At 41.2% G+C, this 72089-nt stretch overlaps 2 protein-coding genes and 1 pseudogene across 2 annotated transcripts in view; 1 reads left to right on the forward strand and 2 right to left on the reverse strand.

The window, feature by feature from the left end:
• Nucleotides 1-5806: 5806 nt before the first annotated feature.
• On the reverse strand, nt 5807-33047 carry LOC127212885 (C-type lectin domain family 2 member E). The gene is made up of 5 exons (XM_051173079.1): nt 32867-33047; nt 10303-10425; nt 7992-8167; nt 7335-7441; nt 5807-5957 (listed from the first exon to the last, which is right to left on the reverse strand). Exons 1-5 carry the CDS (start codon nt 33045-33047, stop codon nt 5807-5809), a joined length of 738 nt encoding a protein of 245 aa, XP_051029036.1.
• A 20640-nt stretch (nt 33048-53687) lies between these two features.
• Nucleotides 53688-55266, reverse strand: LOC127213027 (ADP-ribosylation factor-like protein 1; annotated as a pseudogene).
• A 9510-nt stretch (nt 55267-64776) lies between these two features.
• LOC127213024 (C-type lectin domain family 2 member D11) overlaps nt 64777-72089 on the forward strand; it is a 9684-nt gene continuing 2371 nt past the window's right edge. The window contains exons 1-3 of the mRNA XM_051173256.1: nt 64777-64969; nt 69932-70063; nt 71500-71672. Coding sequence (XP_051029213.1) covers nt 64894-64969; nt 69932-70063; nt 71500-71672 — 381 coding nt within the window. The 5' untranslated portion in view covers nt 64777-64893. The remainder of the gene's footprint in view (nt 64970-69931; nt 70064-71499; nt 71673-72089) is intronic.

The raw sequence follows: 72089 nt of genomic DNA on the forward strand, positions 1-72089 counted from the left end.
ACCACGCTGGGGTTACAGATGTTTTCTTTCTGTCATTTCCTGAGTGTCCCCCCACAAGACTGATATTCCAGTGGGCCAGTAAATGGCCCAGAGATGAACCCCTCTGGAGACTTTGTAAGGGAATGACTTCGGCTTTGCTGAACCTTAACAACTACTTATAGAGTGAACTGTAATTACAGACTGATGGGTTAGTACATTACCTCAGATGGGACAGTGAGCACACATGCCATTATGGTCTTTATGTTGAAGAGGCACATAAAGGGTGACCTATAGAATGCAGCCTATTCAGCAGGCCGGCTACTAGCTCACACAAGTTCATAATTCAGTGTTCTGAATCTGGGGAATACTCAGGAGCATGGTGTGCCATGGACTTAATTATAAGCCCAGTATGACAGGCAGGCAAGCTCCCTGGTCATCCCTACATTTTCTCCTATAGTTGTCACCCTAATTCATTATTCGTTCCTGCAAGCAGAGCTACCTGATCAAGGAGCAGAATGTCCAAAACCTTACAACTAAAGAGATAGTAAATTGGGTATGCAAATTAGAAGTGTTGTGAAAGCAAAGACAGTTATCTGTGTGTGGGAATGGTGTCATTTCAAACTTCAGAATCTCCTCTGTTAGGACTCATATGTTACAAGAAGTTTTTTCTGCCAGCTGAGTCAGCCCCAAATAACATGCAGAGATGCTGTGTTAGATATAAAGCTGTTGGCCTGTTCCTAGTGTTTCTTACTGGCTAGCTCTGTCTTAAATATTAACCCATTTCTAAGTGTTACCATGTGGTCTTATCTTACTGGAGTGAGGGTCCGGACCTTCTTCTCTTAAGTCCCTACATCTTGACTCCCCTCCATTATGTCTCCCAGAATCCTCCTTGTCTTTTAGTCCCACCTATCTTGTTTTCCTATTGGCCAACAGGGCTTTAGTCATTACCCAATAAGAGAAACATATTTACAGAATGACATCTCCCATCACTCATATCAAGAAATATGTTGAAGGTATTAGCAAACATTGATGGCCAGGTCATCTGACCTTCACCCCTGATAAAAAGGGAGGGTTAGGTACCAATGCCCAATACATCTCAGGATTGGCATTATTTGACTTAGTGCAGTATGCAAACACACAAGCAGGCTACAAGCTTGCTGCCTGCGCTGGAAGCTGCTCGGTTTCTTCTGCTTCATTGCCCATATCAGCCATCTGGGTCTGGTGAGCTGAGAAATTCAGATGTGCTGAATTTTCTGGAGAGACACAAGTGAAACCTCTCCCACTGATAAGTAACGGTGCTGGTGATTACCATTTAACTGTTATTACATCTTTTCATGTCCCCAGAGGCAACCACAGAGGCCCTGACAAAGATACCCAATGATAGTGAGCTGTAGTATTTCTACTGTCATCTGTTTTCAAAAACCTTGAAGTAAATCATGCCATATTAAATTTATGAGATGGTGAGGGTGAGGCTTCTTCAGACACTCTGTTTATCAATTTGTTACTCGAGTTGTTTTGTGTTCTCTCCACTAGAGATTGACTTTGGGGATTATAAGGATCCCAGTAAATTCCCTTGGAGACAAAATTATTATTATTATTTGATTTTTCGAGACAGGGTTTCTCTGTAGCTTTGAAACCTGTCCTGGAACTTTCTCTGTGGACCAGGCTCACACTCACAGAGATTTGCCTGCCCCTGCCTCTGCCTCCCGAGTGCTGGGATTAAAGGCTTGCCACACTACTACCCAGTGACAAAATTGTTTAAAAGCAGATATTATTTATCCTTGTCAGAGGCAGTTGAGAAACTTCCTCTAATTTACTAGAATCACACCAAGCAAGCCAAAAATCATGCATATACTGAGCAAATACAATAGAGAGTTTATTTAGCAGAGAACCTAAAGCCTGGAACATGATATTGAGACATAGTAGGGACATTTTTCATCATTTGAGGCAACACTTTCCAATATTGTCTTTGAGCAGGATGTGCGTTTTTGACACAAGTATAGAAAAAACAAACCTTTCCAAGACTAGAATATATGTATTAATAGAGATGGCAGTGCCTAATGGGAGACCAGGCTGTAAAGACCCCATCTGTAAAAGTCATGTAATAATCCATTTCCTTTAGCTTTTTTCATTATTTGGCCTCAGAGCAGCTCTGTTGATCTCACATGCCTGTAAACCATATACACATGTAGTTAGAAGAGCAATGTTCCCAAATTTATCCTTGTCTTAATCCCACGATTTTGCATATGAGTTAAATTAAATAGTAATCTGACTTTGCAGATATGATTAAACACCATGAGATGGAGAGATTCTTCTGAATCAAGTAGATGGTCTAATCTGATCATGGGGTTCCACAACAGAAAAGAAAAGGCGTCAAAGAAACAGTAAATTTTAGTTCAGTAAGGTCTCTTCTGAACCTCTGGCCTTCAGACTGCAATAAAGGTTTATGTTATTATTGTTCTAAGCCTATTCATACATTATTGAGATGCATTTCTTCGTTTATCACCTGTATGAATGTTTAAGTGCATGCACGTATGTACACCATTTGCATATCTAGTGCCTGCAGAGGTCTGAAGATGGCACTGAATCACCTGGAATTTGATTTAGGGATAGTAGGGAATATCATCGGGTGTTGAGAGCCATATGTGGGCCCTCTGCAAGAGCAGCTAGTGTTGTTAGCTGCTGAACTTTCTCTCCAGTCCCTCAGTGAAATTTTGCACTATTATGAACCTGGGTGTATTTTGTTGATGTGATTTCTCTTTTGTAGACAGAGTCTCTGTGTGTAGCAGTAGCTGATCTGGAACTTGTCATGCCGTCCTAGCCAGCCTCTATCTCATAGAGATATTCCTGCTTCTGCTCCTCTGGAGCTGAGATACACAGCCTATAAAACTTCTATAGTATGGATTTGTATATTTCCTAAAATTTATCCAGTAACTCCATCTGAACAATGCTAGAGGCACCCTGAAGGTGTCTAGGTGCTGTGGCTCTCACGGATGCTGCCTTGCATGACAGAAGCATACATACTGTTTACCACTAGCTGGGAACACAGTAAACTCACATTTCATATCCTTCAATCAGTGGGGAGTTGTATTGACTGTGAGAAGATGGCTTGAACAGCTGTCACCTGTAGGTGGCAGCAGTGTCACCAGGAGGTTACCATAGATCTCAGGATTTTCATCTTCAGCACGCCAATACTGGAAGGCAAACAGAGCTTTACTGAGACTGGTAAAATATATTCATGGTTAAATTTGCCAGTAATACTGCCATATTAGATCCGTTTTGCACATGAAGAAATCCTGTGACTGGGACTACAAAATTTATCAAGGTATGGCTTAGAAATAGAGTAATCTAAATGTCCTTTGGATGTCATTTAGAAGCTGTTTTTTATATGAATATTAATCAGGCAGGCAAGACTGTCAATAAGATTTCTTTTCTTGAATTAATATTGCAATGTTGCAGTTTCCTTGAATCAGTAAATCCTACAGGGAAGGTAGGAAGCTTGGAAGTGAACAACTCAAAATAGCCCAGAAAATCCCTGAAACGGACCAGATTCCCTAGACAACTCCCTTCCCAAAAGTGTTTACAGTGAGGGCTTCTGAGAGTCACAATCAGACAAGCCAAGTTGTCTGGAGGAAGCAGAGACAAACAGAATTATCTGGAAGGCTGATAGTTCAACTGTGCCACTATCAAAGGACACAATGGTTGTCTGAATGGTAATAGTCCTCATGGATCCTCAGTGGAGGAAAATGTTGCAGAAGGATCAAGTGGTATCTCCTTGTTAGAGGATGTATATTTTATTGGAGGAGTTGTGTCTCGTAGGAGGTGGTCTGTCACTGGTTTTGGGGGCTTTAATAAGCCCACCCCACTCCCAGTTAACTCTCTTGCTTTGTGGTTGTTTTCTGGTCTTGTAAGCTCTTCAGCCACTACTCTAGTGTCATGCCTACCTGCCTATTGTCATGGACTCATCCTCTGAAACTGTAAACAAGATCCCAATAAACTCTCCTGAAATTTCACTTGGAGTCTCTTCCCAGAAAAAAAAAAAAAAAAAAAAAAAAAAAGTAAGTGGACTTCCTTTAGGCTTTGCTGTGTGTCCCAGGGTTCTAGGTCTTGTGAGTATCACCATGCTGGGGTGGGTTTTGGTGATGTGATGCATCTGTCTTTGAGTCATTTCTGCTCTGGTTAGAAATACCTCATACACATTTGGGTAAATAACCCCAATAAAAGACACTGGTGCAATAAGTTAGATTTTGGTGATATCTGTGCTTCGGTCTGTCATGTGTCCCCTTAAGAGGGTACATGTGTGTCTTGCATCATCCCAGGAAAGTCTGTCTCCCAACAACCACATACACAGTATAATTATATAAAGTCATTTATTATTGTGAATATTCAAAGAAAAAAATCCTTTCTGCATAAGGAACTCAGTTGAATATAACCCAGTGAGAGGTCTCACAGTCACAATCCTGAGACCCTACCTTCCTTATAGAGATGATTTGAAAACTCATGTGTTTGACACACTGTTGTGATCTCTGAGAATACAGAAGTGAATTGCACAGAAGGCATTCCTATTAATTTCCTGGAAGTAAAATGGACAACAAAGCAAAAGGGGCTAGATGCAGTAGGAGAAGAGAACCGAGCAAACTATTTTCCTGAATGGCATGTGCTTGCATTTATGTAACAATGACTACACAGACTCAAAACAGACACAGTTTATCTTATTATTTCTTAAGGACAGCTTGCTGGGGTTGGTTTTCTCCTTTCATTATGTGAATCCAGGTGCAGAACTCAGGTTGTCAGGCGTAGTGACAAGTGTCTTTATCTTCTGAGCCATGTTGCTGGCCCTGAGCATATACTTTAATAAAGGGCTGTGTGGTGATGCATAGCTGTAATTCTAGCCATCTGTGTATCACAGAGACCTTTTTACAAAATAAAAATTTACAAAGGGGTGTGGTGCTACAGATTAATACGACATGCTTGCCAGGCAAGAATAACTGGTTCAATCTATTTATCAATAAAGTAGGTGACATAACTAAGGCATGTTCTTTTGTCCCTTTGGAGGTTCATCAATAAGTGTCATTAATGATCCAACAGAAACTAAAATATTTTGTTCTTCCAGTTCAACAATATGAAAACTATTGTAACATAAGGTATCAAATGCTTAAAAAGTTTCAGCAATTAACTGTCTCTTGACTTTAAATGAATCTAAAAAGTAATTTAAATGGCACACTGGTATGAATTATCAAAAAATTAAATCAAGAAAATGAAATGACAAAGCTTACAATATGTACATAGTCCACTGTAATTTAAAAATGTTATGTGAGAAATAAAGTCCAAACCATTTTGACAAACATTTTTGATGAATTACATTACAGAGTATAAAATATAGGTTTTAACTTGTCTAGAGCTCCTTGCATATTGGTCATGAGTTTGTAAAAGAATAAGAACCGTGTTGCCAAAAATATTTGGAGGGTACAGTCCACGCATCATGTTTCTTGTGATTTTTGAATTATTTCCAGTTTTCAGTCACCCCACATTTCGTTGTCCTATTCATTCCAAATAAGAACTAATGAAAATTTGATTACTGGTCATAAAAGTGGAGGTCACTAATATTGATGTGATTATGTTTTAGCTTTCAAGATATGAGCACCAACTCATACCTTAACAACTAATTAGTATAGAACCATTCATTGTATCCCAAGCACACACGTGAATAGTGCTCAAAAGATTGTTTTCGTCTTAGATGTTACCATGAATTGTGAATTAATTTTGATAATGATTTTTGGAGACCAAGAATGAAGCAGCAACTGTAGCATAGTATGTTGCAGGTTCATCATGGATGTTTTGAAACGTTTTCTCCCGTGGATTTAAAAGTACTGATCCCTGGGCACTTTAAAGTACACTTCCTGTAAGTATAGTGCCTGCTGCTGCTGATCCCTCTGTCACTCAGGAAGGCACGTTCTCCTCTTGCTTGGATGGGAAGCCTAAAACAAAACAAAACAAAGGAAAGATTGCTATGGGGACCTGCATTGCTTTCCCTTATCAGTGTTACCTTTTGTGCAGATCCGTGGGAAAAATAAGGCCACTCCAGGATGAATTTTAGAATAGAAAACCAGCAGGGTGTATCAGTCTTTTGTGTACTGACTGCCCATTCTTTTCAATGGGCCTTTTCCATTGTCATATCGTCTACATCTTAGCAAGTCAGTTACCAAATACCAAATCTTGTTCCCTTGAAAGAATTGCTAAAGAAATTCTCAGTCACTGGACCTTTCAGTTTTCTAAGTACTCTCATAACCAAGTTTTGCTAAAGCTTTGAGCTCTTCAAGGAAAACTCAGACAAGCTTCAAACCCTTCAAACAAGATGTATCAGTATCAAAAGATAGCATCGCAAAGGCAGGTCAAGGCTTAGGTGCTAACACTCTGGAATTCAAGCCAGCTGCACTGTTGGGCTTGATCCCCAATTACATTCCCTCCTGCAATGAAATATCGTTCATCTCCACTGCTTGTTTGCAGAAGGAATCAAGGATAGGCAGAGGCCACCAGGACTCACATGCACCAGTTTAAGCATCTAGCATCTTTACATTATCAGAGTTCAATCTGAAAACCACACGCTTTTCATTGATCCACGTTGAACTTCGAAATGTGTGTACAAACCATTTGACTAGTGCTTGTTGCCATGTTCAAATGCACTGCTGCCACAGGTGATTTTAAACTCTGACTTCAATTATTCTGTAAGTTGTTGAAATGGCCTTAATGATGGCGGTGACTTAGAATGTGATTTAACATCCCATTGTAACGGCTCGGAATGAAACTGCTAAGCTCACATCCAAGAGTCTGGAAACAGACTTTAGAGGAGGTCCCCAATGGCCCTGGAGTCTCTGCTTGTGTGACAGGCGCAGCTGAGAAAGAAAGACAGGTGAGTCTCAGGCTTCCCCGTCTGCTGTGGCCTACTGGGGCTTCCGAGCCCCTCTGACCATCTGCAATTCTGTCTACACTCCATAAGGGCGTTGACCACCAGGATAAAGGTTTAAATTGGTGATAGAGCAGACAATAGAAATCCCAGATGCCATCACTATGCTCAATTGAGATCCCATTAAATAAATGCTTTGAAAATGATGGCTAATAAATGGGGGGGACATCCAAAGGATTTAAGTTTGAGGGGGATGTGGATCATGCTGAGGACTGGCTGTGCGTGTAGGCACACACCCTGCCTCTGAACCACACTTCCCTCAAAGGGTTTATATTTCTTCCTTTCCAATGCAGTTGACTTCGCACTACACAGCCATTCTTCTCCTATAGACACACTCACACACTTCCCAACAAATGATCGCAGTAGAAGGAAAAATGTTCTGAAAACATACAAGTTGTTATACTCAGTATTGTCTGTCCACATCCAAGGGTGTTCTACTGACTCTCTGTGAAGTCCAATCCAGTGGTCCGAAGGCCCCTGGTATCGCTTCAGGAAATTCTGTCATAAAACACGGAAGATAAATACATGTATCTCTCAGCTTTTGCTGACCCTTAAGTGTTTCCAACCTACAGGCTCCTCTCAGGATGGCAGCATGGTGAACTGAGGGCCATTGACCTTGAAGTCACAATACCCTCTCTTTTCAGTGCGTGCATTTTGTATCCATAATCCAAAGTACCCTGATGACCACCCCATCCCTCTGTGGCTGGCAAAGTCCCTCATTAGGCCTGGTCTGTAGTGATTGACAGTTGCCACATTGAGTGTAATACCTGCCAGTGTGGATGAAGACTTGCATATGATCAGCATGCATCTCAGTAAATTGTCTTGCCTTGAAGCCTGACTATGAACACTTCATAAAAGCATGTCTCTGGAAGGTCTCAGGGTTCCAGCCAGAAGCAATAACATCAGCAAATGGCACATGCTACATGTTTACCAGTCCCCTGATGCCTGGGTCGGGATCCTCCTTCATGCTTCCATTGTAAGATCTCTATCTCAAGACAGTACATGTTCAGCAGGACAAAGAACAAACCAAGTCCTGACCATTTCTTACCAGCTCCTCCAGGCTGTCAAATCGAGCTAGCTGGGCCACTAGTGCCACACAGGAGGCCTGGCTGGATGTCCAGTTCCTCATGTCTTCAGAAAAATAAAAACAGTTACTTCCAAATCCAATCCAGTCTCTTGGGCAGGTGGCAGAGCAAGGTTCACATCTCTTAGCAATTGGTTTCACTAAAATGTAAACAGTGGCATTACATATAACAAAGAAACATTTCCATGCCTGGTCCCTCTTGCTAGTCACCCAAATCTCAGAGTGAGGTGTGTGCTTGGACAGTACATTCATAACTGGTCACCAGGAGTCGCTTCCTACCATGATAGATCCCAGTGGGGCCTTCCAGTGGGGTCCTAAAGAAATGCTTTTTCCTTGCTTTCTTTGAGTCTTATGTTTTGAGAAGCAGTCTTGCTATGTCACCCAGCCTCCTCTAAATCTCACAATGAGAACTCCACTTATCTGGAGCTTGAAGCAACCCTCCTGGCTGTGCCTCTGGTGTGCTGGGACTAAAGACACCATTAACCCAAAATATGGCGATGACTGCCCTACTTCACTTGCTGATTTCTAGTTTCTTCAGCTTCCTTCCCCACAATTCTCCTTCTTGATAAAGGTAAGAAAACTCCCCACTTGTCTGGATGCTTGCCACAGAGAAATGCCAGCATTTAAACAATGTATGGTCAACATAAGTTTTTTTGATTGAGGCCTTTCTGTAATTCTATCACATACATTAAATATACATAATCATACACGGGCTCTTGTTACTGATTGTCATAATGGCATTCATCAAGAAAGCTGATTGGGGTATTAGAAGCATGTGTAGAAATAGGTACAAATTCACTGTTGGGATGAGTTCCAACTCAATAGACTTATATTTGACCAAGCTATATCATTTTTTTGATATATATGGTGACATTTTCACATCCTATCACAGAGTAACTTGTACATCCACATTTATGGCTGCCCAGTTTACAACAGTAAAGAAATGGTCCTGTCTAGAGATATCCATCAACTGGTGAATGGACAATGAAAATATGGGACGTGTACACAACAGGATGTTGTTCAGTCATAAGGAAAGGTGAGATTTCAGGGAGGACTAATATTGAGTGAATTCACCATCTCAGAAGAAAGGAACGCTATGAACAACCTCACATGCATATACCATCCTATGGTGTGTAGTGGGAGCAGCTGCGATTGTAGGCATGGTGCCACACCCACACAGGAGAACAAGGAAGAGTGACATACGGTGACATGAATGGACAGGATACAGGCGAAGAGCCCCCCCAAAATCATGAGAAAGCTTATAAAGAGATCTGTGTTTCTAATTTTAAACGTGTGAATTTTTTTCTTATTTTTGGCTGGCAGTGCATAAAAATGTAAGTGGCAGTGCAAGTCTCAATCCATAATGGGCTCCTCAGGCTTCAGAATGGCTATTCTAGCTGCGCAGAAGTTCCCTTAAACAGGTGAGAGTGCATATGCTATTCTTTTGAAGGTCTAGTGAACGGCAAGGAACAAGTGATTTGATAAGAAATACCCAATACCAGAAATGACTTCCTTCTCCTTTTTTGATGGAGGCCCACTTGTTGAACCCATTCCTGGTTTCCCTACCCAGAACCACGAGGCTGCAGTGAAAGGGGGAAAAGCAATGGGTAGCGACGGTGACTGTCTCTTTCCAGAGCTATGTAACGGCTTAGGTTACACTGACTACGACTTGTTGGAAAACGTTTTGTCCTCGTCACACTCGTGTAATATTCGTTGGCGTGGTGAAAGTTGATTTTTTAATATCATGGAACATTTACTCCAGCTACAGCCAGAAAAGCTGTACAAGATTTTATCGCGTTATTCAGCACAGTCCACAACTAAAATCTTGGGAGTGACATACTTCTAGAACTATCTATTTAATAATGTTAGATGATGGTGGAAGACGGCTCAGGGGCAGGGGTGGAACATCTGTGCCTTTCCCAATCTTACTGCTCTTCACTGCCCTCATTCCCAGCCTCCTTGGGTCTCTTCCTTTGGATTTCCTCTCCTTGTTCTCTGCCTGGATAGAATCATTCCTGCAGATGGACGTTTGTCTCCTGCATCTCTCAATGTTATCCTTCCAGGATGCTGAGCCTGGCCTCTTGTGCTCACCACAGCCTGTGCTGTCCCTTCTGGGCCTCTTTGTGCCAGACTCGAAGTTCCCGCAGAACAGGAATATCCAGTGTGCTTTCTCTAGATCCCTTCACGGAGCATCTGGCTCACAGTGGTCAGTAGATATAAGTGACAGTGTAGATGTGGACTAAATGCTGCATAATGTGGGGGACGAGTCACCTACATAAGAAACCAACGGTAAAAGCAGAAGCTGTGGTGAGAAGCAGGATAACCACGTAGCAGCAGTGAAGCCTAGCGGTACTTTCAGGTGAGACGGTTTTGCAACATCTTTTCTGGAGCGTTTCGTCTAAAAATACAAATATCAGAACCATGACTCAGGAACCTTGTAGAGAAGACACATTTACTCCACGGTCATCTGAACAGTTGTCTTGTACTTCTCTAGTTCAAACCCCTTCACACAACACCCTGGTCCACAATGATGTTCTCGGTCCCCAGAAGCCTAGAAGAAAAAGAAACAATTCCTGCAATGGAGTCTTCCGTGGGATAGAGCCAGTGAAGGGACAAGAAACAGAAAGTGCTCCAGGCTTTTCCTTTTGGTCTATTACCCAGCTCCCTGATCATGACACTGAGACTTATTTTTAATCATGAATGCTTAGGCTAGTTTAGGCTTGTTTCTAGCTATCGATTTTAACTTAAATTAACCTGTTTGTCTTTATCCACATTTTGCCTCATGCCCCAGCCTGCGGAGTCAGTCGATGGGGACCCTGGGGGAGGGAGGGAGAATGAGGGGACAAGAGACACGAGAGATGGAGACAAGACAGTCATTTGTTGAATAAAACCACAGGGTTTAGGTAGTGGAGAAATGAGGGAATGGGCCAAAGGGAGGATGTGAGGGAGGCAGAATGTCCTTCCAAGCAGGATGCAGGTGTTTGCTATAAGTTGCTAAATGATAAGCCTGCCTCTGGGACTCCTTCAGGGTCAGGCTGCATCCTATGCTTAACAGGAAAACAGTCATAGGGAAATGGAGAATTACCAGTATGTTAGTATCTAAGAGAGTAGTAGGAAAGATGGCTGCCAAGATGCTAACTTGGCTCTGGGGTTCCCCACAGCCTCAGGACCTTTTGTCTTTCGTTCTTTCTGTATATCGTGCTTTTCTCCTATCTCCGTGTCTGGCTGGTGGCTGACTGGCTTCTGGCCCTGGGTGAGTGCCTCTCCCTCTCCTCGTCCCCTTCATTCTTCTTCCTCTGTGGAGTTTAGATTCATCCTCTTTGCCCACCAGTCCCACCTCTCCGTCTCCTATCTGGCTATTGGCTCATTTGTCAGCTTTCATGAGAGCAGTCAGGTGCCTTAGGCTGGCAAGGTAACACAACAATCTTTCATAATTACACAGGTGCAACAAAGACAAATGTATTATACCTTTGCGTTGTTAGCAAAGGCAGCATAAGCAATTGTAACACATTTTACACAGTTAAAATAATCTACACACAACGTTCTCAGGGTCAATTAGAAGAGCCCTAATAGTAAGGAGAAAGTTCACTGTAACTTGATAAATAAAAGACCCAGAGACTGATACTGGGGTTCAAGCTCCAAGCTGAAGATCAGAAAAGCAAAGCAGCCGGCTACTAGCTCTTACTCTACCTCAGACTGAAAGGCTATTCTGGCTCCACTGAACCTCAGACTGTAATCCCAGAGTACTGTGCTCTCCTGAGTGACCAGAGACTCCTCAGGCTGAATTCCTTCTTATCCTCAATGTGGCTAGAGAATGAGTGGGAGTTCTTAGACCCTGTTCCTGTCTTATATAACTCCCTAATGCTGGGATTAAAGGTGTGTGATCGCAAGTACTGAGATCATCTTTGTATGAACCGTTTTCCTTTAGGACTGGAACAACTATGTGTAGCTCAGTGTGACTTTGAACTAACAGAGATCCGTCTACTTCTTGATCTTGATTCCTGTGTGCCTGGCTTCTATGGCTTTTGGCTTACTGTTCCTGAATCCTCAAGCAAGGTTTATAAATCATAAATAATATCTCACCACAGTCATAGTGTTGCAATACACAATTTGCATTTTCATCTCTATCAACTGTCCAATGAAAACTCATGTCTAATGATAGTAATACATACAGTACTGCTAAACACACAATTGTACATATAATGAAACATGTTCACAGTCAGTTGATGGATGAGTGACAAGTGCTCTTCACATCTGAGACATTTCTGTAGTTCCTGCCATTGGGTTTCTAAAGATCTCAATACATTGCAGGTATAATTTCTGTATGTGTGAGAAACATCTAGACACAAACAGACTGAGAGAGCATGCGTATGGGTGTGTGTGTGTGTGTGCATGAGAGAGAAAGAGAGAGAGAGAAAGAGAGAGAGAGAGAGACCCTGACAGTCCATTGTTTATCTCTTAATTCATTTTTTTTTTCAGGGACCAGATCAGAGAGTATTCATTTCAGTAAAACCAATGTACTTTCCTGGTGTGCCAGTAAAGCTTTCATATTATAACCAAGAAATCTTTACCTGAGACAAGCTCTCATTCAGAAATATTTTTGTTCTTCAAGCAGATTTAAATCTATAGGCTTCATGTCTGTGTCTATGAACCATTTGGATTCAGTTGTGCATAGGCTGAAGTGTCAGCCTTCACCGTGGGAAACAACTGTGTTCACATCATATGCACAAATGAGATCATGCCCATTTCCTTGATCCTCAGCCTGCCACCTACAGAGTTTCCTAAACTAGGACCAAGTTATCTTTAGAGCATTGTTCTGCTGTCTCCGTTGTCCTTGGGGCAGCAAGATTGCTGTTGAATCCTGGTGACCTGACTTCAATCCCTGGAACCTACACAAGAATGGAGCCCAGAACGAACGACTCAAAGATGTCCTTTCATTTCTAAATGTGAACCATGGCATGTGTGAGACCACCACATACCCTCAGTTATCTCACCAAAACCACAGCAACATCAAAGACCACCCAGCCCCCTTACAATTTAGTTGAGGATCTGACCACAGAGCGATGCTTTTCTGCTGGGAAATGCCAATTGCTGCCCACCTGCTCTCTCCCTGCTCACTCTGTTGTCCACCAGTTTCCTGTTGTGTCTCCTGCTCTGTTTCTAAAACTGTTTTTCTATTAGGGTCTGAGATGCATACTCTGAAGTTACTCCTCATGTCTATTACCAGCCATGCTCTGGAATGTCTCCTATTGTAGCCACACAGTTGTTAAATGTGCTGTGGATGAATCTCAAATGCCTTTAGTACTCAGAGATATAGCTACATGGTATTCTTGAAAAGCAAGTGTGTAAAAGCAGAAATCAAGGGTGTCAGAGGCTGGGCACAGAGGAAAGGAGCGTCTGCACAAGGGCATGGGTGTTAGGCATACAGCAGGTGATGGGACCCTGGCAGGTCCCACCGCAGTCCCGAGGCAGGTGAGGGATGGAGTGGGTGGGAGACAGAGACCTGCTGGCGTGACTTCTATGAAGAGTTTGTTGGTGGAAGGCTTCTCAGAGAAAGAGGTAGAGAAGCAGAGACAGAGAAAGAGAGACGGAAAAGAGCTGTCTCCTCAAAGAGACTACCGAAGAGGACACGGGGAAGTAGGTGCAGTTTTCCATCACAAAGGCCAGGGTTTGTATTTGTAAGCCTGCATGGCTGAGGGTTGCAAGCTTCGACAGGTTCCCAAAGTACAAGCCAGGTTTGCCTGGAGTTTGCCACAGGGTTCTCAGCTGGGGTCTGTGTCTAAATTACATTTTAAAAAGCACCAGCTGACCTCTACCACCGCATTTTGTTCATTTTCACAAACTCCAATGTAACAGGGAGACTCAGGGGACACTAAGGGAAAGTGGAGAGAGGACTGGATGCTTAAGCGGAGGCGGGCAGGAGACAGAAATGGGTGGAGCAGAGTTAGAAACAGAGGAGCAAGGGTGAGCAGTTCCAGTTATAGAAACCGGAAACATCTTTTGTTCTGTCCTGGCCAGAGCTCAGAGATGCCAGAAAGGTTTCTTATCTGGAATGTGAGCTTCCTTCCTGGGTTCTCTGTGTGAGGGTGGAACAGCACTAAGCATGTCTGCTGAACAGCTTTAGAAAGGGACCCCTAGATTTTCATGGCAGAAACACATTGTATCCGTTCCTCACTTTTAGCTTATAAGTAAATGACTTCTGAGTGGCTTGAACAGCAAGTGTTACAGTAGCCTCTCAATGCTCTGTTGAGTCCTCTTTTTTCTTGTCAAAAGAATGGAATCTGCTTCTTTTCCTGTGCAGACATGACACATGCTATCATAAAAGTTAGTCCTGTTGGGCCTGTCACCTGCCTGACTAAAGGACCACCCCTCAGGATGGCTGATCCACCTGAAGCCATGCTAACAGGTGGCAGGAGAAAATATGTCTTTACTGAGGTCATGTGTTTTCCTTCCCGGAACTCCACTCTGTGTGGTCAGCTGTGGAGCTACATCCAGGCGGTCTGTGCTGCTCTCTGGCTTTTCTAAGTTCTAAATCAGAAGATCTTAGCTTCTCTGTGTTTTCATTTTCTCTTTAGGATGCTGGCCAAAGCATCCTCTGAGATGTTCTATCTCTTCCATGCAGCTGTTTGTTAAATGTGGCTCCTTGTTGCTGCCCATTTTGAGTGACCTTCGAGGCATAACTTAACAGGCTTTCTCTTCCTTTTTCAGGCCGCTCTCCACCATGTTGAACCCATTGTTGTTGCCCAGGTTTTCAGTTGGCCGTCTTTGTCCTTTTCTCTCACATCCTATTAATATTGTTCTTTAGTTTCTTTTTATTTTAAGACCCCTTTATTAATAAGACTAAGAGGGAAGACAGAGGTCCTTCAATTTTCCTGTTAACAAATAATGATTATGTAGGTTCACTGATATTTCTGGTGACAGCACATACAATCATATACAATGTCCCTTGGTGTTTGGCTCCATTAAAACACCTCAACCATTTTCTTTCTTGTTATTCATTGAACAAAACTTTCCTTTGTGTTGAGTGCAGCATGAATTTTATTTAATTTTCCTGTGGATGTCCCCAATAAATACAAATTTGACTGTTTCACTCCTACATTACTTATTTACCCACATATGTATCTCTTCTTGCTTTCCTTCCTGACAATTTTTTAAAATTTCAAATCAAAGTGTTTATTATGGAATATCTCAAGCATATGCAAAATCAGATAAAATAGTATGGGAAAATCTGAGTCTGGGCTACCTTCTCTCAAAGAAGTGAGGGCGGCCAGGGCAGAAAGACAGGCAATGGCTACAGCTATGGGAATATTTGTAGCCTTTTTCCAGGAATCCCCAAATTCTTTCACCAAAACAAAGAAGCAAGCAAAGGAAAATTAAAGGAAGGGAAGAGGGAAGAAAAATAAAAATAAAAGGGTAAAACATTTTTAAAACACAGTAGACTGTTTCCTTTCTGTAGACTGAAACAGAAATTCCACGAGATGTTAGGGCCCAGACAAACAACTCCACTTATCTTGGCTTAAGGTCAGAGAGTTCAAAACTATTCTTATTCTTCCAAGGTTAAACTCATAAGACCTAAAGTCTAAGGCTTGGGTACTGGAGGATGTTTGGTTGTGGTAATGGATATTTTATCTAAATAATAAGAGGTTTGGTTACTCTTAACCCTCAAGGCCAGATAAAGAGAAATGCAGTCTAAGGCATGGGTACCAACTGTTTGGAGAATAAAGGAAGAAGGTCTGTTTCTTCCTCGTATCTTGATGAAGTCTCTTTCCATGTTCCCCTTGTAGTCTGGGGTGTTTAAGAATGTGGAAGAATAAGCTGGCATGTTCAGTATTCCCTGGATTGCCCTTCTGACTCCATTCTCTGTCTCTCTTTTTCTTAGTGTCCTTACCTGCCTTTCTCCACCACACTCCCCCTCTCAGGTAGGAAATGGGAAAGCCAGCTAGATCCTGCTGAAGTCCCACAAAGATGGCTGGTGCAACAGGATTTTTCATTTACATAATTTACCACAAACCGGAAACGGCAGAGGATTTGCTTGTGTTGGGGTTCAGCTCTCACTACACCTTCTCTCCCCGCTTTCCCTTTGAATCACACTGGATCTGGAAACCACAGGCCCCAGCCTCACAGGGAACTTTCTTAGCTGTGCACAGAGAAAGCTTGCTGTTAGAGTTTCCTTAACTCTGGAACATAAGGAGCATTTCTATGGCAATTCCTATAATTCCCTACAGTGCAGATTATCAGATAGAATGAACTAGCACACATACACACACACACCCCATAAACAAACAAACAAAAAACCAAATCATATAAATACAACCTAACAAAAAATATGCTTCAGTCTCTTGTAATTAATTAATTGTTCATTTCTCCTGCCCAGAAATACTTCAGTACTATATACTCTGACAGAGTAAGTAAAAAAAAGGAGATGCTTCTAGGCATCCGCACTTCTACAGTGACCCATCATGATGACCGGCTAACAGGCAAGAGGTTCTGCTTCTCTGTGAATCCCTGGCGAAAGTCCTCTCTATTTGATTCATATTGCATCAGATACCTACCCATTTGTCCCTCTGGAAGGAGGTCTGTGCTAGTGGGATCTGTCCTTAGTATGCACATGGACCCTTTGGGAAGCTCCTCTGCATTCATCTCCAAGGTGAGTCTCAGTGACAGCAACAGTGATATTGAAACTAGAGAGGGCAGTTCCTGGGCAGTTCCAAACAAGCCCACTGGTAATTTCACCCTGTTCATTAATTTAACTCATACCTCTCTAGAAGAACTCCTGTTCACAGAGCGTATGAAGTTGCTCCTATCACAAGGTAGGAAAGGAAAATCAAGACACGAATGAGTTTACTATAAATAAAATGACAGGGACCTCAAAATATTGTATCGTTCAACAATGAAAAGTGCTTTTAGTTTTGGGTACTGTTCATTTATATTGGGAACAGGCTCTCACTGGGTAGCTATGGCTGGTCTCAGACTTATGTCTCAGATAAGTATATCTCAGAAGGATATAGCACTTATTTTGCAGTGTGACAGACTATAATGATGACATGGGAGGATACAGATTGTGGGAGGAGCCATTGCTCTCTGCCTCCATTGTCAGGAGACTCTGTAGAATCTCATGGAACTCACTTCTTTCTTGCTCAAAAAATAAGACAGATGGGGAAGATGGGAAATGACCGTCCGTCTTATGGGACACAATACAAAGGAGGGCCTTGCCCTCGCACTGGGACTCTGGCTGCATTTTTGTATGCAGTGTAGCTGCAGACGCTCTAGAAAAAGAAGCTGACAAGCTGACTCTGGGTGAGGAGTTGTTGCTAACCGCTCTTTACTATGAGGGATCCAGAGATATGGATTTACAACTCCCAAAATAATGGATTTCCAGCAATTTCTCCTGGACCAGCCTGTATCTGATTCTGTAAAACTGCCATCAGACCAGCCAGTCGGCTGCTGTATGATAACCCAACAGAGCCTCTCCAAGATAGCAGCCAAGTTTGGGTCATCAGATTCCACCGACAAGATGGAGGGCACAGTGGGTATGAGTCTATGGCATTTCAGTGAATGTGGAAGGGGTCTCTAGACATCGCATCTGTATAGGGTGCTATAGTCCATGAGCTGCTCTGTCCCAGCCTTTCTGGCTCAGGCCAGTTGGAGCTTGCTGCTCAGCTTGTATAAGCAGGCACTGGCAACACAGAGATGCTAGGGGTGAGGGTGATCAATGGACTGGAGCACTTTCAGCTCCCGCTCAGCTAGGGCCTCAGCCTGGCTGCCATGATCCTTGCCCCGGTGGCTGTGGCTTCTCCATCCCCGACCCGCTCATCTCTTGTGGTATCAGATGAAGCAAGGACAACATCTGCTATATCCGGGCTGACCTCCAGGGTGAAACCGAGGTCACTGTTTCACAGGAATTTTTTTCAGCCTGTGTTGTTATGCTTCTGGAATCACAAGGCTCCTCTCTCTCCTCCAAACAGAGATACCATGGTGACATAACTGTGTCATGTAGTTATTAAAAGTTAATATCCTGCCATGCCACCTCAGCTATGCCAACAGAAATTGCTCAGTTTGCAGGCTTTGACTTTGTAACTCCCCCGTCCCTCTACCCCTCCTTCTCCCCCCCAGCCTCGAACTCACTCAGCTGTGGAGAACAGCATTAATCTATAGGTATAAACATAGATACTTGAAAGGTAGTCTGACAACATGACTAACGTGGTTTAATAAGGACCGGGAGAAACAAATAGGCTGAAGAGATGTTTATTCAGGAAGAAAGAACTTACAACATAGACAGATGAATACCAGCAGTTTCCTGGTCCGAAGGATGCCTCCTGATGCTCTCCTTTCCCAGTGTTGCAAGCAAGAGAGCTCTCATGGGCCCCTTCTCCCACCTAGTTCCCTCAGGTAAGGAAGTTACCTGTTTCCACCCCCAATGGGCGTGGTCAGTGCCACAGGTGAGGACAGACTGAATATCCCACTACAATTTTCCTTTTAGTCTAAAGAAAAGATTTAGGCTTGATACAAAACTATATACAAAACAGTGAATAGCAAGTGTGCTCTAAGAAAAGGAAAATTGAGAACATACTAACTTAAGACCTACAAATGGCAGGGTTGAAGGCATAACAATAGAGCTTCCCTAAGCTGGAAAGCTTAAGTGTAGTACTTAATAAATCTAACTAGGAAGAGAGAATAATAGTTGTGACAGTTTAACCTCCTCAAAGACCTGAGAAGGAAAATAACAATACTAGGGTAGACAGGAAGTGCGGATGGGCAACTTCCAAAAGGTGCAGCGAGGACAGAAACAGCAGGCTACCTGGACAGTCACCCAAGGTCTCACAGCAATGTTGGTATAGCCAGTTTTGGCTAAGGCCAAGAGTACCTGACAAGCCACAACAAAAGCAGGGAGGTAGAAAGGCTGTCTTACCCTGACTAGGCAAGGTTCAGCAGTCTTCTATATTTGTGTCCTGCAAGCACATAGGACCACAGGTCCAAATCAGTGGTCGAGGTAGGGGTAGTTCTTTGCCCAAGAGGCCATAGCCAAATCAAGGATGGACTCCAAAGTAGCGACAACAGTGTTCAAGGTATTTTTGGGAAAGTGCATGGTGGTGTCAGTAGTTTGCCTCCAATATGGCAGGACTAGCCATTTGGGCAAGATACTGCTCTTGTCTGGACTGTTTGACTTTATGTTGTAGAAACTGGATGTGCAGGCCCCACAGAAAAGTGACTGCTGATACAAGATGGACACTGCTACAGGGTTCCTGCTTCATGGTAGAGTCTGCCAGACAGTCTGCAGGACACAGAGAAAAGTAACAGACTAACTGCCAACATAAGTGGACAGTTTAAAGTTTCCTGCTTTGCTGAGGAGTCTACCACACACACTATGGTCTATAGGCTGAAGATGGAACATTATAGAAGAACTTCAGGTGACTGACCAGGTAGTGAATTGTCTCTGTCATTTCTAGAGTTTACGTATTATCTGTCTGTGGTTTTTGATGGAGTTGAAGACAGACAGTTATGGTTATAGTTTTCCTTAGTTAGGATAAAAGATAAGTTACATATAGGACTTTAGACTCACTAAGATAGGATAGATGATGAAATATTTTCTTTAAATCTTACTAAATGTTAATGGACAAAACTGTTTAACTGTGGTTCTTATTTGATAACTGTTTTGTTATATACTTTGCTATGTTAAGGTTAAAACCATTCTTTTTATTTTAAACAGTAAAGAGATGATGGGAGATGTCATTCTGTAAATACATTTTTCTTATTAGTTAATGAATAAAGCCCCTTTGGCCAATAGGAAAGTAAGATAGGCAGGATTAGGAGACTAGGAGGAGAGAGGAAGGAGTAGGGAGGAGATTCAAAATGAAGGACCGAGAGAAGAATGACAGGCCCTCTCTCTGGTAAGATAAGACCAGGGGGAAATACTAAGATTAATGGAAATGGGTTAATATTTAAGACAGAGCTATCCAATAAGAAATGTTAGTAACAGGCAAACAGCATTATATCTAATACAGCATCTCTGTGTGTTATTTAGGGCTGGCGCGGCTCTGGGACCAGGCAGGTGGGAAAACCTCCTTGTAACACATGACTATTTTCCAAATCAACAATAGCAGGTTCCTCCTTAGGGCCTACAACCGCCATAGCCATAGGTTAAAACCTGTTTACAACACCAGGCATGAGTTCTGTCCTGTGGAGTAGGGGATCTGAAATCTAATGAGAAACCAGTTGTTTACCCCCATAACCTCCATAGTAGCCTTGCACCAGTGATTGTCTTATGGTACTGATTGGTGTTGCAGGGCAAGACCACCGATGGCTTCTCTCTCAGCAGCCTGCACAGCTCCTTCCAGCATTATGAAAGTTTGCCAGCAGCTTGGATCTTTCCTGGTCAATTCCAGATTGGTTTCTATATGTCCTGAAACCACGTGATATCTTCCACAATAAGGCCTTGCCATATAATAGTGGTGAAAAACCAACCAAGAAAAATAGCAACAGCCTGCATGGTTTAGGGGACCTCTGTGTTATCCTTTACAATTATCTTATATTGTATCCCATGTTTGGAACTGATTTATTCATTTAACAACCCACGACTTCTGGGAAGGGGCAGTATTGTCTACCCATGTAGGATAACTCAGTTCAAACTAATTTTAAAATAATATCAATTTTAAGTTAGCTGATAAATTATTGAATACTTATAAGGATTTCTCATATATTTTTAGTTTTAATTAACCCATCTCTACTTCTCTCTCTCTCTCAACCTCTTATCCACATCCTTGTTTATTTAAAATCAAGATATTTTTCATTCCAGAATTCCTGTTTGGTTCAATATACAGCTTGTATATCTTCATTAGTATAATTTATCCATGTATTACTTTCTTATAGTTGTTCCTTTTAGTGTCCATGAGCATCTTTATGACTAGCTTTAAAAATCCTTTGTCCAGGAACTGGAGAGATGGCTCAGTAGGTTAATCAGTTTCATGTCAGCACGAAGGTTAGACTTCAGACATCTAGCACCCAGGTGAATATCGAGTAGATATAGTAACTCACCTACAACCCTAGTACTTGGGAGGTGGAGACAGAGGGCTCCTGGAGCAACCTGGCTACCTAGACTAATGGATTCAATGAGCTCTGGGTTAGTTAAGAGACCCCCCCACCTCAGTCAATAAAGTAAATCATGATCAAGGAAGAAATGTTATCAAACTCTTGCTTCTTACATGCACACATTTGAACTACAGATGTGTACCTCCACATATGTGAATATTTATCATGCCTACATAGCATATACACATGCAAAAAAGAATACAATTTTAGCCCAAACCCAAACACCTTATACATCTGTAGATCTTTAGTTTAAGAGGTATTACTTTCCTGTTTGTTCATGTTATTTTGTTGTTGGTGTTAGTGCACGTGTGTGTGAGAGAGAGAGAGAGTGTGTGTGTGTGTGTGTGTGTGTGTGTGTGTGTGTGGGCGCATGCACTCGCGTGTGTTCCTTCTTTGAAATTTTCTGGTGTGAGATTATCTACTGCTTGTATTGATGTGAGTATAGTTAACTTCCTTGGATTGGGGTGTTTGTTATAGTGACTTCTGTAGCACTGGATTTGAAAATAAATATTGTTTAAAGTTGAATTTTCCATGAAATATCTTGTTTTCTCCATATATGGTGATTAAAAATTTTGCTGGGTATATTAGTCTGGGCTGGTATCTGTGGTCTCTTAGAGTCTGCAAGACTTCTGTCCAAGCCATTTTGGTTTTTAGAGTCTCCATTGAGAAATCAGGTGTAATTCTGATAGGTCTGCATTCATATGTTACTTTGGTTTTTTTTCCCTTGCAGCTTTTAATATTCTTTCTTTTTTCTGTAAGTTTAGTGTTTGGATTATTTTGTTGCACAAGGACTTTCTCTTCTGATCCACTCTATTGGAGGTTCTGTAAGCTTCTTGTACCTTTACAAGCATGTCCTTCTTTAGGTTAGGGACATTTTATTCTATGATTTTGTTAAATTTATTTTCTGGGTTTTTGAGCTAGGATTTTTCTCCTTCTTATATTCCTATTATTCTTAGGTTTGATCTTTTCATGATGTCCCACAATTTTTGGAGGTTTTGGTAGGAGTTTTTTAGAATTTTTATTCACACATTTTCCATTTAAGGCTACCCCATCTTTACAAATGAGTTCTTCTTCCTTCTCCTCCTCCTCTTCTTCTTCTTCGATAATGTGTGAATGTATGACTTAGAATTTGTTGTTCTTGATTTAAGAACTCTGCTTCTCCCCCGCCCCACACACATTCATCCTCTCTTTCCCACATTTCACAGCTTCCTTCACATCATGGATTTTTGCAGAGGATTTAGAGCTCCAATTCACATCATATGGCAATGTGGCTTTCACATTTTTATTTTCACAGTGTGAGACAGAATAGTTCCTGGGAGTGTGGTGGGATCAGATCCCTCAAATTTCAATTCAAGATTGAGTGCTTCATTCTCTGTGTTCCTGAGAGAATAATTTAAAACAAATCAATAGAGCAATAAGAACAAAAATATCTGAGCATAATACATTCTCTCTATTTTAAGCATAAAAATCATGTAAACTGGTAGCATCATGGGACATCAAGTTAAGTAATTATGGAGAATCCCTCAGCTGTAAGTGTGGATGGGTGTGGACAGAGAGAGTAGAGCATCCACAGTGGATTCCCTTTGTTCGTCTGGCTTCATAGAACTTGTCACAGTTCACAGTTCACAGCAAGAGTCTATGGCAATGGAAGGACTTATAGGATCTCCAGGGAATAAGCCTGCATCATCCTCATATGTTCCCCAGGTAAGTGGCTTTATTTCTCCTTTGGGCATTCGAGTATAGTCTAAAGATGATTCCCATTATATTACAGTTTTACATGACTTCTTTTGGGGGGGATGACTCATCAGGTAAAAGCACTTGCCCTAGAAATGTGATATCTTTGATGGAAAGAGAATCTAAAGTGAGCCTGGCATGCACACACCTGTGGTCACACACAGACACGCATCTTCAGTCACAGACCTGTAGTCACAGTACGCATATCAGCATCTTTGATCTCAAAATGTATTACTGAGCTATAGCAATTGATATCCACCTACAAAGGAAAATTATTTTTCTTCATTGGTCTCATTGGTAACACAAACCAGCAGTAGATGGCCTATAGAAAACAAACAAAATTTACACTTGGAGGTATTTTTGTCTCATGGTGGTTTGTCTGCAAAAATTTTAAGCTCACAGGTCTTTTGGTTTTTCAGATTTTATTTTATGTTAGTAAATGAAATTTTATTAAATATTTTTAGATTTTTGTTTCTTTTAATGATAAAGAGATAAATGATGTGTATTTGAGTGAGTTGGAAGATAGGGAGGGCCTGGAAGCAGTTGGAGAGAGAAACCATAATTAGGATATATTATGTGAAAAAAAATCTATTTTCAAAACAGAAAAGAAAAATCAATAAAAAATGAAAAGAAAATTGTTAAAACAGTTATAATTCAGATAAAATTTTTAATTTTTTGAGATTATAGTATAATCCCTCAAAGATTCCTATATATGCGTTCCCTCCTTACTCACTTTCATTTTAATGTCCTATATATCGATCAGGTGGTATAATTTTACCTGTATGTGTATTTTCAGGGCTGACCATTTGACAATGGAATCATAATCTATTGGTGTGCTTTTCCTCCTCAGCATTCCTTAGTTGTCTGTACTTCTTTCCATGGATTGAGCATCAATTGACTATTTTATGTATTTAAAGTAGTTAGTCAACATATATAAATTTAATTTTAGTGCTTATGTGCCAAATGGTTTCTATTGTCTTTCTATTTGTTCCTATTAATAAGTCTGAGACATAATGGTACCTCCACAAAAAGAAACACATTTCCCATCAATTTGACCTTAAATAGTGATGCAATACATACCTCGGGAGTCAATTTCTAGTCTTCCTAGGTAGAGTGGGCAGCTGCGATCTACAAAAACAGGTGCATCCTAGTTCACTTTGAGAACCAGTTAGTGTTGTTTCTCAAGGGATGCTTTGACTCTTGAGTCGATGCATTATGGAAAAGTCCTAGATACAAATGTGGGTCATAACTCACAAAACTGTGTTTAAACAGTACAAAAGTAGAAAGACGATATGAAAATTATCACTGTCCTTGGATCTTCTGCTTTTGACAACCTGACATTATAGACAAACTAGGTGAATGAGGAGCATATGAGACAGTATACTTATGAGGCAAAAGGCTACAGCTTTAGGAGCAAAAGCAGACCACATTCAAATTATTCTTCAAACATGATGTTTGTTTAAAGTCATACATGTGTAGTTATATGAGTTATGGTCTCAGACACACTTGTCATAACATCCCAATCCTGTATGCTGAAAATATATATATATATTTTCAGAGTGATTAAAGACCTTGACATGGAGAAATTTGTTTCTGGATCATGTTGGTGTTCTAACCTAATCACAGGTTCCTCAACAGAGAAGTCAGGGGGCATCAGAGAAAAAGTTAAAGGTGCTATGCTGTTGTTTCTGAAGATGAAGGATGGTGTTCTCGCCATGAAAAGCAGGACTGTTAGGCCAAGACAGAATTTGTCCTTAACCCTCCAGAAGGGATATGGCCCTAGTACAAATTTTAGTTCAAGAAGATATCTTCTGAACTTCTGGCCTACAGAATGGTAATAGAGATTCGTGTTTTCATTTTAGGCAAATATATCTATGTATATATGTATTCATGTATGTATACACACATATTTGCTTTATTTTCAAAATGGAACAGTGTTTGTGTACATGCATGTATGTGTGCCGTGTACATACTGTTTCCTACAAAGGTGAGAAGAGGCACTTGGTCCCATGACACTTGGTTTAGGGATGATTTAGCAAGTGTTAAGAACCAAACCTCATTCCTCTCCAAATGCAGCCAGTGCTGTTAGCCACTGAGCCACCTCCAGCCCCTCTGTAGGATTTTACTTTTAAGTAGAGCACTAACATAAAACGGGGGTTGCTTTGTTACACTTTTTTTTTCCTTGTGGAGACAGGATCTCACTGTGTAGCCCTGGCTGGCCTGGAACTTTCTATGCAGACTAGGCTGGCCTCAAACTCACATTGATCTTCTTTCTACTGCTAATTGGTTACCGGGATTAAAGATCTGCATTACTATACCTAGCCTATAATGGTTTTATAATGGCTTTGCATATCTCCTAAAATATATGCAATAACTTCATCTAAACAATGCTGACCACAGGAAACACTGTGTCCACGAAGCCACTGTGTGCCAGCTACTGTCCTTCATGACAGAGCATACATCCAGTTTGTCACTATTCAAGAGAACAGTGAAATTCAAATGTCATTTCCTTCAACTGGTGGTGAATTTACTGTGGGACTGTTTTGAACAGCTGCCACCAGTGGGTGGCAGCAGTGTCCCTAAGAGGGTACAGTCTAGTGAAGACCATTGCTATCCTCTACTTTGCATTCTTTGATACAACAGTGGAAGAATAGGACAGAAAGCATTTACTGAGCCTGGTGAGACACATTCATGGATAAGCTTGCCAGCAATACATCTGCCCTCTGACCTCTTCTACTTATGAATAAGCCATGGGACAGGGGCTACAAAAGTTTTCAAGATACTCGCTTATAACAGGGTGGTAGCTGGAGTTTCTGTCTCACCTGATCCCACTGCTCTTCCAGTCTCAAATAAGCACACTTCCTATTCTTACACAGAATGTAATTTTTTTCTTTTATTTTATGTGTGTGTGCCTGAGTGTATTATGTGTGTGGTGTATTTATTTGCAGGAGCTCACTGAAGTCAGAAGAGTGAGTCAGATTCCCTGGAACTGGAGTTACTGTTGGTTGTGCCCACAACTATGTGAGTGTGCAGGGGCAGAAAAGACTTTCAAACTCTAAACCACCTCTCCAGCCACTACACAGAAATCCTTAAGCAATATTTCACAATTGTGGCGAAATTTACACCATAGTGTGTCATGAAATGACTTTTTCTACACAGAACCAAAATAGACATTACTTTTCAAAAACAATTTCATACATAGCAAAGTTTGATTTGTGTGTGTGTGTATGTGTGTGTGTGTGTTCATGTGAGCTGATTTTTGTTAACAAGTGTTACTGAGCATCTACTTGTTAGGAGTATGTTTGTTCCCCCGCTGGTCCCACCACCACGCCGGTCCCAAATAATACAGAGACGCTGTATTTGATATAATGCTGTTGGCCAGGTACTTATTTCTTATCGGCTAGCTCTGTCTTAAGTATTAACCCATTTCTATTAATCTAAGTATTTCCACGTGGTCTCATCTTACCGGAGAGTGTGCATGAATGTATGACAGGAGTTACACACAGTAGGTGATGGGAGATGTAAATATATACTGGTTAATGAATAAAGCACTGTTGACCAATAGGAAAGCAAGATAGGTGGGACTAGGAGACAAGGAGGAGAGAGGAAGTAATAAGGAGAGTCAGCATGTAGAGACACCTACTGCGTGTAACTCCTGTCATACATTCATGCATATCTCAATGCCTTCCCTAAACTTTAGCTGGTGATACCCTCTATATTTAAAGAAACTGAAGCTCAACAAAATGAAGATGATCATATTGCATGTTAGTAGTAGAATGGGGAGATTTTTATCCTCAATCCCTAAACATTTCTTTTGTATATCATGATATATATATATATATATATATATATATATATATATATACACACACACACATACACACACACACACACACACACACACACATATATATATATATATATATATATATATATATTCTCATGGTAAGAATTCTTCCTCAGTAATGATGCAATTGAAAACTTTAGAAGTTTTTTATCAACTGTATCTTTAATGTTCATATGTGCTTATAATGCTTGCCAGTGTGTACACTACGCTTAAACCCTAAGTGATCTACAGTATTTTCAAAATTCCAAACAAAAGTAAAAGGCTGATATGATGGTTGTAAGAAAATCCTAAACCCTAAAAGATTACTGGCAAGGATGAATAAAGCAGCTATGCCATCATTTCAGGGGCAGAAATGCTGTTTGACACCTGATCTTCAGACAACCATTGGGTCTGCCAAATGATGCTGAAACATGTTTGAAATCTCATGTCCTCACTCCCGATTGTGAATCTTATCTCTATTACTGTGCCATCCACACCAGATCACTGTACTCAATCTGTCTAGGCTGTCAACCCTCTCAGTCAGTGGCACAAAGCAAGGACTCTAAAATCATTATGACCCTTACAGATGCTCACTTCCAATGTCTTTATTCTATAAATGCAAATGTACACAGATACAAATGTGCCACCCTAAGAGAGGTGCTCTATAGAAGGAAGCCCATGCCAGCAGGGTGCACTGCAGGCCTTGTGTGGCCTTTGCTGATCTCTGCATGAGCTCATCTGCAGACCGTTGCATAGAACTGTTGGCAATGTGCCCATCTCTGCTCTCACTCCAAGCTATCTCACATCTGCACTGTAGAACTCTGACTAAAGTCTTTGCTCGGACATCAGAGGCCCATATTTTAAATAGCTTGGGATGTAAAGAGTTTCTTTTGATTGACCCCTCTAAATTAATTGGCAATTGACATATGTGATAATGACAGTGACCCTGGGTAATCAGAGCTCTGTCTGTATGATGTCTCCCACCCTGCTGGGATGTACCAATAGAACCTGGGTAGATGCTGGCACATTGGTCAGTCTCTAGAGCGGTGAGACAGGAGTGTCTCTTCTCATCCAGTTTCCTGTTATGGCAACAAAAAGGAACTAAGACATGACCTTGTCTCTTCCCACCATTCCAAAGTCCTTCCCATTTTAAGATTCTCTTTATTTCTTTCTTCCACAACTTCCTATAGCTTACGGCTCATGAACAAACTGTAGGAAGTGTGCAGCTATATTTATTTGATTATTTTAGTGGAAAATAAGTGTCATCTTTTCAATCTTCATTTAGAAAAGTTAAAATGAAATAAGTGTTTATTCTGTTAAATCTCTTGGATGTTACTTTACTTGGCAAAAAGCTAAACTTCCATTGTAAAGAAAATAAATGGCTGAATTTACTTTATAATGAGATTTAATAAAATGTCTGTTAAAATAGACATCTATGGAACCTACTCACTCAATGTCAGATTCAATTACTTGTATTAAGGTATGTGCTGTGATCCAAATAAAATTTCATCTAAAAGTAATTTTTAATTAAAAATTGTTTTGTGTGTATGGATGTTCTGATTGCATGTGTATCTGCATACCATATGCATGCAGTGCACTTAGAAGCCTGAAGAGGGCATTGGATCCTCTGGGACTTGAGTTTTAGATGGTTGAAAGCTGGAATGTGGATGCTGGAATCAAACCGGAGTCTGCAAAAAGCAGTCACTGCTCCGAACTGCTGAGCCACAACAAAATCTCAATATTTTTACTTGTCAGAAATACTTAAATTGTTATCCTTTGTAACTTTTCAACAAATGAAACTTCAAAATATAACTCAGTTTGTGAAAATGCTTAGTAACAAATCATCTAAGAAAACTTCTGAAAAAAAAGTAGCACTATGAATCAATCGTTAATTAGCAACAGTGAGTTGAGAAGGGCCTGAAACTGTTAAGTGCACACAGCTGCTTGCAGATATAAGCAGAGGGGAGATAGATCATGAACACCCATCTTTTTTTCTAGTTAAGTACATCTTGACCAAGGAGGCAATCAAGGAGACTACAACTGTGCCTTATTTGCTGTGTACCCTTGTAGTTAGAAACGCTCCAAGCTGCAGTTGGGATCCTATTGTGATGTAAGAAACTAAGATACTAGGGGACTTTTTAGATGACTATATATATCATGAATGAGTAAGCTAATGAGCAGGGAAGGAAAAACTGTGGGAATATTTTGGCCTTGGAACCATTTCCTTAATGTAGGGTAGAGGAAGTCCCAAGAGGAGAACTTAACAATGACATCGTAGAGTTGAGACTATGAGCAACTTCTGTAAACAACAGCACACTGTTTTGTCTAATTTGATCTAGTAACAATAAGACAGGGCAGTCATACACTGGAGTTAAAACTTGATAGATCAAAGCAGCAGTGGACGAGCATCCAGATGTCCCAGATGGAAAAATTCCTGTGAATCCCTCAGTCTCTCCTCTCTCTATCTTCTCTATTCAGATTCCTGTCTTCTCTATTGCTAATTCTGGCCAACCAGCCATTGCCCCCCCCCATTCAAGGTTAAGTTTATTAATACAGTCTCAGGGTTTCACAGTGTGTTCAAATATCCTGAAACCCTCCCCCCTTTTGTATATTTAAAAAGGAAAGGTTTTAACTCTAACAGTGAAACTATGTACTAATAGACCAATTATCAGATAAGAATTACATTCACAATGCCTAGTCAATTTGTATTTGGCAGATTCTATTATCTCTCCTGGCAGCACCAATCTATTTTAGAGAACAGCTTAAGCTGTCTGAGAAAATGTCTAGAGGTCTAAAAGGATATTTTTAGGCTGGCAATGCAAGTTATGATAGGAATTAATTTAGGTATAAAACTTTGAACTCAACTCAAAAAGTCCATTTGCCTGTTATATTTGTGCAAAGCAGCAAAGGCAAGCGTTTGGGAAGACATGATAAAATTCTACCCTGTTGGAGGTGTGCAATTTAGTTTTCTTTGGGACATTTTATCTTGATTATTCATCCTTCTTCTTCAGCTGTCTCTGTCTCATCTGCCCAGTGGTCTTTAGGCAACATAACTGAAACACAATCAAGCTTCAAGCTTTGGACCCACATAGTCTACATGTGCATGCTGAGACTTCTTTTCTGTCACAGCCGATTCTCTTTCAACATCAGTTGAAATTTGTAAACTGCCAATGGGGCAAAGTTCTCTTTAATTCACCAAACATTTTTCTAAGGTATTTGAGCCTTAATCATCTGGTAAGATATCACCCCAAAACTGTTAATGAATTATTTATAATGCCTGTGGTATTGATACAAGGTGGGGCTTTTTAACATCCCTTGTGGAATAGTTGGGAATTAATATAAGTAGGCATGGTGAAGGCCTACTTTTCCTATATCCCGTTCTTGTGAAATTATACTGAAATAGTCTTTTAAATCAAGCACTATAGTAGACCCTCCTTTAGGTAATAAAGAAGGCAAGGGAATTCCAGGTTGTAAAGGGCCCATTGGCTGAATCACCTTGTTTATGGCTCTTAAATCTTTTAACACTGTTTGATTTTCCAGGTTTCTTTTTAGTGACAAATATAGGAGAATTCAAGGACTGGTTTGTTTTTCAATATGTTGAGCATTTAGCTGCTCCTTTACCAGCTGTCTCTGGGCCTGCAACTTTTCTGATGCCAAAGGCCATTGTTCTACCCATACAGTCTGTCAGTTAACCACTGACAGGTGGGGCTGGTGCTGCCTTTGAAAGATCATCAGCTGTTGTGCCCAGCTTATGTACACCTTGAGTGGTTGGTGACTGTTCTTGAGAATACCTTTTAATACTTTTCCACGGAAGTGTTCTTTACTTTATGGTTTGTTTCTGATATTGGAGAAATGTTAATCTATGTTTTTTATTGCTATAGCAAATTGTGTTCCTATAAATTCATTGCTGTGTTAGCTCCATGTGGCTTTAATTGCCATAACTGGCCTTCTGGCCCAATATACTCTACCCACCTTGTTCTTTGTTTTTCCTGAGATAAAGTTCCAATTCCTAGAAACCAAATATTTACCTCCTGAAGACTGGCCAATTTGGATGCCCAGGTTTTGGTGAAATTATCATTACATCTGCACCTCTGTCTACTAAACCTTCAATTACAATACCATTTATTTATATTTTAGCTTTGATCTTTGATCATTTATAGAAGTTTCTCAAAATACTTCTTTTATCACCTCTCCAGAATTTTTTGTTTTATCTGCTGAAGCTATTGTGTTCTTGAGCACATCCAGAGTAGTATGATTTTTAACAGCAGGCATTAAGTCTTCTAATTGCTCTGTGAATGAGTTTCTCCAATGCTGACAGGGAATGATTGAACCGAATTTGATAATAGAGCTTGCAAGTGGTCTCCAAAGGTGTTTTCTGATGGCAAAGGATTACTTTGCCTGTCCCTTGTTGATCTGAATTCATTAGTTCAATGACCTCCTTTGCCACACCTTCTGCACATTCTAGAAGGGGTGCAATCTGTTTGGATTATCTCTAGAAAACATTGCTTCTAAGAACACCTTGCTCACAATCCCTTTCAGATGACCTTGTTTGCCACAATTGAGACATTTGACATTTTGGTTTTCCTTAAAATTTTTAGAAATCACTTGTAGTGAGATATTCATCTTGTCTGCACCTGTGGCATAGACCACACCCATGGGGGGGGTGGAGACAGGGCCAGACATGACCTAGGGAAACTAAGGCTGAGGAGGGGGCTTAGAGAGCTCTCTTGCTTGCAGCACGGGGACAGGAGCACTTTCGGAGGCATCCTTGGGATCAAGAACCTGCTGGTGTTCATCTGCTATGTTGTGAGTTATTTCTCCCTGAATAAACATCTATTCGGCCTATTTGCTCTCCTGAACCTTATTAAACATCAATAATCACTTCTATCAAATTTGCATCATAAGTGTGAGATCGAATATCAGCATATTTCTAATCCATTCCTCTAATATTGACAATCTTTCCTTTAAAGGACTAATCATTATTTTGCATTTTGAATTAACATTTTTAAAAGCTAAAGATTCAATTAATATTTGTCTGACTTCTGGATCTGCTACTATTCTATTATAGCTGAAGTCAATCTTTGTAAAAAAAAAATCAGTACTTTTTTTGGGGGGGGATGGCTTGTATAATTTCAGTAAATGATTCAGACCTCTTTCCTGACTCTTCAACCTTGTCCCAAGCATTCAAAGCTGCTAGATGACATAAAGTCAAGATGTGATCATCAAATCAAACTGTCTTTGCAAATGAGCATTTTGACCTTCACTAGGAAATGATCTTATAAAATATCAATACCTCTATTATTATTTCATTGTTCTATTACCATAGTTTCCTCTTTCCATCATGTTCTCAATTGTAACTGAGAATTACCTTCCGATATTGCTTTTTGGAAGGATAATTCTGTTCTGAGTTGTCCATGAATTCAATATCTGATTCACATAGGGTAAATGAATGCCATATGAAATATCTACTTCCTTCAATCTCCTCAAATCTAGTATTTCTATAGGATTCCATTTAATTTCTTCTAACCCTTAGGGTGCCTATTGTCTGCTGGTTGTTCTTGTATAGTAACTGGATAAACTAAGGTTGCTTTTCTAATAATCCCGGGCCAACCCTTCTCAGTTTCATCATACAGGGGTGGGATAGGTTCTGGTCTAAATTCCTCTGTCTGTGTCTGAACACGTTTATTTCCCTTAGTAGGTCTTTACAAGGTTTGTATCTCATTAGTTAATTTTTCATATTTTGTTCATTTATCAAACCACTTTTTAGGGATAAAATATGAATTACCAAACTGATTTACAGTTGACATTATATCAATTCCAGATAACGCTGTTATTCCTTCATTTATTTTTTTCCATTTTCAAGCCATTCACCGTGGTACTATAGAGTCCTAACTCCCTGCATTGTGATAGTTCCCTTTCTTATTGTGGGAAATATTTTTCTTTAGACTTCCCAGGAGCCTCACCAAAATTACTGGGCTGGCGCAGTGCAGTGGGTGGTGGGGCCTTGGCTGGCAGGAGCATGGCAGGGGGTAAGGATGCCATGAGTGCAGGTATGGGGGAGGCCTGGATGACAGAGCCAGCATCAGGCCACTGCAGCTGTGGGAGCTTGCAGGAATTGAGTGCCCCGAGTGCATGTGTGGAACATTAGCAGCAGCAGAAGCTTGAGCAGGCACTGTGCCATATGGGGGGGTACATGTGGCATTGGCCTGCGGGGCAGACACTGGGGGCCTATAATGGGAGAAGCCCACAGCCTGCAGGGAGGGTTTGGGGAGTGCTTGGGGAAGGGCGGCCATGGGAGGAGCTGCATGCAGAGTGGCTGTGGAGGGGAAAGTGGTGTCTTCCATGATCTCATGCCATGCGTTGGACACCACCATATTGCTTTATGTAAATGTTCTAGTACCAATAAAGACTCAGGAGTCAGATTTTTGAATTAAAACCCATAGATCAAATCAGCAGTGGAGGAGTGACCAACTGACCTATTTTTTTTTTTTTTTCACCAGAGACATAGCAAGCACCTCTCTCCACATTTCCCCAGACTGAAAATCCCCCAGTTCCTCCCTACTCCTTCCCGTGCGTCTTTCCTATCTGTATTCTTGGCTTCACTATTACTAATTCTGGTCAACTCTCTTAGTCAAGATTAATCTGTTTTTAACACAAACTTTGGGTGTCAAAGTGCAATGAAATACTCTATAACAGCTTGCAGAACCCACTCGTCTCCCAGCTCCTTCAGCCAGCCTGCTCCAATCTTTCTCTGATGGGTATGTTCACTTTGAGTTAGTTTCCTTTGTTAAGACAACTTCTCAAATTGTACTTTGGCCACATTCTTTCTATGAGAAGATAGGGATAGAGGCAAAATTGTTACCTGGTAACAATGACACCATCAGAAGGAAATATTTCTATAACTGATAATGTGAACACAGCCTCTTGGGATGGTGTTGGTCCCAGCCTTCTGATGCTGTTCAGGTTGAGTAATGCTAAAGGTACCTTTTAGGGATGCTTACCCATGACACTTATCTCCAAAAAGCAATGTATCTATCTCTATCACTTTTGTTCCAGCATTAACTTACTATTGGATAGTTATGAAGGTGAAATTGCGCCAGGAAGCTATGTCTCACTGTATTTTAACATGCTAATAATATCAAGACTATTTAATATTATTACAGGTGTGCACACTCACCTATCAGGTCTGAAGTCAGTGTTTATTGATGTACCTAACCAATACTAGAAGCCATTACAAAAGTCAATGTCAGTCTAGTGTTCAAGCTTGGCCCTCTGCCAATTGCCAAAAAAATTGAAGACATGGAAACGTTGAGGAGGATATGTAATAAAGGAAAATTGCCCCCCGTGTGGGGATGAAAACTAACATGACTGCAAAGAAAAACAGCAAGGGATTCCTCTCCTCAGAAAATAAAAGCACATCCACCACACCATCAAATAACCTCTCACACCCTGAGCACATATCCAAATACACAAAGAATAGTTGGCATGTTTTAAAATCTAATTTTGAAATTTGGAGGATGGGAAATTGCAACTATCCATCCTTTAACCTTAAGTTAGTGCCAGGCTTTGTTTCTTGGTGAGCTGTGTTTCTTGGAGCAATAAATAGGAGTGTCCTATCTTTTAATCCAATTTGCCAGTTTTCTTTGATTGGGGAATTTGAAACATGAGTTTTCAAGTTATTAAAACGTGTGATTATTTCTGGTCATTTTTTACTGTTTGTTTTCCCCCATGCCTTTCATAACCATTTTCCTTAAAACAAAACAATAAACAAAAACAAAACAAACCCCAAAATGTTCTTTTCTCACACAATACTAACTACAGTTTCCCCTCCCCCAGCTCCTCACAGTTCCCCCTAATGCCCTCTCTCCCTTAAATCCACTCCTCCTCCATTTCCCTTCGGAAAAGACCAAGCCTTCTAGGGATATCAACTGAACACAGCACAGCAAGATACAATAATAGTAATAGGCCCAAATCCTCATAGCAAGGCTGGATGAGAAAGTAGCTGGGAAAGGCTCTCAAAGGCAGGCAGCAGTGTCAGAGCCCCACAAAAACACCAAACTAACACATATTGGTTGACACATCCCAGCTCCTTGGTCAGGAAGCCCTTCCCTCAGGAATGCAAAATGGTATAGAAGGGGGAGCTGTAGGAGAAAATGCAGGCAGTACCTGGGAGTTGGCCAACCTGGAACATTGCACTTCTAAATACAAGCATGGCACCCATGCTCCTCAGCACTCCCAGGGGTCTGTAGCCTGTAACTGTCTTGCTGAGGAGTCTGTACTCTGCAGTCTCCTTTATGTGCGTCTCCCACATAAAGACCTTAGTGGTGTGCTCACTCAATGTACAATCCCACGTAATGTGTTAACCAATCACAGTCAGTCTTGTTGGGGGACGCTCAGATAATGAGAGCAAGAAAACAAGTCATTCTAGTGTGGCCCTGTGTTGAGAAGGGAGTCAGAGGCAGGGCAGTCATCAGAAGGTCCTGGGCCAATGAGTCTGGGCAATGGAGAGTCAAAAAGACAATTTCTAGCAAGGAAGAAGCATGAGAGGACTGATGCCTGCCATGCCTACAGCTGTACTCTGCCCTCCACATGTCTATCGACCACATGTGTGCCCACACTCAGGACTCAAGAGCAAACATCCACACACATCCACTCCATTCATACCCCTCTCTCTGTCTCTCTCTAACGCACACACACAAACATACATATCTACACATGCTGCATTTGTTGTATTAAACCACTAAGTTTGCTTTAGCTGTTGGGAACAGTTTAAAAGCAGACTCTTTGCTATCAGAAGGTTCACTGAGCTCTACATGACCCTGCAGCGATTTTCACCAAGAGAAGAGGGGGAATATCTTTCCAGGTTGTTTGGCAAACACACTTTTATGACTGATGTTAGCAGTCCAGGCTGTGATTGGTCCAAAAATAAGCCTCAAAGGCTGTGGTTGGAGCAAAATCTAGGCTATGATTTACCTACACAAAGTGCTGTGACTAGTCAGAAACTGAAGGCCATGACTGTGACTTTTCTCAAGTTATTCAGGAATGTTGCTCTGCCTCACCAAGTCTCCTGGATGCCTTCCTGTGGTGCCTTATTGTAGATTAATAAGGATCGGGAAAAACAGGTAGGCTGAATAGATGTTTATTCAGGAAGAAATAACTTACACCAGAGACAGATGAGCACCAGCAGGTTCCTGGTCCCAAGGATGCCTCTGGATGCTCTCTGTCCCAGTCCAGCAGCAAGAGAGTGCTCCCGGGCCCTGCCCCAGACTTAGTTCCCCCAGGGCATGTCCACACCTGCCCCCATCTCCAATGGGCGTGGTCAGTGCCACAGGTGAGGACAGTTGAATATCTCACTACAATTCCCCTTTTAGTTTAAAGAAAAGATTTAGGCTTGATACACAATTATATACAAAACAGCGAATAGCAAGTGTGCTCTAAGAAAAGGAAAATCGAGAACATACAAACTTAACACCTACATATCTAGTCTGAGGGTGCAGGCATAACAAAGTTTAAAATAGAGTTGTCCTAAGCTGGAAAGCTTAAGTCTAGTTCCTAATATTTATAATTAGGAAGAATGAATAATAGTTGTGATAGTCTAATCTTCAACCTCATCAAAGACCTGAGAAGGAAGATAACAATACTAGGGTAGGCAGGAAGTGCGGATGGGCAACTTCCAAAAGGTGCAGCAAGGACAGAAACAGCCTATCTTGCTTTCCTATTGGCCAACAGTGCTTTATTCATTAACCAGTATGAGAAACATATTTACAGAATGACATCTCCCATCATCTTCTCTTTTCTGTCTAAAAAAAGGAAATGTTTTTAACCTTAACATAGCAAAATATATCACACAACAGTTACCAAATAAGAATCACAGTTAGCAATATTTAGTCCATTAACATTTAGTAAGATTTAAGAAAATTTCCATCATCTATTCTATCTCTATGAGTCTAAAGTCCTTATCTTTAATCCTAACTAAGGAAAACTATTACCATAACTATCTGTCTTCAACTCCTTCAAAGACCAGAGAAGGATAATATATAAACTCTAGAAATGACAGAGACAACTTGCCTGGTCAGTCACCAGAAGTTCTGTAATGTTCCATCTTCAGCCCATAGGCCATAGTGTGTCTGGCAGACTCTTTAGCAAAGTAGGAAACTTTAAACTGTCTTCTTGTATTTGCAGTTTGTCAGTCACTTTCCTCTATGTCCTGCAGACTGTCTGGCAGACTCTTCCACGAAGCAGGAACTCTGTAGCAATGTCCATCTTGAATCAGCAGTCACTTTTTTGTGTGTCCTGCATGTCCAGTTTATACAGCATAAAGTCAAACAGACCAGACAAGAGCAGTATCTTGTCCAAATGGTTAGTCTTAACATATTGGAAATAAACTCCATAAATGTTTCTTTGATGTCTATATTCCTTTCTGATGCAGGTGGTGTTGCCAGGAGTAGTTGTGCTTCACTGTCAAGAAAAATCCTAAACCATTTTAAATGCCATATTCTGTAGGTCTTTGAAAGGTTTGACGAATGCCTATTCATCTTAAATACATCTCTATATATCTAGGAATACTAACTCACCTAACTGTAAGTTTTGACTATTATAGATAACTATCTATAATGTGCACTAAGTTATACATTACATTTGTAACTGAGCTATATAAACACAACACCTAAACAAAAAGAGACCTTAAATTGACCTTAATTGACCAAAATTGACCTTAAATTGTATCAATAAATAAAAATCCATTCCAACACAAAATATTCATATCTATACAACAATTTTCTTTTTACTTTTGAAAAGAGATTGGTTGTTGTCATTAACCATTTATAACCAACCCCATTTAAATGAAAACAAACATTTATAAACAATATTTGGGAATTTGGGTGACATTCTTTCCCTGCTGGTAGGAGGCGCTGTCATGGGGATTCTAAGATGCAGAAACCCTGGCTATAGTCTGCAAGGCTGCCTCGTCTCAGCTGTTTTGAATGTTGGATCACCTGAGACTCTGTTTCAGGGGGTCTGGCTTGCTCAAACCACATTAGTCTGGAAGGAATCCACATCCTATCATTTTCTGTGGAAACAAAAATAGAAATCCTTATCCCCAGTAACTTGTCCTTAGACTTAAATTTTGGAGTCAACGCATTTTTAAAATATATAAATTTAATTAATCCAGCAGCATTTCTTTATCAGTTGTTGTTATTTCCTCAGACTCAAACAATTTAAAGACAACAGAATAGCATATAGTATCCACAGTTTTCTGTGTTTTCCATCTTTACGTGGCTTTTTTATTACTCTGTTTCTTTTACTTTTGATTTTTTCATTTTTTGAGACAGGGTTTTTCTGTGTAACTTTTATCTGTCCTGGAATTCACTCTGCATACCAGGTTTACTTTGCAATCACAGAGATCTGCTTGCTTCTGTCTCTCGAGGTCTGGGATTAAAGGCATGTGCCACCGCACCTAGCTCCTCGCTGTCTTTTTAAAACCATTTTTTTTTTCTTTTTCTCTCCCAAGCCTACGTATATTTGGTGTCTGTCTTGTATAGTACTTTATAATATTTTTCTACAATTATGAGTTTGTTTATGGTTCATATCTAGTACTGGAGGAATGTTAATCTGTGTATTCCATTGCTACAATAGATCATGACCTCATAAATTTATTGCTATATCAGCCATATATGGTCTCAGCCTTCCTCTCTGTCCTTCTGGTCCTATACATTCAATTCATCTCGTGCTCTGTTTTACCTGAGATAGTATTCCAATCCTAAGATTTGAAAATTTACCTCTTGCAGGGGCCATCCTGGAGACAAAGATTTATTAGTTAGGATGGTTATGTCAGAACCCATGTCAATAATACCTCCAAACAGAGTTATTCATCTTAACTATCAATTTAGACCTTTGACTGTTTATAGAGGCTTTTGTTTCCTTCTTTCATGTTAATTCACCTTCCATAGCTAGTTTGTCATCTAGAGGGGCATACTTTTTTTTTTTTTTACAATAGGCACTGGATTTTCTAATCATCCTGTGGAAGATTGTCCTCTGCAGTGATGCTCTCTGTCCCCAGCCAGCAGCAAGAGAGCACTCTGGGGGGCCCTTCCCCAGACCTAGTTCCCCTAGGTCATGTCTGCCCCTGTCCCCACCCCCCAATGGGCGGGGTCAGTGCCACAAGTGTGGACAGAGTGAATATCTCACTGCAGTGCCTCTCCAGGTGTTGCAACATCAGTCCTCAAGAAGGCTTCCCTGCAGTGGGCTTTGCTTGCCTTCTCTAAGCAGATCAGGCTGAGCTGGTAATACCAGGGTAGTATCTGCTGGAATAACTGAGATCGGGATGACAGCGCAGGCCACAGAACTGCAAAGGCAGAGACAGCTGAGTATAGTCAGGCCATGCTGTGAACACAGCAAGGCAGCTGCTGATTGACCGCTGAAGTAGCAGCAGCTGGTCAGTGTGAGCATCAGGGGCAGGAGGGAGTAGGGGAGAAGGAGAGAGAGGACAAAGGGTGCAGAGCTGAGGTTGAAGAAATAGAAAGATCTGTAAGGAGAAAGTGAAGCGAAACAGCAGGCCCTTGTTGCTGTAAGAGTCTCAGGGAGCTCCCAAGTCTTCACAGTGAAGACAAGAGTCTCAGGCCTGGATTGAGAGCTGTAACACAGGCTTCTGCTAAGCACTAAGAGGACAGAGTCCTGGGAACTGAACCCTTGAGGGCTGAGGCCCAAGATCATTGGGGGCTGCACAAGGACTGAACACTTGAGGGCGCCATTGCTGCTTGTTCTCCACATTGACTGAGTCTCACTTCTGCAAACAGAAATGGATGAACTTTCCATCCAGATGGAGGAAAGAAACCTCAGGCAGCTGGTCTCTGACTACACACAGTGTGCTCTGCATGTGATTACAAGAATAGCTTACTTGGAGACTTTGCATATGTCTTACTTTGCATAGACATAGTGCTGACATTCTTTTACCACAAACTACATCAGAATCTGGGAAATGCAAATCTGAAAGTTGGCAAAGAATTTTTGTTAAAATAAACATTTTAGGATAAGTAAAATATACTCATATGGAGAGCTCTTCATACCCCAATAACTTAGAGGCAGCTTCAATTCACACCCATAGCAGCCTGAATTAGGATAACAAACACCATGGTGGAGGGAATAAAGGAGCCCTCAGTGGTGAGCAGAGACAATAAAGACAATAAAGACAGAAGAGAGGAGGACTACATTAGCGACTGTGAAGCTGATCCTGCCAGCCAGGTACAGCGATGAAAGGGTAATTGTTGAAAGAATTAAGAGACCTTGTGAGTGTAAGGTTGATATTCCTGAAGCACACATAGCAGGGAAAGAAGATGAACTTTAACACAGCAAACTTGCTGGGTATGACAAATTGGAACAATTCACAGAAACCCGTGAATATTATTTGGTGAAGTTCTTCATTTTCTATATAAGGAGTGAATAAGTGGAGATTAGTGGAAACACCAGACCTGATTCAGACCTTGTCATAGCCACATCAATGACTGGAAATAAAAGCCTAGTGTGTGTCCTTCCTGGGGAGTTGGTGAGCAAGCCATGTTCTCATTCTGGCACAGACATGTGGTTTATTGGTCATCACTTCCTATAAAGTACTCACTAAATTTTACGACATGAAAATTGCACCCTACTTTGAACCTTCTTAGAAATTCAGGGACTATAGAAAAGCAGGGATATTGTGAGTCCTGCACCCAGTTACAGTTTATCTTTAGAATGATACGCACTCACTGCCCACCTCTCTGGCTGACTTGCCATACTTGTAGCTGGCAGGTGAAACATATCTCTGAAATGTTAGCAGACTCCTAGCCAATCAAGCCCTGAAGAATGCCATTAGGGATCATGTAAGACCCACAGCAGAGGGTCCCCGTGTTGCTGTAACTTGTCCATCTGAAGTTACTGCAATGTATTTGAAAAGTGCTTTGATCCATGGCATCCACTCTTCTGTTACTATAAATTTAGAGTTTGGGGTAAGTTGAATCTGTGTTACTGGACCATTGGCCTCCATGTTTGGCTCTAGGATAAACTTATCTCTCATACATTTTAGGGGAGACCTATGTTTATGTCACTGACAAATGTGTAGTTAAAACTGTCTCAGAGGGGGGCATAGAATTCTATGCAAGGACAGAGACTGCAGGTTTTTTTTTTTTTGTGTGTCTTGTTTTTGAAACCAGGGCTACACATGGTTATTGATAATGTAGTTTAAGTAGAACATAACCAAGAAAGACAAAACACAGCTGAAATTTATCTTTACATTAAAGAAAATGATATAAACATAGGAAATCATAAACGTGGTTAGGTTGTTCATATGACAGGCAGAAGGAAGGAGGAAAGGAAGGAAGAAAATAAGGAAGGGATGAAGCGAGGTTAGCAGGGAGAGGAAGGCTAGAAGAGAAGAACATGAAGGTACAGGGGGATGAAAAGACACCCACACAAATAATTAAGCGTTTAGTTTAAAATATGAATTTGTCCAACCTGTTTGTCTGTGCATCCCTTGGGTCTGGTGCTCTGGAAGGTCAGAAGAAGCATCAGACACCCCCTGGAACTGGGGTTACAGATGGCTGTGAGATGCTATGTGTATGTTGGGGATTAAACCTAGGTCCTCTTGAAGAGCTGCTTGTACTCCGAATTGCTGAGCCATCTCTCTAGTTGCTATATACGAAATTTATCCAACCATGTGCTGTTGAACACTTTGGCTCCATCTTCATTTTGACTGTTGCAAGCAGTTCTACCTTGGACAGTGGTGTGGAACTACAGTATAAAAGCACATATATTGCCATCCTGGTCTCTGGTGTTTTGTGTGGACTTTGTGGCTGCTACTTTACATGGTAGACAGGGATGAAAAGGCAGAGGGATGAATGTCTCCCTACACAGCAGGACTCAGTAAAACGACGAAAGGATCTTGAAGTGGGTTAGCTCTATATAAAGTACTAAGACACTTGTGAGACATGACTTAGTTATTTCCCCAAAGGCCTCATTTGTTTTTAAAATGTTATATTTTTTATATTTGATAATATTGTCTTATTTACGGTTACTATTACTGTGATGTAAAACCATGGCCAAAGCAGTTTGGGAAACAAAGGATTTATATGGATTACACTTCCATATCACTATTCATTATCAAAGGGAGCCAGGACAGGGACTCAAACAGAGCAGGAATCTGGAAACAGAAACTATTGTAGAAGCCTTGGAGAGGGATGGTTATTCACTTGTTTCTCATGGTTTGCTTAGCCTGCTCTCTTGTAGAACCCAGGACCACCAAGTCAGGCATGGCACCACCCACCATGACCTAGGTCCTCCCCTGACAATCACTAATTAAGAAAATATGCTATAGGCTTGCCTACAGCCAATCTTATAGATGCATTTTTCTGATTGAGAGTCCCTCCTCTCAGACTTTTGCTGGTGTAGAGTTGATATAAAATTAGCCAGCTCAAATGTCTGCGTGATTTGCATAAAAGGCACTGTGATCCCATTCACATTAACTCCCTTTTCCTATATCCTTCTATTCCCACGGACTCTTTGTTCTTCTCAGCTTGTCCTCTTTCTTCCCTCCTTCCCTTCCTCCCTTATTTCCACTCTCTTCCTTCCTTCTCTTCACCCCTGCCCCCAGGTACCCTTGCAAGCTTATGTGTTCATGATTGCAATGGCCATGCCATGCCCAGAAGAAAGCACCCCACCCCACTCCTCCTCACCCTTCAGCTCCTACAGTCAGTCCCTCTACCCCTATTCCACACTATTCTCTGGGTCTTGAAGGAGGCGACATAGATGTCTTTTTTGAAGCTGAGCAGGTACTTATCCTCAACATTTGACCATCTGCGAGTCCCACTTGGTCCGACATCCATTTCTGAAAGAGACTTGCTTGACCAAGACTGAGATGTGACTATTCTACAAAGATAAAAATTAATATTTAGAAATTATTTTATCTATATGTACCTCTGGCAAAAACATGTAGTGGATTCCTTCATAGAGGATTTCTCATTTCTTATTACTACTTGACGGGATCCAATTTCAAGATTAATTTTGGTGTGGGGGGGGAACATAGCAGAGACCCCACTTTCAATATTTGTAGTCATATATACAGAAATCTGGATGTAGGTACTGGTTTTTGTTTGTTTGTTTTGTTTTGTTTGTTCTTGAGAAGGGTTTCTCTGGGTGTATCCCTGACTGTTCTGGAACTAGCTCTGTAGACCAGACTGAGCTCTAACTTACAGAGATCCCCCTTCTGCCTCTTGAGTTCTGGGATTAAATGAGTGCATCATCATTCCCCAGCTGTACCATTGTACCATTTTAAACTATTCTACCTCTGTCTCTGACTCTCTCTCTCTCTCTCTCCCTCATTCTCTCTCGTGTGTGTGTGTGTGTGTGTGTGTGTGTGTGTGTGTGTGTCCCTCACCTTTATTTCTTTTGAGTGCACATCACAGTTTTCCATCGTGCTAACACTATTTAACTTACACAGTGAATAATGACTTCATTTCCCCACATCCTCACCCACACCTATTATTCTTTCATTCGTAATGGGGAAACTGTTTCTCAGTGTAGTCATTCAATGGGTAGGAGGTGATGTCTCATTGGTTTTAATTCCCCAACCTCTGTCATGTCTTCTTCTAAAGGTTCTTAATCTTCCAGTCACATGTTTTGTATTGTGAAGACCCTTGTGATTTTTCCAGACAATCAGACACAATGCTCCAGATAAGAAAGTGCAGAATTAGGCCTTTAGCCTGCTGGTGAGGTTCAGGGTCAGGGAAGTGTGATAATGTCTCAGGTTGTGGTGACATTATGCTCTGACCATAAATTCCCCATTGCCTCTGGTACCACCTCTCCAGGCTCAAACAGGAAACTGGAACCTGGTTTTCCAAGACGTCCCAGTGAAGGGCATGTCTAGTCTTGTATCTCATTCACTCATCCTTTCCTCTTCTATACAACTAGGCATTTCTCCATTCCATTCTTCCTGGCAGTATCACTCCTCCCATGACTATCTCTGAGCTTCAAAGCGGTGACTATGAACCCCCTGCTACACACTTGACCTCAGAGGCACTCCTTAACCATGGAGAAAGCAACCATAAAGCCTTTATTTCTGTGTTCTTCATGACTCTAAACCAAGAATCATGTGGCTAATGCTGCCAAGTTCTACTTTCTGCTTGGGGTGGAGGCTGGCCGCCTCCTTGAGTTCTTGGGGTGGAGGCTGGTTGCCTCCTTGAGTTACATTTGCAGAAGCTTTGATTTATTGTTGCTCTTTCAGAACAGATAATTCCTTAGGCTTTCCCAAAAATTGTAGGATTAGCTGGGCAGTGTCTTTCCCTGAGGGCACCACACCCTGTATTACATTTCTCCCTTTTTCCTAAGCTCAGATCTTGGCTCCAACATTGAATTTCCCTGTGCTCTTTCTGATGGGAGATGTCATTCTGTATATGTTTCTCATACTGGTTAATAATAAAGCACTGTTGGCCAATAGGAAAGGAAGATAGGAGGGACTAGGAGACAAGGAGGAAATAGGAAGTAGGAAGGAGGAGTCAAGATGGAGAGTCTGGAGAGAGCTGGATGCCAGCCGCCTCCGCGGTAAGAAAAGGCCATGTGAAAATACATAGATCAGCAGAAATGGGTTAATAATTAAAGGCAGAGCTAGCCGATAAGAAACAAGTAACCGGGCCAACAGTATTGTATCAAATACAGAGTCTCTGTGTATTATTTGGGGCTGGCGAGGCGGCAGGACAAGACCGGGTGGTGTCAGGTGGAAAAACCGTACTCGTTACATCTTTCTGTCTTCAAACTATATATTCTGTACTTCTTTTTGTCCTGATTACATTTTGTTTTCATTGTAAATATGCATAACAGTACTCAGTGTTATGTAGAGATATCAGATTCTCTTGAAATCTCTCTGCCAAAGAAATAAGTTCAAAACTCTTCAATTGAGGATTAGGGACATTCTTAGGACAAGGGGAGAAGCAGCTACATTCTCTGTCCAAATGTCACAAGTGTAGCCTTTAAACTCAGTGGCTGATATTGTTCTCAACACTTCTGTCTTCCAAGCTCCTAGTAGGATAACTCATTAAGCCTGTGTAGCATTCAACTACTTCCATGGTTCATGGTCTTCCACATCGTTCCAATGTCAGGGCCGTCACAGCATCACCCCAACTTCCTCGTACCACCTTCTATGTTAGCTATTTTTCTATTGCTTTGAAGAAACACCATGGCAAAAGCAATTTATATAAGAAAACATTTACTGGGCTTCAGAGGGTTAGTCTATAATCATCATGTTGGGAAGCACGGCAGTTGGGAGACAGCCACGGTTTGGGAGCAGTAGCGAAGAGCCTCCATCCTGCTCCACAAATTGGAGGCAGAGAAAGAAGTGACTGAGGATGGTGTGAGCTTTTGAAATCTCAAAGCCCATGCCCACTTACATATCTTGTCCAAAAAAAGACCACACATTCTAATCCTTGAACAGTTCCACCAATTGGGACTAAGTATTCAAATATATGAGGTCTATTCTTATTCAGACTGCCACATTCATATTCCCTTTATCTTGTCAACTATAACCTTGGCTGTCGAAATATTTTAGTTTTATGTGGTCCTGTTTATCTATTTAGCTTTTGTTGTCATAAACCATTACCAAGTGCAATGTCCTGGGGATTTCATCTTTTCTTACAGGGGATTTTTATAATTCCAGGTTTTGTGTTTAGCTATTCAATCGATTTGAATATATATGTATAATTTATATAATCTTGAAGGAATTATTTGCCCTATTTACATCAATTGTCAAGATATTTCTCTGTTCACATAAAAAACGATTTATGTATGTTCTCGGTTCTGTGCTATTTTTTTTGGGGGGGGCCTGGCCTGTTTGTATATATGCTAGTACTACACATTTATGTTACAGTAGATTACAAATGTATCTTCAAATCAGGGAGCATGCGTCTTTTAGAATGGTTTTTAATGTTTTAAATCCTCTGAGACTCCTTTTAGATTTAAGGATAAATTTTTCTACTTCTGCAAACATTTTATTAAGATTTTGATAAGGATTGCTTTGAAACTACAGATACTTTGTAAATACGACAGTCCCAACAATATTGGCATTCAACCCGTTAACTCAAGGTATCATTAGTTAGTGTTTGCTTGTTTTCATTCAACAGTGTTTTACTATTTTCAATGGGTAAATGCTTTACATCTGTAATTGGCTTCATTCCTAAATATTTCAGTCCGTTTCATAATATTGGAAATGGATTTTTTTTAATCCCTTTGAAATTGCTTTTAAAAGATGCAGTGTGTATAGAAAGGTCTAATTTCTTCATTTCAATTTTATATTCTGAAATGTTAGGACATGCTTGCAGGAGACAAACATAGAGGACTGCTGAACCTTGCCAAGTCAGGGTAAGGCAGCCTTTCTACCTCCCTGCTTCTGTAGTGGTCTGTCAGATACTCTAGGCTTTAGCCAAAACTGGTTGCTCCGACATTGCTGTGACACTTTAGGTGACTGTCCAGGTAGCCTGATGTTTCTGTCTTCACTGCACGGTTTGGAAGCTGCTCGCCTGCACTTCCTGCCCACCCTACTATTGTTATCCTCCTTCTCAGGTCTTTGATGAAGTTGAAGATTAGACTGTCACAATTATTGTTCTCTCTCCCTAGATAGAAATAGTAGGTACAAGACTTAAGCTTTCAAGCTTAGGACAACTCTATAGTAATCTCTGTTATGCCTTCACCTAAGATTGGATATATAGTTCTTTCAGAAGCTCTTGTTATCTCCATGGCAATAGGTCTTGAGTTTGTATGTTCTTAATTTTCCATTTCTTAAAGCATACTTGATATTTACTGTCTTTATATATAGTTTTGTTTCAAGCCTAATTTTTTTCTTGAGACTAAAAGGGAAATTGTAGTGAGACATCCAACTTGCCTGTACCTGTTGCACTGACCACGCCCATTATGGCATGGGGACAGGTGTGGGCTTTACCTGGGGGGACTAGGTCTGGGGTCCAGGACCCTAGATTACTCTCTTACTTCCTGGCCAGATACAGAGAGCATCTGGAGGTATCCTTGGAATAGGAACCTGTGGTGGTCATCTGTTTCTGGTGTAAGTGATTTCTCCCTGAATAAACATCCATCAGCCTATCGTTTTCCCAGATTCTTATTTACCATACAGTAATTTATCACATGCCTTCTAAACATTTTCTTGGGATGGGTGTGACTGAAGATGAGCAAGCTCAGGTGTGAGTGTAAGCACAGGTGTAGAAATAAGAAAGAGAAGGAAGCTCCCTCCAAAATTGTTCTCTGACTTCTACACAAGCTGACCCTTCCTCCCTACCTTCCAACTCTCTCACACAAACACAAAGTATTTATTTTAATTCTCTGAGCCCTGTTTTTTATATATTATTATTATCATTGTCATTATTATTATTATCATTATTATTATTTTCAGGTAAAGAAGCCTGGGGAAACAGAGGTAAAGTAAAAATTTTGCAAGCAGGAATATTTGAGAATTAAATGAGATTATGTTAGAGCTTCATCAGAAGTCTGACTGGGGAAGCTCTGGGAAACCATCAAAGGCTTTTGAAAAGAAGTCATTGATTTGAGCAGATTGAGGAAAGAAGCTAAAGGATGAAAAAAATAACATGTAGAGACATTTACAGAAGTCCAGCATGCTAGGCACTAGGGTGACTTCAAATGTCCTACCAAGGCCAAGGAGCTCTGTGAAGAAATGAACAGAGGCAAAGGGACAGTTATGAGAGTACTGCCTGATGTGTGACATCCTGTGCTGGACAGAGGCTGGTCTTGAACTCATCCTTCCTTATCATCACCCAGAATCTCCCTGTGTTGGTGCTTGACTTCTGGTCTCATTCCTACCTGCACTGATCCCACACACCCTGGATGTGCAGCTCTGACTAGTGTTGTGATAAGCCCAAGCAAGACCCACCAGCTCAGGAATGAGACAGGAAGAAATCCAATTCTTTTCTTTTTCCACATGAGTTGAGGCTCTTTTCAATATTTTTTGTTTGTTTGTTTGTTTTTTTTTTTTTTTTTTTTTTTTTTTTTTTTTTTGAAACAGGGTTTCTCTGTGTAGCTTTGGAGCTTGTCCTGGCACTTGCTCTGTAGACCAGGCTGGCCTTGAACTCATAGAGACCTGCTTGCCTCTGCCTCCCAAGTGTTGGGATTAAAGGCATGTGCCACCACCGCCCAGTTCCATGTTGAATAGTTATGAGCACCTACTGTGTGTAACTGTTGTCATACATTCATGTATGTCTCAATAGCTTTTCTAAACATTAGCAGGTTTTACCCCACGTATTTAAGGAAACTGAAACTCAGCAAAATGAGAACGCTTTCCACATTGTTACATGACATTAGTAGCAGAACGAGGCCAAATCTTCTCCCTATTTACCACTATGAAGATTCTTGCTGGAAGTATTCTCCAGTGAGGGTGAAACTGAAAATTATTGTTTCTGCCAGCTGTATCTCTAATGTTTGTACATGTTTATAATGTTTGCTACTCTTTGTTTACTATGGTTAAACACTAGGCAATCTACATCATCTTAACAAGGTCACAGAAAAATAAATGGCTGGTGTGATCGTTGTAAGAAAATCCCAAATGCTAGGAATAGCCATTAATTTCTCTTTAGATTGTGACTCACTGGCCAGGACAAAGAAAGCAACTGTGCAGTCATCTCACAGACACACGTGCTTCCTGACACCTGTTCTGCAGACAACCGCTGGGTCTGCCAAAAGAAGCTGGAAAATGACAGAAATCCTGTGCTCTGACTCCTGAGTGTGAAACTCATCTCTGTTGCTTTACCATCCATACCAGATGTCTGCTTTACACTGTCCAGGCTGTCAGCATCCCATTGCACAGTTGGTGGCACAAAGCATGGACTCTAAAACCTCTGTGACTTACAGATGCCCACTTCCAGTTTCTTTATTCTATAATGTAAATGCACACAGACCCAGATGTGCTGTTTTTTTTTTTTTTTACACTTTTTAAAATTAACTTATTTTTTACATTTCAATCCCTGTTCCCCCTCCTTCCTCTCCTTCCATTCTCCTCAGCGAGGGTAAGGCCTCCCCGAGGAAGTCTACTAAGTCTTTCCCATCATCTTGTTGAGGCAGGGCCAAGGATGCTCTCCACACCCCTGTGTCTAGGCTAGGCAAGAACTCTCTCCATGTAGAATGGACTTCACTAAGTCAGTTTGTGAATTAGTGTTAGACTTGGACCCATTGCCAGTGGCCTCATGTATTGTCCCAGTCACACCATTGTCACCTATATTAAGAGAGTTTAGTTCAGTCTTATTCAGGTTCCCCCCTTGTCAGACTGGAATCAGCAGTCTCTTACTAGCTCAGGACACCTGATTCTGTGTGTTTCCCTATCATGGTCTTGACTCTTTTAAAAAGTGGGATTATTGCAGGTGTTTACCTTCACCTGGCAGATTTGAGTCAGTGTTTATTGACATACCTAAATATGACCTAAATCTATGGTAAATGTTTATGGTTAGTTAGTAGGTGTTCAGACCATGCCTTCTGTCAATTACCAAACAAAATGAAAATCTTGAAGAGGTTATATAGCCAAGGAAAACTGTCCACCGTGGTGGGAATGAAAGCTAACAGGGCTGCCATGAAGAACAGGGATCATTCTCCTCAAAAATTAAAAAACACATCCATTGCACCACAAAGGAATTTCCCACTCTCCATATATCCTGATAAAGTTTAAAAAAAAATCTGAGATGTTCTAAAATTTAATTTTGAGAGTTGGAGGATGCAAGAGGATTACAATTTTCCATCTTTTTACTCTAAGTTAGTGTTGATCTTTGATGATGAGCTGTGCTTCTTGAAGCAATAAATGTGCTTTCAATCCAGCCTGCCAGTCTGTTTTCTTTACTGAATGATGGGGACCATAAATATTCAAGTTATTATTGAAAGGTGTGTATTATTTCCTGTCACTATATATTGCTTGTTTTCCCTCGTCTTTATCTCGGGCTAAAGGAGCCCTTTACACGTCTTCTATGGAACTCTCTTGGTGGCTGTGAATTCTTTTGTTTTTGTGTCTGTTTTTAATTTTTGGTTTTTCGAGACAGGGTTTCTCTGTACAGCAGTCCTAGCTGTTCTGGTATTCACACTGTAAACCAGACTTTCCTTGAACTTACACAGATCTGTCTGCCTCTGCCTCCCTGAGTGCTGGGATTAAAGGCTTGCATCACCCTGCCTGGCTGGCCATGAATTTCTTTAGCCTACTTTCATTATTTTTTTTAATGTTCATCAGCAACAATTTCAGGATTAATACATTAAAAGTAATAATATATGATTATTACTGCCTTATCCCAATTAGTTATTTGGGGCATAAGGGATGATTTAAATACATTAATGAAATGGATTTTTTTAAACAGTAGTCAAGAATTGGATTCACATATACAACAGCTTCCTTTTTTTATTTTTCCACCAGTGTATCCTAACAGCAAGGGAGTGTGGTTCCCTGTTTTGTGCTCAGCAAATGCAAATAAATGAGGATGTGAGGAGGAATTTTAAGCTCTTTGCTGGATGGCCTTTGGAGATGGCTTAGAGGAATGTGAATATTTGTTCATCTTCACTTTTCTTCTGATATCCTTCTTTTCTTCTTTGCCCACTGGAAATTTTAAATACTTTTTCGAAAGCAATGGCTCAGTGGTTAAGAGCATGTATGGATCTTGATAAGAACTTGGGTTCTGTACCTGGAACCCATGATGGCAACTCAAACCTTCTGTAACTCTCCAAGATTTTAAACCTTCTTCTGGACTCTTTGGGAGCCCCCAGGCCCTTGGCATACATGTAAATAAAAATAAGTCCTTAGAGGGAAAATGTCTAATTCTGTCCTCTAAGGTCTATGGTTATTTCTGACTGCAGGAAATTCTGTTTTCAATGAAGTCACCCTGCAAGTCCAATCTTGGCCAAGAGATTTGTATAGTGCATGCATACTGAATCTTTCTCTGTCTATTTTTTATCACACAAAGTGAAATGTGACTCTTTAGAGCCACATGTTGCATGCATGTGAACATTTTCATATTAATTACCACTTGCAAATAATCAAGCTGCTTTGTTGAGTTATAATGTTTTTCTAAGTTGGAATCCATTGTGGTTACCAGCTCCACACAGACAGAAATAACCCAGGTCAATAACAGCAACACAACAAGAACAACTAAAAAATGCTAAAAACTCTAATCATTTTAACCAGAGCAAACAAATCAGTAGTAAGTGGTCCATGCTCATTTGAGGTTTACCTCATGAAGTTACATAACACTGAACTAGAATTATAGTGGGATAAATAAGTGTAAGTATGATTGTCATTTGTGCCCCATTCAGCATGACAATCATCTCCACATTCTGTAGCTTCACACATTGCTTCAGTTTTGACATGTGATTAGATAAGTCTCAGATGACTCTCATATCAATGGAATCTTGAGTAATCATCTGTTGACTGACTGACACATGTTTCCAGTGTTCTGTCAGCTTGTTTATGTGACCATTGAACATAGTTGGAAAACACAACAAGACTTGGCCTTCTATGCATCTCTGTGTTACTCTTATGCACATTCTGCTGGATGAGCCAAGTTCAACCCAAGTACAAGGGTGGGAATTGACATTTCTCCTTGATGGAAGGAGTTCCAAGTCACATTACACAAGGCACGAATATAAGGGAAGGCATGGAGCTAGGGCTTTTATTTAACTTCTACTATGTAGAACTTTAATATTATTTTGTTTTGTAATAAACTCCAGAAAACATGTGTATGAAAGTCTGTTAGGACTAGACAGCCTCAAAAGCACTTTCCTGACAGGAGTGGTGACCTATAATGATATATTCAGCACCTCAGAGGAGTTTAAGGTCATCTTCAGGTGCATAAAGAATTTGAGGCCAGCCTGGGCTACAGTGGACCCTCTTTCAAAAAACAAAGCAGTCCCAACACCTACATCCAAAAAAATCTGGGCGTGGCTGCCATGTGACTGTGATTCCGACTATGCATGTGGTGGGCTGTGTGTGGGGAAGGGTCTGCAAACAGGAAGATAACAGCAGCTACTGCCAGCCCACTTCCAGGGTCAACAAGAGACCCTGTTTCTTGGAGAGATGATAAGAATGGACATCTGACATCCTCTTCTGGTCTCCCAGACATTTACATGCTTGCATGCATATGGATGTATACACACACACACACACACACACACACACACATACACACACACACACACACACACACACACACACACACACACACACACACACACACACGAGAAAGGGAATTTCAGTAAATAAAATATATTTCACTTATTTGAAAATATTTTTTCCCAGGGAATGCACCTTAGTCTTGGTGAAAACAAGAAGTTGAAAATGTTTTTTTTTTAAAAGACTAGTGATGACCAACGTGGAAATGTTGGGATGCTTTTAAAGTTATTAATACTAAATTACAGTTCTGGTCTCACTTATATTCAAACCCAGGTCTATTACTCCTTGTGATTATAACTCATATGAATTGAAACCACAGTAGTTCAAGGAGAAATCTCATGTCTATGCAAAAGCTTTAGAACAGTTGAGTCAATAGTATTGTCTAATTCTTCAATCCTATACTTAACCTACAACAATTTTTACAAATGTGTTTATCTCTCTCTTGTCTCCTTCTTTTTTCTTTTTCTTTCCTTTCTTTCTTGCTTTCTTTTTTTTTTCTGTATAGGATTTCTCTGGGTAGCTCTGGCTGTCCTGTAACTCACTGTGTCAACCAGGCTGGCCTCAAACTCAGAGATCTTTCTGCTTCTCCCTCTAATAGCTGATATTAAAAGTATGCTCCACCAATACCTGTCTATTGAATCCTTTTATTCTTAATGATTTGAAATAAAAAGAAGAAAAAAACATTTCATGCCATCCTATGTTCTAAAATAAATTTTATATTTTCTGAGTTTTACTAAGATATCTGTTAGATATTTTAGGACACTTCCTCCCATTCCAGACTCTAATCACAGTTTAGACTTAGACTTCACATCTGAGCTCTTGCCCTGTTCAAGTTCATGCCATGGTTGCCTTTGATCTGTGGTTTAAATAAGAATGGCCCCATCAACTTATATATTTGAATAGGTAGTCACCAGGGAGTGGGACTATTCTAAAGAATTAGAAAGATTATAGGGTGTGGCTTTGTGGAGTATGTATGGCCTTGTTGGAGGAAGTATGTCACTGGGAGTGTGTCTGGAGATTTCAAAGGCCTAGCCTTCCTCTTGCTGACTGGGGATCAGGATATAGCACTCAACAGATTCTCCAGTGCCATGCCTACTGCCGTGATCCCTGGATGATGATAATGTGCTAAGCCTCCAATCCTCTAAACAAGCCCCCAACAAAATGATTTCTTTTTTAAGAGCTGCCTGGGCATGGTGCTTCTTTCTTTCTTTTTTTTGATACTTACTAAAATTACTTTTTGTTTCCTTTCATATGAAGTTTTTTTTTTGTTTTGTTTTTTTGTTTTATTGTGTTGTGACCTCATGAAACACAGCCATTTGGGATCATTTTGACTGTATCATTTATCATTTTACTAGCATAGACAAAAGTTTATATAAATATTACTTTGAATGTCCGTAACTACTTTATCATAACTTCTTTGTTTGTTTGTTTGTTTGTTTGGTTGGTTGGTTGTTATTTTTGTTTTAAGACATAGTCTCAAGCAGCCCTGGCTGGCCTCAGACTCACCAAATACCATGATTTATGACCCAGAAACTAGACTCTGAACTTTACCACACCTCACTGGATAGGGAGGGCTGGGCAAAGCAACACAACAGAGTAAGTCAGTAAAGTGAGCCAACAAAGTAATACTCATGCCTATAACCAAAAACTCTTAAGTGAAATAGCTTAATATAGTTGGCTAGGCAAGTGAAGATTATATGTTATACATACTGTATTTCTAAGCAATTTTGCTAAGTCCAATCCTTGGAAAGCCTTAATTTATTTTAAGGGGGAAAAATCTGAGCTAAATATTAGTGTTCATACAAAGAAAATGCAAACACTAATTTAAAAATAGGAGCCCCCCCCAAGAATGCACATTCTTTAATAGAATTGTATTTGAGTAAAAATTCCATACAAATAGAACATAATGCCTTAACACAAGAAAGCAAGGAAGAATATTTTACATTACATAAAGCATTTGGGTAATTGAATCAAGCTGACCCTTTCACCAAATACTTGCTTTTTGTATTCATTACAAACATATGGAGTCAGTTCTGTACATGGCAGCAATCACACAGTTCTAGCAGTCACAGAAGCACATCTGGCTGATTGCAGTAATTCTGTGACATGGCGTTTGCTTCAGAGGACCTGATGTGAATGGACTTATTGTCTGCTTTTCAACGTTTCTAGTGATCACTCCACGGCCTCATCAGGGCCAGTGCCTTTGGTCGCTGATGTTTTAAACATTTGCCACTTTTCCTCCTTCAGGGCAGGTAACCCAAGTGCATTTGCCATTTCTGAGGGTGTCATGGCCGGTTCTGTGTCCTGCTGATTGGCAAACAGCACTAAAATGGCCTTTCTCAATTCTTCTTCCTCCAACGCTCCAACTAACTCTGACTTGGAAAAGTCACTTTAGTCTGGGTCACAACTGTCAACTACATAGATGACTGCATCTGTGTTTGGACAGTAACATCCCCAGTATGGCCCGATAGTTGTCTGTCCTCCCAAGCCCCAAACTTGGAATTTGAAGTTTTTGTATGTCATGGTCTCCACATTAAATCCAATAGTGGGAATAGTAGTAATAACTTCTCCAACCCGTAATCTGTATAAAATTGTTGCTTTCCCAGCACCATCTAATCCCCAAAACTAAAACTCTCATTTCCCTAGTTCCAAAGAGCCTGGAAAAAAAATACTCGAGAAAAAGCCACCCATAATGGACCACCAGCATGCCCTCGCCTATCATCAGACTCCAGCGGGGACTCCTAGTTGAGCCTGGACTCCACCACCTCCGCTGCGGCCTCCGGGTTCCGAGGCGGGCTCCTCCAAGCCTGGTCAGCCAGCAACTTCCAGGCTGTTCACCCCGCCATGGTGCCTCTTAACAGCAATAGAACAGTGTCAACATAATGATGAACTGTGACAATGGAAGTGTTTGGGACCTGATGTTCCATCACAACAATAGAAGCCCCAACCAAGACAGTTTTCTCTTTCCTCCAAGCTGAGACAGGTCATTCTTGTTTATGCTGCTCTATATAAGCCAGGCAGGTGGCCCAAGAGCTCCTGGGAAAGTCCTCTCATCTCATGAGAGGATTGTTGGATTACATCATCTGCCATTGGATGTGTTTGGGAAACAAACACAGGTTGTTAGACTTGCACAGCAAGTGATTTTTCCTGCTGAGCCATCTCTTGTCCCTTTATACAGATATTTAATAATCATAATATTCTCAGAAAACACTAGTTGTTCTAGTAAGCAAGCACTAAACCAAAATTCTGTAACATCCTCCTGTCTCTGAACCTCTACTTATACATTTCTGTGTCATTTTCCCTTTTCTGCTCTCTTGTCAATGTATTCCACAAAACCTGTTGTCCTATCATGAACCCCTTTCTAGTGTCATGACTATCAAACACACACACACACACACACACACACACACACACACACACACTTAAAAATTTTATATATACATACATACATATATATATATATATCACATATGTATAAATTAAAACCTATAAAGCAAAATCTAGGATCTTCAAATGAGAGAAATATGTGGTATTAGCTTTCCTGAGTCTGAGCGACTTCACTCAATACAATAATTTCCAGATCTGTGAATTTTCCTGAAAATTCATTTTTCTGTATGGGTTAGTAAAATTCACCTGTGTCTTTGTATAACATTTTCCTTATCCACTCATCTTCTGATGGACAGTTAGGCTGATCCCATTTCTTTGTCATTGTGCATAGAGCTTCTGTTACATGAATGTGCAAGTATCTCTGTGGTGGGCTATGGAATCCTCTGGATACAGGTTAGAGAGGGTAAAGCTGGGTCGTTTGGTAATCCTATCATCAGTTTTATTTCACTCATCCTTTGCTTCCTTAAGGTGAGAGTTTTAAGACAGCAAGAAATTTTCTGCATTATTCACAGCTCAGTATTTTTCACTGTCTGGCACACATGTAACAAATACATGATGAGAGATTGTCGTCTGGGCGTGGTGGCTCATCATTGCAAACGCAGCATCTGCAGGATGAACCACAAGCATCACCCCAATTTCAGGCAAGCCTGGATTCCACAGCAGGCTGTAGGCCATCTTGCATTCCCCATTGTTACTGTTTTAGTGGTGTGAGTGGAAGGGTTAAAAAAGAAAGATTGTACTCATGTTCAAGTAAGGAAAAATACTGCTTTGTCTATGATTGTGTTTTGCACATTGTGCAACACTTTTGTGTAGGTTAGGTTTTTGTCAACTTGACAGTCGTCTGGGAAGAGGAAACCTCATCTGAGAAAAAAACGCCTCCATCAGACTGACCTACAGGAAAATCTGTAGGGCAGTTTCCCGATGAGTGATAACTGTGGGAGGGCATGGACCACTTTGCATAGTCACCCTTAGGCAGGTCCTGGGTTCTATAAGAAAGGAGGCCAAGCAAGCCATGGGGAGCAAGCCAATAAGCAGCACCCCTCCATGGCTTCTACTTCAGTGCCTGCCTCCAGGTTCCTGCTTTGCTTTAGCTCTGGCCTTGTCTTCCCTCAATAATGGCCTGTGATCAGGATGTGTAAGCCAAATAAATCCTTTCCCCAGGTTGTTTTTAGTCAAGGTGTTTACCACAGAAAGGAAACAAGAATAACCTAGTTCTGAAAATGTTTGGTGGCTTTCACTTTATTAATGCCATTCTTATAAACTCTTGTAAATATCTAGACATTTTAAGCAGGAGTTGATTTTGTGAATGGTCATTTTTCTATAATTCCTATATTGTTGCTATATAAAATCTTCATTAATTCCTGGAGAATGTTGGGGACCTAATAGAGTAGACTGCAGTTAAAAGGAAATGGATAGTTCCATTTGTTACTGTCAGGGAATTGCTCAGAAGAGTGGTGAGTGGACTAGAGGTAGACCTAAATGTGGATGGCACGCAGCTTGGCCTGTGTAACATGAGAAAGAGATCCGTTAACAATGAGATGGTTAACAATGATTTTCCACCAGACAGGATATAGGATTACCAAAGACACATAGTCATCATGATACAGTTTACATTAATTGAAGTGAGAAGACTCACCCCAGGCAAAGAAGTTACAACCCATTACCCTAATATATACATGAAAAAGTCCTCAACTTAGTACTACATAGTCAATACCACCACGCTTCTACTAAGGTTTTATAGCAATATGAAGTGAGATGTCACCCAGATATGCAATCAATGTAGCTGGAAGATTTTGAATGTTTTCATCTTGAAGAAATAATAAATGTTTGGGGTTATAGAGTAAGGATCTAATGTGAGCATCACCCACTGTATACATGTACTGAAACACCTGGACTGAGGGCTTGTTTGAATCAGTTCATCTCTCTGCCTCATCGGCTCTCAGAAAACCTTGAAGAAATTCCAGATCAATTCTTTGGTTATTGTAATAATGCGAATTTAAAGAGGACCAGGTCTTCTGATTACTGTTAATGATGGAATTCGTGCCCTTCTCCAGGAACAATGCTGCTTCTGTACCAACAAATCCAAACTGCCTTGAGACCAGAGAAAAACTTCAGTGACAAGCCTTCTATGAATGTCCTCTGGGTTCACTCCCACGTGGCTCCTCCCCTTCATCACCCCTTTTCTCCTTATTATCCTCACATTTACGTTTTCATCCTGCCCTTTAATCATTTAAATGAAGTTCCTCCTGGGTAAAGTCACTGCCATCACTAGGTCTACTTAGGAGTTAGGATGATGGCTGCCTTTACTAGGTTCCCCGCCGTTCCCTCTAATCTTTGGTTTCATCTTATGAAATAGCTCTCTGTCTAATTCATCAAAGATTTCTCTCCAGAAGCTCATGACAGCAGTCATAGGATCCACACAGCGAATCAGTTAACATTCTCCTGGTACATGAAATCAGTCTGACCTATGTATCTTTAGACTCTGGAGATAGAGCCAACCGAAAACAAGAAATCTCAGATGACTAAAGAAACATTTGACACAGCATAATGATAAGAAAACCGGCAAGAAAGCCAAACTACACAACTGTCAAATATATGTAGAGGGCCTAGATCAGTCCCATGTTGGATTCCTGATTGTTGGTTCAGACTCTATGAGTTCCTATGAGCCCAAGTTAGTTGATTCTGTAGATTTTCTTATGATGTCCTTGACCACTCTGGCTCCTATAATCCTTCCTCTCTTCTGCAGAATTTCCTGAGCTCAGCCTAAGGTTTGGCTGTGGGTCTACATCTGTTTACATCAGTAACTGGATGAAGCCTCTCTGATGACAATTGGGGTAAGCACAAATATAGGAGTACCTTGGCCCTCTTGAGGGACTCCTACCAGTGGGACCAGAGGCTGTCTCTAACTCTTCAGCTGGCTTTTGTCCTTGGCTAGTCCTTATCCTGGATCGTCTTGTCCAACCTTAATACAAGGGCAGGTGCTTAATCTTAACTGCAACTTGATATGCCAGGTTTTGTTGATAGTCACCCTCTGCCTTTTTCTGAAAAGAAAACAGGAGTGGATTGGGAGGGAGGGCCGAGGGGAAGGAACAGGAGGAGAGGAGAGAGGAGAAACTGTGGTCAGGATATAAAATAAATAAATTTCTCAAAAAAGAAGGAAAGGAAGGAAGGGAAAAAAGGAAGAAAGGAATGGAGAGAAAGAGAGAGAGAGAGCCTGCTTGACAAGAAAAAATAGTAATAGAACACCTGCTGGCATCATTCATCCTTGACTATAAAGAACACATCTTGTGATAAAACATTCCACTCCAGAAGTTTCTGGGCACATGGTCTCTACTCCCATGGAGAACTGGTATCCTTCATTATTCTGCTTCTATCCTGATCTAACATGTATGCCACCATGCCCATCTTTAAATATATAGGTATAATGTATAATATCGATAATTACATATATGTGATTACATATTAATTGCTGATTCCTTTACTTGTTTATTGGTTTGTTTATTTGATACCTACCGACATGCTTGGCAAAGCCAGAGCTAGAGAGGCAAGCAGGGGTGCTGAGAACTTTTGGTTGTGAACCTTAGCCCTTGACTCTGTGTCCATCTCTCCAGCTTGCTCTTCATTTCAATGTCTTTAGTAAGAGTAGCTGGCTTCAGTGCCATACACTCTGTAGAATGAAAGAAGACATTGGGAGGAGATTTCCCCGCTGAGTTAAGTTCTTATTTTTAAACAATATTAAAGTGGTACAAAGGTGGCAATGCTCAATTGTATGTTCAAAACACTCATCGGTATCCATTTCCAGGAGTTATGTTGCAATTTTATGTGATTAATTTTCTATACATTGAAATAAATTATGTAAATGGTTTGCAACCTTTTATACACGGAATGACATTGAGAAAGTAACCTTATTTTGTCACAGCATTTAGTGTGCCCCATTTCCCTTGGCTCGTACCCAGGCCTCACCAGTGTTGATTCAACATTAAGTCTGCTGTTGACTTACTGGTTTTGTTTTCTGGTAACTGATGTGGATTCTGCCTTGGTTGTCAGAGAAATTGAAACTCGCCATTTAAAATGTACATATTTGCTTTCAATGTCTTGTCAACTTCATCATCACTGGGCTCCATTTTTTCTGGGGGTATGCCTCAAGTAAGGAAAAATCGAGAAGAATAAATGTAACTGCTGTGAACATGATTATTAACGAAACTAAGTGTGGGTTCTCTGTGGCCTCCACAGCCAGCAGAATAACCATCCCTGTGAAACAAGAAGCAAGAAACGACTATTTCATTCTAAAGACAATGAGCGTAGCCTGTATGTTTTTCTAAAGGTCATCTTCAGGGCCCTGTGAGTCAAGTGCTTGCTATATTAGTATGAAGATAAGAATTCAGTCCTTCAGAACTACCATAAGAAAGCTGGTCCTGGTGGCATGAGCTCGAAAACTGAGTTCTAGTGGGGAAGAGACTGATGGGTCCTTGGGGCTTGCTGGTCAGTTGGCTTAGCTTAATCCGTGAGCTCCGGGTTCATCGAGAGAACCTGTCTAAAAAAACAAAATAGTAAGTGAGGAAAATAAAGTCTCCATCTTTACCTACAGAGGACAGTGAGGTCTTTCTTCTGAGGACAAGATATTGAACACAGTTTCAGGACAAGTCAACCTGTGCTAGGTACTGTCAGGACCCTGAGTCCAGAGAGCCCAAATCTTTCTTATTGTCTCTAAGACATTAGCTTAACAGTTACAGGATGCAGCCTGGGTGGTGAATGGCTTCTATCTAAATAAAAATAGCCTTGGGCCCAGGTGGTTTACACTCAACCCCGAAGGCTAGATGACACAAGCAGCTACCTGAAGGCAAAGAGTATGTGCAGCTATGAAGTGTCTTTAGGGTTAAGGGAAGTGATTGCTATTTGCCCTGTATATATGATGTCCTTTATATATGAAGTCTTTTGCCGTTGTCCCACTTTTGGTTGATGACTTAAGTTGGTGTATGAATAAATTGAGCACATTCAGTATGGGCTCTCCTGACACTATCCTATGTCTCTGTTTTTCCTTTGTCGTTTATAGCTAGCCTTTCCCTCATTCACATGCCCCCCCACCCCCATTCAGGGATGGACCCGGGGCTGATCTGGTGCTTCCAATTACAGCCTCACAAACACCAGTCCGTGACACAGACAAGGTACTTTATGCTTTCTTTTTCTTTCTTTCTCCCCACAACCCTGATTACAGATTATGGCCGGGCCTTACTAAGTGAACCATTCAAAGCAAGGTCAGCATGCAGGGGCCACTCTAACTGCTGACTCCTGTACTTTGGAATTTCAAAGAGGGAGGAAACGAATAAACAGAAGAAAATGCTTTGACGGTGCACCCAGGCTCAGCCATTCCTTCCCTTCTTTGGAAGAGGATTTAGAGTTGGCGAGAGATCCAGATTTCTTAGTTTTTAAGAGAAATGCATCGCTTATACATTCATTTCTCCTTTGCTACAAACTCTGCAGGGAAATGAAATGAAAAGAGCCCCAAAAGGTCCTAGGGGGATGAAGCAACTGGTCTGGTTCAAATCTTAAGGCTGATGCAAAACAAAACCAACCAAACAAAACCCTAACCCCTGGAAACTCCAGGACTGTGGCTGAATGAGGGGTTTGGGGGGTGGGGGTGGGGTTGGGTAGCAGTGGGGTTAGGTGCCAGGGGGATAACTGAGGATGTTCAAGGAGCTCCTGTTTCCCTCCCTCCCTCCCTCCCTCCTTCCTTCCGACTCACTCATCCTCCCTCCCTCCCTTCCTCTATAAGGATTTATGTGCCTGTGTGTGTGTGTATGCTAGCAGATCCTCTGGGACTGGTGTTATAGGTGTTATGAGCTACCCAGTGTGGGTTCTGGGGACAGAACTCAGGTAAATTCTCCCAACTGCTGGGCCACCAACTCTCCAGCCCAGAAAGACCTAGTTCTGAAAAAGTAATTTGTACTCGGAAGTTGAAAAAATTCCTAGTAAATCATAAAGAGACACTCAACAGTGTAGTTTCATTTATTAAATAAAGAGCAAGCGGCTTTTCCCCAAGACTGATCAAGACAGAAAGCATAACCCAAGGAAGCAGTGGGAACTAGATCCTGTGGTCATAGGGCCTCACACACATGCTGTGTCATGGACATGCCCCCATCACTAGTAAGTAAACTAATTTTTTAGTGGGCCAATGGGTAACCCAGCAATGTTTTAAATAGGTAAATATGGCTACTGGATATAATCATTTAGTGTACAGTAAAATGTTTTTCAAGGAATAAAGTTGGCTGTTAACATCACTGCTCCTGAGAGTCAGGGTAGACAAACTGCAGTTACTTCTGAAATCGTTACAGGGAAAACGCCTGGTCAAGGGTAGGACCCCTGATGTGCCTGGACACCTGATATTCCAGTAATTATAATGTCACACAAAGCTCTCTGTCTTCCTTCATGCCAGTACTGAGACTTTTTACCTTCGCTGTCCCTCCCCTGATCCATTGCCCTAAGTTGAGAAGCAAACATGCCCAGGGTAGGAATAAATATCCACTCTGTTGTAAACTCAAGCCAGTCTTCCTCTTTCTTGGCAATGCACCTTCTGTGGGTCTGAGTATTGGATAGGTAATTGTGTCCACCTTTACTTTGCCTTACAAGGTCGCCTCGCTGCCTAAACATCCCTGGCCTATCCCTGGTATGTCTCCCCATCCCAGGCCTGGAGTCAGACTCTGCCTGTGCCTCTCCTGAGCTCTGTGACTCCCAGAAGGGCTGCAAGCCTATGATAAGAAAAGGACCGGAGGTCTTTATCATTAGGCTAGAGTTCTCTGTGTCCTTATCCTTGCCTCGGGCTTCACTCTGTCCTTGTCACTGCTCCAGGCCACACTCTGAGGCAGGAAGAGGCCTGTCTATTATCTTTTGGCACAGAATGCTGGGGTTAGAGGAAAAGGCCTTCAGTTAGGGAAGGGCTGAAAGTCCTTGGGGGCCTTAGTAAATTCCACTTGTATTAACAGCTTCACTACTTCAATAGTTCTGAAGAGAAACGAAACACAAAGTAACCCAGTAAATAGTCTCCAGATGGCGCCAGCCTGGCTGCCATGAACTCTAGCCACGTACAAACAGGATCTGAAGGTTTGAAGAAAGGGTGGGGTGGGGGTGGATCTGTGTGTATGTTGGGGGGCGTTAGAGACAGAGACAGAGAGAGAAACCAGAGAGAATGGAGGGAGAGAGAAGAGAGGCAAGCAGAGGGCAGAGAGAGCGTGGCAGGGAGAAGGGGCTGGATTTGAAGCTGTTAGGTGGGTTTATGGAGGATGGGGTATATGGTACTGGCCAGGTTAAAAGCCTTCTAGGCCTTTGTTAAGCTTTTGTCTCAGGTCAAGAGGGGGAGGAAGGAGCTGCCATCTTGGAAGTTGCACCCCCCCATTACCTATTTATGGCTTCTTTTCCTATCTGTCTACCTATTAGAAATATGTCTGACTCCTACTCCAATATTACCCCTAAAATGTATGTAGAGGCATGGAGAGACAGGTCAGTGGTTAAGAGCACTTGTGGCTCTTGCAGTGGACCAGGGTCCTATTCCCGGCACCCACATATCAACTCACAACTGCCAGTAATTCCAGTGTGGGGTAATCTAACACCCTCTTCTGGTCTCCTCAGGCATCAGGCGTATGTGTGGTGCACATACATAGATGCAGGTAAAAACACCCGTGTATACCCAACGAGAATGAATAAATCAAAACGAAACGGTTTTAAGATGCTGTACGCATATACTTTTTATAGCAATTCTTTACTGATTCTTTGGGAATTTCACATCTTGTACCCCAATCCCAGTCACCTCCCTATCACTCCATATCTGCCCCTCACCACTGTGGCATCCCTCCCTGAAAGGAACCCTCCCCCAAATGAATTAAAAACAAGACAAGGCAAACAGACAAAAACAAACAAACAAACAAGCCGCCTTGCTCCTGGGCCCTTCTCCATCTCTCTGACACCTCTTCATTCATTCGTCCTAGAGGCATTGGTGCTGCCCTGTGTCTCACTCACATTTCCAATCATTCACACCTGTAAACGTTCATTGCAAAGAGTCATTGACCTGATTCAAGACCTCTGGCACACCATCATCACTGGACTTCACCAAAACTCCTCCTGGATATCCTGCTATTGCCCTGAGTAATGGAGATCCTGAGGCTATCTTTCCACAGGACCAGTCCCTTCACAAAATCCAGCAGGTCATAGATGGAGTAGATGTTACAGTGAGCCAACCCAAGGCCCAGGATGTGGGGCTGGGTAGTAGCTGAGCTGATCAGTCTGGGCTGCTGGGGACCCTGACCCTTCAGGTGAGGGCCAGAGCAGGTTCTGCTATGCCTACATCATCAGGACCAGCTCTCCCCACACCCTTGGTGAGCCCAGACTCCTGGCACATGCATGACCTTCAATGGTATCAGGAGCTACAAACATCAACACAGACCCTAGCTGCAGTTAAGGCTATGGACCTAGACATGGTTCTTGACTGCAGCCAGGGCTTGGATGTCACCATGCCCTGCGTGACAGATCTATATGGCCCCAAGCTGCAATGTGACCCTCAGGTGGCTTTAGGTGATTGCCTAGACTCTGGGTATTTGCATGGCCTTTGGTGTTAACAAAGCTGTGAACATCAACACAGATTTTGGCTGCGTTAGGGCCAAAAGCCCAGACATAGTCTTACACCGTACCCAGGGCATGGCCTTGGGTGGTAGCACATGCCGCTCAGGTCAGCATGGCTGTGGTGGCAGGATGCCTCTTTGTGGAAATATAGGCCCAGAGGTGAACCCACCCTCAGCAGGCATCTGCTCTCACAGGCACAGTCCCACAGACATATAATTAAATATAATAATACAAATGGCTCTTAGGAAAAACCCCAACTCTGCTTCATACACTGTCTAGTCCTGAAATTTTTTTTTTTTTTTTTTTTTTTTTTGGCATCAAAGCTATGACCCTTGGTTTGGCCTGAGTCAAAGTTGCCTGAAAAATTGATTCTCAACCTGTGTATTGTGACCCCCTTTATGGGGGTCGAATGGCCATTTCATATCAATATTTACACTCTGACTCATAACAGTAGCAAAATTACAGTTGTGAAGTGGCTGTGAAATACTTTTATGGTTGGGGGTCTCCACAGCATGAGGGTCTGTATTAAAGGGATGCATCGTTAGGAAGTTGAGAACCACTGTCTAGGACTGGTGAGGGTGACAGCGGGAGCTATTTTTCTGTCCCCACACCACTGTCAAAAATACCTCCATACTGGGAGGCGTTATGTGAGACAGCCTGAATCCATGGTCCTGGGTCATGTTCCAGGATTAGTGAGCTCTTATTCCTGGAGAGGTTGACACTACAGGTCTCCAGGTCTTTCCATTCTGACTCTGTCTCCTAGAGATGCAGTCTCTGGAGACAGAATCCTTTGACCTGGCCCTGGTTTAAAGTTTAACCACACCGGGGGTAGGAGGGTGGGTGAAGGGTATTGTCCTACCCAGCAGATCTCGCTCCCTCCTTGTTTCCTCGTTGTTAGTCAGGGCAGGGGAAAACGGAGGAGGAGGGAGGAGACAGGCTGACTACAAACGTCAAATGACAACGTCCTGGAGGACGGAAGGCACTTAATTTCTCTCAGTACTTTGAGTTTCTATTCTGAGGACTTAGCTGAACCGCAGCATCTAGGCTCCAAGATGAGTGGTGCAGAGTCTGCAGAAGCTTTTGTGGGCATGCTCAGTCCAACACACCGTCTGCAGGAGGGCGAGATGAGTACGTATTCGCACCAAACTACGAGAGCAGAGAGGTGCTTGCCAGAGACGGGAATGAACAGGAACGGACAGGGGCGGAGGGGAACCGACACGGAGAGAGCAGAGGGGCTCAACCTCATGCCTGTGAGCCTGTCACAGTGCTTCTCTGCAGAACCAGAGAATGCAGACAGGAGTTAGTTACTCGGTTGGAGCATATAATACTTGAATAGTTCCTGCTGGAGCTACAGCTTCTTTGTTTTTCTTCTTCTTTGTACTTAGCTTGCTAGTCCACTTTTCCCAGGGATCTGGTAAATTATACTCTGGTGAATTACACCAAGTCCCTGTTGGTCATGCTTTCTCTACTTTTCCCACAGCAAAGCAAATTTGATAGAAGTTGCCAGGAAAGCTGGGCTTTTGTTTTGCAGCTCTACTGTAATGAAAAAAGGATTGTAAGGAGGTGGCCTAGGGTGGGAGGCTTTGCTTTTTGAGCTCATAGTAAATTATGGAAAAGGAACACAATGGGGTTTTCTACTTTAGTCTTCAGGAGGAAAGCGAAATTGTGTTTTTTGCATTTTGAAAATGTCTGTTTCATTATATCTCATTCTTTATCTTCTTTTCCTTTCTTCCCCACCCCTTCACCTTAATTTTTTTCATTTAGGTAAAGATATTGGATTTTGAGGAAACAAGACTGATATTTACCAAAATACAAAATTCATGACAAAAAATATTGATGTTTATCTCTTAAGTATTCTCCTGATATTTATGGTTAATATTATTATTATTATTAACTATTGATGGTGCTGCTTCTGCCTTCTGCTGATTGATTGATTCTTTGAGAAAGTCTCCTACTACATCTCAAGCTGGCCAAAAACTCCAGCTCCCTTTGCCCCAGCAGTATTGATTTGAAAACAAGCACCCAATGGGAACAGTGAGTGGAAATCTTGTGCAAAAGAAGCTGTTCTATAACTGGGGCATTTTGAAACTCCACTCTTACAACACCATAACTGCCTTAACTGGTGCTGTGAGGTTTTTTTTTTTTTTCTTTTTCCCCTGTGTAGCCTTGGCTGGCCTAGAATTTACTCTGTAGAATCTCAGAAATCTGCCTGTCTACCTTTGCCTCCTGAGTGCTGGGATTAGAGGTTTGAGCCACAACCACCTGGCTTTTGTTTCTTTTGGTTTTGTTGTTGTTGTTTTAAATAAAGCTAAAAACCAGATCAGCAATGTTTCATGTTTCCGGGGTTCTTTCTAGCGTTGTGCGGACCCCCTTTGCAGCTCCTAACACAGAGAGACTTGTATTAATTGTTAAACTGTTAGTAGATGGCTAGGGCTTCTCATTGGCTAGTTCTGTCTTAATTATTAACCCATTTCTATTAATCTATATATTCCCACGCGGTCTTATCTTACCGGAGAGCACCTGGTTTCATCCTATCATTCCGGTCCCTCCACGGTGTCTCTCTTTGGCGTGTACCCTCTGCCTACCTTTCCCAGAATTCTCCTCGTCTCCTCGCCCTATCTTCCTGCCTCCATTGGACAGTGTTTTGTTCACCAACCAATAAGAGAAATGTATATACAGAAGGACAGCCCCTAATAGTTTAATATCTTCTTTTTTTTTTTTTTTGAGAGCTCATTTCTAATATTGCTTCCTAATAAAGACGCAAAAGTTCCAACTGTGCTGTGGGAGGTATTCGAATTTAAAAGGAGATACATGTGTATGCAGTATAAGAAAGGTGGGAGAAAAAAAATTACCATTTATGTATCAAAATGAAACAGCATTAGATGTTTAGATGTTATACCGCTGTAAATACAGAGGCTTATCAGCAAATCTTGCTGTTAACATATAAGAAATGTATGGTGTGGAATCCTTTTGGAACCTGGGTGATTACATGTTTGAAGTCTCTTCTAGAAGATATATCAGGTATTGTCCTGTAAAACAAACCCAAACTCTCCAGTTTGGGTCTTCTTCTTCTTTTTTAAACTGATATTTACACTTAACACACACTTTTTGTTTCATTAAGATGACCATAGTAGAAACTCCCTCAGCTGTTTTCAGGAACATTGTACATTATTATGAACTCCATCCTATTATGCTTTTGATAGCAGAGCTGATAAGCTCTTTATAGCAAATATTGCCTCCTTCTCTACTCTCCCAAGCCCAGTAAGTGATCTTTGTACTTGAGTGTGTATTGCAACACTGTTTATAGTGATAAGCTCAGGGAACACACCTGCATCTTGAAGTGATTAAGTGGGGGAAAACTGTGATCTAATTTAAAGAGGATGAGATGCTGTCTTTGGGAAGCAATGTTCAGTAAAATCAGTCAGGCATTGAAAGCCTAACACTGCTCGTCACTTAGAGGGATTAGCTAGGAGTGTGCATTATTTATTCAGAGTTTGGAAGAGGTTTTAAGCACAATGCTAAACTCAGAAATCATAGGTAAGTCTAAACATTTCAAAATTGAAGGTGTTCAGAAATGTTAGAAAATAGAAGAGAAGAAAACGTGAGGAAGGACTTACAGATGAACTCTGACCTTCAGGAAACCAGTGAAACAAGGGGGTCTTTGTTGGGGAGGTTAAAGGACACTTTGAGTGTCACCTTAGTAAAATTAAAAAAAAATAGAAATAATAATAATTGCACTTCTAATGGCATTTTTGCCTAATATAAACAACAAAAAATGAAGATTGAGGATTTTTTATGGAGTCAAAATCCAAAGGACATTGCATAATGTTTACAATCCTCTAACCCTGGGTGTTATCTTTCTTGTTAGTTTAAGCATAAACTCCTTTCTGACATAGAAATGTATGGGAATGAGTACACATAGTAGTTGAAGTCAGTGGAACCCATTTTTAAAGTATAGTTTATATCCATTAATTTGGTACACATTTCTGAGTTTTGAAAACATATACTCATAACATCTCCATCAACAAATTCCTCTGAGGCTCATTGTGGATTCTTCCCAGACAATTCCTTCCTCTGTTCCCAAACCATGGCCATCCCTGGCCATTTGCTGTTCCAGAAGCTGTTCACATGGATTCCTACAGTCTGGTAGTCATCTGCAACACGTGTGTGTCAAATACTAACAGTTAGCCATATGTTTATGTTCCAAGCCTCATTGGCCCACGAACAATTCTGGATTCAGAAATATAAAAGCAGCTCAATATACAACATCTGCTTTTATTCTGCAGAAGGTTAAGAAAAGCTGACTGGAAAACTGGTGGATTCCATTAGCTCATGCAGAAACAATTTAGTGATGGTTGGAACTATTGTCTTTTCCCAAACCTGGTAACACTGAGCATATTTAATATAAAATCTTTGTTAGCCACTATTCAAGTATTTGGCCCAATTTTATTCTTTCTCTCTCTCTCTCTCTAAACCAATTAGTTCTTAGAATTCTTAGGATACAACTTCTTTTTGATCCTATGTCTTGCAAAAATTGTTTCTGGAATTCCCTTTGCAGGACTCAGAAAAGAGGGTTTTTATAATTAGGCCAAATCCAAGTGTTCCATTTTCTATTACATGGATAAGAATTTTGGTATTATACCTGAGACATTTTTATTCAAGACTAGTTCACAGAGATTTTTCTTTTTTCCTCAGACAGTTTTATTGTCCTAGGCTTCATGCCGGGGTAACTTTTTGTAGGAGGTAGGAGAAGTGAGCTTTTAGCATGTGGATACAGACTGTCTCAGCATCCTGTGTAGAGGAGATAGGTGGAGGGTGCATGTAGAAAGAAGCAAGGGTGGAACATCATGGTGTGTGCGCAAAGACCAGCTGCCTAGGAAGCTGCCGTGCAGTGACTTCGTCTCCTCAAATATGTCCAACTCTGTTAAACATAAGTCAGGACCACGACTGACTTGTTTCTCAAGTTGTTTTATTATTTTTTGTCTGTTTTTTTTAGTTTATGTGTCTACACTTTTGCCTAAACCATACTGAAGTCTTTGTTTCTGTCACTTTTTTTTCTAAATTGCTCAACTAGACTAATTCTTTTGCATTTTTATGCGATTTGAAAGTTATCTTGAGTTGGAGAAATGGCACAGAGGACTCAGGTTTAGTTCCTAGCACCCTCATGGCTACTCACAACTGTCTGTAACTCTAGTTCTGAGGGGTTCAACACCCTCTTCTGGTCTTTTTGTAGAATAGACATGTACAGCATACACAGACATATATGCAGGCAAATCAACCATATTCATACAATAAAAATAAATGAATGCTCTGTATCCATAAATGTGTTGAGAAGAGTTCCTTCGATTCCTAACTCTTTGAGAGGTTGTTAATTTGAAGTAGTATTAACTTTTTCACGCGGTTTTGGTAAGCTTGTTAAAATGCTCCCACATTTCTCTCATTAATTATGTCAATATGTTTATTACAATTATGTGTGTTTATTAATTTATTTACTTACTGAGTTTTTTTTTTTTTGAAACTTATGTAGATCAGGTTGGCCCCTAACTTCCTATGTAGCCAAGGCTGGATTTGTACTCAGCTTCTGCCTCTCTAGCACTGGAAATGCCAAAGTGTACCTACCAATGTGTCTGTCTCATTGACTGGTGCAGGAGTTATACAGGCTGCCCCATGTGGGAGCTGGGAGCCAAACTTGGGTCCTTTAGAAGAGCAACAACTCTTCTTAACCTCTCAGCCTCTTGCTAATCCATGCCACATCCAACACCCACAATGTTTCCTTCCGTCCTAACCAGTCTGTTCTTCCGGAACGACAACTATGAGCGGGTTTTTCATTGTTTCTTTTTCATCCAGATCTTTACTCTGTTTCTTGCTCCTTTATTGGCTCTTCGTTCAATAATTGGAAAACTCCATGAAAACACTTCTGTTTTCTTCTAGTCTTCTGTGAGCCATAGACATCATTTATAGACCCAGAACGTCTGTGAAGGGTGTTTGCAACGGGGGAGTACAAGCCAAATCTACAGATGATTTTGGACACATTTATCTTTTCCCTTAAAAGGTTCTTGAGGTCCATATTCTCATACTTATATTTTTCAGGTAAAAAGCTCCAAGATCAATGTTTCAGAATTGTTTCTGTCAAGTCTCCGGCTAAGCTTTACTGCTGCTATGCAGTGATCGCGGTCCTCACTGTAGCTGTCATTGTACTTTCTGTTGCTCTGTCGTTGTCAGGTGAGTGACTCGTTCTCCAGAGTCTGCAGCACTCTGACCACATTTACACTGTCAGTTAGACCTATAAACTTATACTGAGAGGGAGGACTCAGTCTAGGAAAGACTCTAGAGAAAGCACACCAGAAACTCCTGTTCTCTGGGAACTTAGAGTCTAGCAGGAAGATGCAGAGAAGGCACAGCACAGGCTGTGCTGTGCACAGGAGACCAGGCTCAGCATCCCTGGGAAGATGGCACTCAGCAACTTCTAGAAAGAGGTGCAGGAGTCATATGTCTACCTGAGGGAACTATTCAAGGCAGAGAATAAGGAGAGGAAAACTCAAAGGAGGAGCCTCAAGGAAGTGTAAGGACAGAGAAGAGTTAGACAGCCAGGAAGATATGGCGCCTTCCCGCATTACCCATGATTTTACTTACCATGTTCAACTGTATTTTTAATGTATTCAATGAAAGGTTTTTGAGGTGATCAATTTTAGTACCACACTGTTCAGAATAGTGTAATGAAAGTCTTGTACTGTTGCCATCTGTGGGGTACCATCTTTCCTTCTGTTGGCCCCAGGTTGAGAGGGGAAAGATGCAGGAGTGACATTTCTTTGGCTTTGAATGTAGCCCATGAACATGGGGGAAGGGAGGCCTCCAGGAGACAGACAGATGAATCAGTTCAACTTCATTCCAGAGTATAAGGGATGTATAGGACTGGGGAGCCCGGGGACAAACCCTAATTTGTATTAAGTGGCACAATCCTATCATAAGACTTGGTATGTAGCAGTAGGCTCCTATAACAATTCCGAGCACATGTCTTCTTAGCGGGATCTGTATCAAAAGTCAAGCTAAAGATGAGTCAGGTATCTGGTTTTAGAGATAGGCATCTGGTTTAGAGACAGCTTTCAGATAAGATTAGTCCTCCAGGTCCAGGGACATCCTCCAGATAAGGCTAGGTAGAGAGCAGGAAGCTTCGTTGGGGAGGGAAGGAGTACCAAATTGTCAAGTTTAGAGGGAAAGCTGCTAGGCTATGGCAGACTGTGACCTCTAATCAGTCAGCAATGTATTCCAACATATGAACAATCTCTTGGCGCAATATGTCCACATTGTATGCATTACCTTCCCAATATTCCTCACTTATTTCGATTATCAGGCTGACTGTCAAAGTAGGTGTCCATACAGAGTGATTGTTACTCTAGCAACCCCTACTGTAGTGAGCAATCATAAAGCCAAAAAAGTGATGATATTATAGAAATTCACTTCCTGGGAGCCCTATTGTCAGTGAAAACCCCAGAGAGATTGGGGCACAGGTCAAAGCTGGGATGCCTTTAAATAAAAGAACACTGTGCTAAGGAGAGGATTTCTACAGATCAGTTGGGAAAACTACAGTCAGGTTCACGGTTGAGCTCAGTAGAGTATGTCAATGCTTGTTATAATTTATCGTGTTGTCCAAATTTTAGGAAGAAGCCCAGAACAGACCTCAACCAAAAGTACTTATTGCCCGACAAAATGGATTGGATTTGGTGATAGATGTTTTTATTTTTCTGAAAACACAAATAACTGGACATTCAGTCAAACCTTCTGCAAAGTACAGGAGGCTCAACTAGCTAAATTTGACAGCTTGGAGGAGCTGGTAAGAAATGATCAGGAGTTGGCTTGTTTGTTTGTTCTGTTTAATATGTATGGCCTTGAGCAGGGAGGTTAAAGATGAAGCATGAGGAAGGTCCCCACCCCACACAGATGGAGACATGGGGAACATGCAAGTGTGTGCCATTTGCTGATGGTCACACTTCTGGTTGGAGCCCTGAGACATTCAAGAAACATTTTCTCATATAGTGCTCATAGTCAATCTGGAAGGTCAGATCTGCCATTTTATTGAGATAATTGGTGGTCATGAGCAATTTTCTCCAAGCTGGCATATGTTGTATCCTGACAACTGTTAATAACTTCAGGGAAGCTTAACCAGGAAGTATCCCAGCCACAGAAGGATATGTCATTCAACTCAGTACTTTAATTCAAACGCAGTACTTAAGAATTATAGATGTCAACT

The sequence above is a fragment of the Phodopus roborovskii genome, unplaced genomic scaffold (genome assembly GCF_943737965.1).
Source record: "Phodopus roborovskii unplaced genomic scaffold, PHOROB, whole genome shotgun sequence".
Classification (NCBI taxonomy): domain Eukaryota; kingdom Metazoa; phylum Chordata; class Mammalia; order Rodentia; family Cricetidae; genus Phodopus; species Phodopus roborovskii.

Coding starts and splice junctions, on each gene's coding strand:
- LOC127212885 (XM_051173079.1), bottom strand. CDS start 33,047: ATGGTGGTGTCCAACGCATGGCATGAGATCATGGAAGACACCACTTTC. Junction 8,168..10,302: donor TTTTACCGTTGGTTTCTTAT/GTAGGTGACTCG, acceptor TTTACATTTTAG/TGAAACCAATTGCTAAGAGA. Junction 5,958..7,334: donor AATACTGAGTATAACAACTT/GTATGTTTTCAG, acceptor GTTTTGTTTTAG/GCTTCCCATCCAAGCAAGAG.